This window comes from Adiantum capillus-veneris, chromosome 24, assembly GCF_014529385.1.
Source record: "Adiantum capillus-veneris isolate H3 chromosome 24, ASM1452938v2, whole genome shotgun sequence".
Taxonomy (NCBI): Eukaryota; Viridiplantae; Streptophyta; class Polypodiopsida; order Polypodiales; family Pteridaceae; genus Adiantum; species Adiantum capillus-veneris.
The window spans coordinates 71413238-71485326 of record NC_140954.1 but is presented as its reverse complement, the minus strand read 5'-3'; the positions used below and the strand labels follow the sequence as shown (position 1 = coordinate 71485326).

General features: G+C 41.5%; 1 protein-coding gene across 1 annotated transcript; it reads right to left on the bottom strand.

Moving 5' to 3' along the window:
• Positions 1-13562: 13562 nt before the first annotated feature.
• LOC147426565 (uncharacterized) lies at positions 13563-67200 on the bottom strand. Its single transcript, XM_086498218.1, has 6 exons — positions 66978-67200; positions 66709-66903; positions 14247-14341; positions 13941-13999; positions 13702-13787; positions 13563-13655 (listed from the first exon to the last, which is right to left on the bottom strand). The coding sequence occupies exons 1-6, from the start codon at positions 67188-67190 to the stop codon at positions 13563-13565; spliced, it is 741 nt and encodes a 246-aa protein (XP_086354344.1). The 5' UTR covers positions 67191-67200.
• Between the last annotated feature and the right edge of the window lie 4889 nt (positions 67201-72089).

Below are 72089 nucleotides of genomic sequence, written 5' to 3'. Positions count from 1 at the left end.
TCCAAGATCTATGGTATATGATATATCGGTAGAAAGCTCTTGAAACAAGGAATCTAAATGTACAGCCTCTAATAAATTTTGATATAAGTTATAAAAATTTTACTGAACGCTCAACTTTTTAAAAATAAGCTAACTTGAAAATGCTAACTAGCACAAAAAGCACGACACGTTGATATGCTTTTACCCTACAACGAAATATTTACACACAAGTGGATCATAATATATTTTATTTTTTTGATTTTATTTATTTTTTTGGCCTCAACTAGTCCAGTGACTAGCTAAGTGAGGGTTTTTTAAGAGATATAGGAAAAGTCCCCTAACTCACACACGCCTATGTATAGTGAAAGGGTGAAGATAGCCACATTGTTTGGGTGGTTTTGGTAGGGTGAGGTAGCTCACTATGGAAATTACGGAGAGCCGAAAAACGGTTATCACTAGCAAAGTGAGAACTAAACCAACATATGAAAATGTCAGCCAAGGATGTAGCTCTACCCTCAGGTGCGTGGAATAAAATAGATGGTTGAATCACCTACTCGAACTTCTAAGACAATCACTACGCGAGGATATCAAACCCAAACATCCTATGTGCTTGACTGCAAAACAATCTACAACACTCATGCTACCAAAATCAAGACCAAAAGTCCTTGAAATGCCTCAAAACCTACAGGGGCTACTCTACATACCTAGAGGTCACTACCCTATGGACTCTGATCCTATATACTACCCATAACCACTTGGTGTAGCAAATGTGTATGAAGACAGATACTCTAATATAGGTCACCAATTCTCAACTTGTATGATCTTAATGTGTAGCTCTACTTGCCGTGAACCTACTAGTATGAAGAACTCACAAAACAAACACATGGTTTGAAAGAGAACTCACTCAAAAGCTCGTGGGAGCATGCCTCACGATGGATCCAAAAACCCGCAAGCTTAACATTGGTGTGTAGCGGGTGTGTAGCCCTTGCTGTTTCTAACTCATTGGTGGTGTCAGTTTTGCAATGGCTGTTTGTAACATGTATAGCAAAGGGATGAGATCTCTCTCTCTCTCTCTCTCTCTCTCAATCACACAGACACAATACAATAAACATAATAATTTGATTAATTCAAAAAGTCCCTTAGGGTTACAAAACTTTGTCTTATATGAATCCCTCTTGAGGGGCACATTCCCATCAAAAAATAATCTCTCGAATCTATCGAAATTACTTGCTACAAAAAATGGGTGATCCTTCTCAGTGTTCCATTAGTCAACACTCCCCCCTCCACATTCATGTTGTCCTTGACATGACTGATCCATGTCTTTGTGTGGTTTTTAGTATGTTCCTTTGCTCAATAGAATCCCAGTGGCTTAATCATCTTCAAGTAGGATTCATATCTAATGTTGCCGATGCTCACCTGTTTGGCGGAAGAAGCAACAGGCGGCCGTAGCCATTGTAAAATTCTTTTGTAAAGAAGCATCTCTAAGCCGGGAAATTGTCAAGGATGTATGATTATTCTTTTGGGAGCAATTGTATATTAGAGAGCCAGTTTTAAGATTAGTAGCTTATGGCCGGACAAGCCATTTTTGCAAAGACCTAATCTATAAAGGTCATTTTCTGTAAGTTTTGGATAATCTTTTTGGAGGAAAAACTGAGAAGACAGCGTACGAAAGAGAGCTCCTTCTTGTTCAAACTTGTAATCTTCGCCATTGCGGCTACGGTAATCCAAATTCAGTTTTGTTTCTTGCATTGTGTTTCTCTTACTCTGCTCTTCCATTCAAGTGTAAGCATTCAAGATTCGGTGAAGGTTTCAGACACACCAGTCTAGGCCTTAAATCGCTGTTTTGAGTGTTTATATGCGTATTTTATGTTGTTTTGACCCTATGAGAGGCTTTAGGGACCTAAAAACGACCCTTTAGGATCATTCGTTTACTGTTTTTGCATACTTTAGGATGAACAATCGCGATCGTTGTAACTCTCCAAAATGTTGTGACAGTGATAGGATATGTTCCTAATAGTCCCCTGTAGCTTCCCTTCAAGTTTCGTGCGATTCCGATATGATTTGCATGGTGAACGAGCGTGATGACTGTAGAGCTGTGTAGAAGGACATAGGCAGATTGCTTGGCTTTAGTGCGATTGATTTGCTTGTAGAGTTAGTAGTTGCCTCTCTTCGAGTTCACTGCATTAGGATTGACAACCTAATGAGTTTCCATGCCTCATCCGAGTCGCTTCCCCTGTATCGATAATTTTATGTTGATGCTTGAGAGCTATGCTATGGACGTCCGTTGCGGCGACCCGCAAACATTGGCGTCGCTGCCGGGGAATGAATCTTAGGTGATGAGTGAACGAGTGCGTATTCAGGGTTTTCTTATTGTTCCAAAAGATAATTTCCATTCCATTTACATTTCAGTGAAGCATCTAGACAGGGGTTTAGAGCTTAGTGGAGTCTAGGGTCGGTGGACTGGCTAGATCTACTCTTGAGAGATATAGGGAGTTGTGAGTGAGGTTGCTTCAAGAAATTTTTCTCTTCAAATTTCTTTGTATCGATTGAGTACAGATCCATCATCCATTTTTTATCCTGTTTGTTTTGTTTGATTCATTTTCTTATGTTCTTTCATTTCTGTACTTACGAGTAGGATAAGTAAATCACATTCCAGTCAGATTTGGGGTAAAAGTTAGAGTCGAGAAACCAGAAAACCATAACTTTGGCAAAAAGGCCATAAGACTCTGAAATTTTGAAAATCTGACCAAATAGAGCGGAAATTGATTCAAATCACAAAGTGGTAGCACCAAACACTGGGAAACACTTGTCAGAGGGAGCAGACAAAATTTCATCAGATTTGGCCTCTGTACTACGATCGCGATCGGTGTACCTCAGTGCCAAAATTGGACAAGATTTGACATGTGCCTTCCTGATAAGATTCTAAACAAGTTTGTCTAAAGCAACCACACCCAAAAACATCAAAATCAAGGAAATCAAGCCACTTAGGTAAAACTAGCCTGACAGACCCAGAAATCGTAAAATCTTGACTTTTGGTGATCCAAATGCAAAAAGACTTGGGGGATAGCCTTAAAATATCAGTGTCTACAAGCATGCCAAATTTGGTCTAATTTGGGCTCAGAACTACGATCGCGATCGGTGTACCTAAGTGCCAGATTTTGACCAAATTTCATCTGTGGGATCCTCAAGTGTAGACAAACATAAAAGTCTAAAGGACCTAGGGTCAAAAACCACAAAAAATTGGTCAAAACCACTGAACACAGATCCAAGTCAAAAACTGCTAAACTGGCATAGAAATTGACTTTCAGTAGACCAAAACACGTCAAAACTGAGAAGAAAGCATACAGAGGGATAGCCTGTACACAAGACAATCCCAAATAGCTTTCATTTCCCAAAACAAACACCAAAATCAAGTCAAATTGATAAAATTGGAAAAAACAGGCACTTCCAACCAAGAAATGATAAAAACTTGACTTTTTTGAGTCCAAATACAAAAGTGTCTGGCAGGTAGTCTTAAAATAGCCTAGTGAACAAGCTGGTAAAGTTTCATTTGATTTGGACCCAGAAGTACGATCGCGATCGGTGTACCTCTGGCCCAGGTCTAGCTCATTTTTGACCTGATCATAAACCTAGGTTACAAAAGATACCAGGAGTTTTCAAAACTCAAATTGGACATATTGTCAATAATCTGCAAGCAAAATTGTGTTAAGATCATTTTGAAGTGTTGAATCTGCTAACAGTTGGAATGATACAGTGATCTCATAGCTATCCAGTGTATTCATTTGCAGAGACCGGTCAAGTAACAACCCATGCAATCGCCGGAATTGAAAGATTTTTCCATCTCCAGGTAAGAGGTTTGGATTCGGTCAGTAAATCCCACTTTCTTCATGTTTTTGAGATCGGGAAAACAAATCAACACTAGACACCTAAATTTAGCGGATCAAACGAGTGTCGCGTCAACGGAGGAGAGTGTAAACCAAGGGATAGTACGCCAATTGGAACCAATCCTTGAAGAAGTCATTTCCGATACTTCTTCACAGAGATCTTCAGAGAGCTTCGCAGAACACTTGGGGCAAATAAAACTAAACGAGAGAGAAAACATGGCCGTAGGACCATCAAACCCTTCGTCCATGCTAAAGCTATTTTTCATCAAGTATCAATATGACAACAAGCAAGGTGCCAAGATATACAAAGACGGTATGGACCGCTACTGTGTGAAAATAGAAGATAGACCAAGCGAGTTCAGGGACTTGGTGCCTGTAAGCTATAGCGGAGACAGGTACCTAGATGACGAGGGTATCATGTATTTGGTAGTCCTAAATCCTAACATTGTAGACAAGTGGGGATTGATGGGCACAAAAGCCAAAATAGACGAGGAACATGAGGAAAGGGCTCCAACAATGAACTTACCGAATGTGAAATTAAGGCAAGAAAACGAAACGATGCGAATCAACACGGATAATGTCTACCTGGGGCTATACAAGGATAATAATGGAGAGAAAGATCTCTATTATAGATGTGAGGAACCCTACATTGGGGAGATGACTGAGCGGAAAAAACTTTATGTCTTCACCTACACCGAGGGAGCGGAAATGAAAATTGCCGCATATGACAAGTATGGAAGACGATATGCAGCAATCGACAAAAAAGAATTGGAGGGTTATACGTATTTTGGGGGACCACTTCACCATTACTATGTCACTCCAAGCCCTCTTAGAATAGCACCTACAACTGTTGTGCCAGAACCGTTAACCACAGGTGGAGGGAGGACTCATGTAGCTGATTCTTTCAGTCGACCTCATTATTCAATGCCAAGCCCCATGGGAAAATTACATTCCAGAGAATCGATGGCTACGAATCGAGGTAGTACAGTTCCTATCTCTACACATATGGCTGTAGGTCCGACAGTCGCAACCATCCCATCACATTTGCCTCCTAGTAGTAGATTTGGGGCAGGTGAGCCAACGAGAGCAACCTACGACCTCCTTGATGTACGAGAACGATTAAGTCGGGACATGGGAGCAATGAGAGTGACCGCAGACCATAGACGGATCAGACCGTCCCAAGTAGTGAAGTGCATGCCAAAGAAGTATAGCGGCTCGGGGGATCCATATGCCCATGTATCGCTTTTCAAGCAAGTCTTAAGAGCGGAACAGATCACTGATTTCCATACTCAATACGAGGGATTTGGGCTGACCTTGGAAGGGACGGCCTTAACATAGTTTCAACCTTTAAACCCTGAAATTTTTTCGAATATTGAACATGTATTGCACGAGTTCGCAGAAGAATTCTCAAAACGGGGTATAAAGCATAATACTGTATCGCAGATATATGCTTTTAAACAAAGGGAGAATGAAAAAGTGAAGGAAGCGACCTTGAGATTCAAGCAATACATTGAGAGATGCCCGAGAAGAGAATTACCGCAGGACAAGAGATTGTCTGTGCTCTTCGTTGAAGGACTTAGGGATGAAACCTTGAAAAAGGACCTTCACTTGAAGGCCTGAAGCACATTTCAGCAGGTTACGAGGGAAGCATTATATCTTGTTGACAACTGCAAAGCATATGGGGAAGTGTCTGAGGATACTGATTCAATATCCAGTGGCTCTTCACGAGCGAACCCTCTACCAAGAAAGATGCTCAGGCGTCCTTGATGCTGACAGCTAATCAATTGATAGAGGAGGTAACAAAGAGAATGCAACAACATGTGAGATCAAATCCGGTGATGAGACAGTCTCAAAAGAGGAAGTGTGACGCGTGTGGGGAGGATCATCCGACGCCATGGTGCACACAACAGCCTAAAGCTCCAGTTGCGAGTGGACGAGTACTGAAATGGTGTGCCATAGAGCAGAAATGGACGAATCATAGCACTGAAGAGTGTTTTTATAACAAAAATTTTGTGAGGAAAAGACTGTATGGACCTCCAGAAGGACCATCTCAACCACCTCCTCCAAGGTATCAAGTTGGACCAAATATGAATTTGGTAGCTGGAGCAGACAGACCTCAACCTGTGTTGGGTCAACAACCTCCATTACCACAGGAAAATAGGGCCATGATTAGATACGCTCAACCTTATGAAGCATCACCAGGAACGAATAGTACACTTAAAGTGTCTTATTACGAGGAACCAAACGAGACTTACGCAACTGAACCCGAATCACAAATATACGCAGACGAAGCATATCAACCGTGGGGAAATAGTGAGGGTATGGCACCACCAACGTATATAGCACAACCTTAGAGAGATCAATATTTGGTAGACGAGAGAATGTTAATGTTCATTGCGAACCAAAATTACAAACCAAGAGGATATCCCAATAGAACAGGACAACCTATGGGACCACCTCCTCAAAATCAACCAACAATTGGACAGTGCTATAGCTGTGGAAGTACGGATCATTGGGAGCGTAATTGTCCTTTCAAGGGCGAAAGAGTGAAAATTTTTGGGTTTTGCGACGGATGTGGTGTGAATCACATATTACCAGATTGCCCCAAGAATCCGGACAACAAGGGAAAAACGACTATGAATATTGTGGGGGTGATACCAAGCGCTAGTAGCGGATCAAAAACCCATCCCATGATCCGAAGCAACGCGATAACCAGAGCCCAAACTAAGGACTTAGGAAAAAATGAAACTTTGGAGAAAAAGGTCGAGTTGCCCATACCAACAGAAAATGAGAGTTTATCCGTTAGAACTCAGGGAAAATCCTGGAAGGTAAAATGAGACACGATGAAAACGAGAAGGTTGAAAACGCAAATCTCCATGCAAAACGAGTTGCATGAAACAAGGGAACAACTCAAACAAGAGAGAGAGAGTAAGACAACCGAGGCCATCAACAAACCGAGGAAAGCGTCCTCAGGAGGATCAGTCTTGGTTGACAAAGTGCTAGAGCCGTTAGATGCTCTATTACAAGCATACGAAGCAAGGCTAAAAACAAACCAAACCTTAGAGAAAAGATGGTTGACTTATCCTCAACCAGAAGTGGAAACGAAGCGTTTGGAAATGTGTAAACACCTCATTGAGATAGCCCAAGCGTTGATGGAACCTGAAATAACTAGAACCCCAGAACAAGAAGTATTGATTCACAAAGAGTGAGAAAAACTAAAAATCTATGAACCAAAACATTTAAACGAACCCAAGCCAGAAACAGTATTGCCACTGGATCATCAAGTTGTGCCAAACACGACTGATGACGCTAAATCAATGACGATGATGCCAATTCCGAAGGTGGAAGAACAATGGCCACAACACTTATGGGAAACCATTAGAAACAGAAAGAATGGAAGCGCGACATTACAATCTGCTCCAATTCATGAAATTAATATGGATAACGGATTTTTTCCAGCCGATATACAATCGTTGTATGGGGATGCGGGAAAGCCTTCATTTATAGGTGAACATGAGGCACAATCGGAGATAAGGTTAGTTCTATCCCAGATAAGAACTATCCCATGTATGGTTGACTCAAAGAGTCTTCAAGAGATGCTGTCAACACCTATAACATGCACCATCACGCTGTCTGAACTCTTGAGAGTCAAACCACATTTGTGGGAAGACATGGCAAAACATATGGAGCACAAGGGAATAAAGATTCCTCTTCCGGCAAACCCTCCAAGAGAAGAAAACAAACGGGGAAGTCAACCCAAAGCTCGACCAGTGCCCATAAATAAGGTCGGAGATTACTGTGAAGGAGAGGAGGGTAACACAACATTACCTGTTGAGTATCAGGATATAACAACAATCGCTATACTAGACAGTGGAGCTGGAGTGGCGATTGCTACAAAGAAAATCTGGGAGAAGTGGGGCCGTCCAGCTCTCAGGAAAACTAGGATAAAACTGCAACTCGCAGATGGGTATGTAGAGAGGCCGTTGGGGATCTTGGACCAAATAATTGTAAGTTCGTGTGGAATTAACGATGAACACACCTTTGCTGTGGTGGATTTCGGAAAACGAACAACTTTGACATTATTTTGGGACGACCGTTCATGCGTCAACTCAAAATGATACAGGATTGGGGTTACGATCAAATCTACCTAAGGCACGAGGAACTAATAAAGAAAATCAACATGAAGGATCACAGCTATAGAGACGTTGCAAAAACACCAGCGCAAGAATTTAATTCTACCACTGTAAATGAAAAAGACATACCTGCGTGGATGCAAACAAAAGCGCATGTCTGGATGTGTGGAGCATCCGAATGTGGTGAGCTAATCCGAGAGGAATGCGTTCTGGAAAGATCAGCCGAAGACGAGGCTTATTTCCCAGAACCTTTCCTGGAACATCTATTTGAGCCATTCGGGTGGACTCAAATATTGTCAATCTTGGACGTATGTGTTAACGAATGCACACCTACGAAATTTTGTGACGAAGAAGGATACGACCTAGTAATGTTGCAAATGGCTAGCGTTGTCCTTGAGTCAGGATCAGAGAACGAGGAATAGGAAAAACCTCCACGTGAGACTGGTTGTAAACGAATAACTGATGAGGTATCTATAGTGAGCGATAGGAATAAAACAAAAGAGGAATTCACGGATTCACTATGCTGTGACTTTCCGTCATTGGACGACGAAAACCAACTGATAGAGGCTGATGATGAAAGATCAAGCGCCTCAGAGACAAACGAAAAATACAGAATGAGACAGGACAGGTTTTACGAGTTTCATAACCAAAAACCTAGTCGACAGGAGCGGTATAAATCCAAGAGAGCCAGAAAATCAAGGGCAAATAAGCATAATCCTATGCCTCTTTTCAATGACAGAACGGGATATCTAAAACTTTTCAAAGCTGAGGATTGTGTCAAAGACATGGTCACTGGCCGGTTTACCAAAACTAAACCATGGGAAAACAACAAGAAGAACAGACACGAAAAGTGGATGACTAAGTTGCAAAAGGAGAGGAAAACGGGGTCCGAAATGACCAAAACAGAGAGAAAAGCAAAGAACAACAAGCTCAAGCGAACCCTTAGAGACATATGGACGACCGACTTTGAAACAAACGACGATACGCGTTCTGACAAGATAGATGTACCGTCCCATTATAAGAAATATACCATACAAGATAGGAAAATCATAGTGCAAAAACATATGAGAGAATTAAAAGAACCGGGTACATCGTATGGCGGTCCTGAAAAAGCCAAATGAATAGATCTAGTGGAGCCAGGAGAAGATCCAGAACCTGCATATATTGCCACGGATCTTACTGATGAGGAGGAAAAGCTTTTGGTAGCTACTCTTAAACAATATAGAGATGTGTTTGCGTGGTCGTACAAAGATCTTAAGGGGGTGGATCCTAGTAATATTTCAACACACGATACCCCTTAAGAATGACGCGAAACCCAGCAGACAACGTCCCTATACTTACAATGAAACATTTGCTAAAAAAATCAAGGAGGAGATAGATAAACTTAAGGAGACAGAGTTTATTTACGAAATTGAGCACACCGATTGGGTTTCACCAATTGTGGTGGTTCCGAAGAAAAACGGAAAGTTGAGAGTGTGTGTCAATCTCAAGAAAGTAAACGCTGCTACAGTTCGAGACAACTATCCCCTACCCATTACTGATCATGTAATAGAAAGAGTAGCAGGCAAAGAGGCTTATAGCTTCTTAGATGGCTTTTCGGGTTACAACCAACTCGCAATAAAGCCGGAGGATCAGCACAAAACAGCTTTCGCAACTGAATGGGATATTTTTGCATTCCGGGTAATGGCTTTTGGCCTAACAAATGCACCAGCTACATTTCAAAGGCTAATGGGTCATGCTTTTAAAGAATATCTAAGACAATTCTTAGAAATTTACATGGATGACTTGTGCGTTCACTCCCTTGTAAGACTGGAGCACATAGAGCACTTGGCCAAGGTGTTCAAAAAATGCAAGCTGTATCGGATTTGCCTGAATCCAGAAAAATGCGTCTTCATGGTAAGACAGGGCAAAATACTGGGACATATAGTGTCCAAAAACGGGATTTCGACAGACATGGAGAAGATCAGCGTCATTGTTGATCTACCACGACCGGCAAGGGTGAAAGAGGTACAGGCATTTATGGGTCATTGTGGGTATTATCGCAGATTTATCTACTCATACGCTATAATTGCAAAACCACATTACGCGCTGATAACTAAATTTGAGTGGACAGAAGAGTGCGAAGAAGCTTTTCAAACGTTGAAGCAGAGATGAATTTCCGCTCCAATATTGAAAGCTCCGGATTGGGAAAAGATCTTTCACATTCACGTGGATGCATCAGCGTATGCAATAGGATGCATACTTGCACAACCTAGAGAGAACAACATGGATTTTCCAATAAGTTACTCCAGTAGACAATTGAACAACGCAGAGAGGAATTACACGACAACTGAGAGGGAGGGATTAGGTATGGTCTATGCGGTGAAAAAGTTTAGACACTACTTACTTTCCAATAAATTTGTATTCTTCATTGATCACCAAGCACTGCTGTACTTAGTAAACAAACCTTGCAGTATGGGAAGGATTGTTCGATGGTTCATCATACTGCTTGAGTTTGATTTCACAGTAGTGGTCAAGAAAGGTACTACACACCAAAGAGCGGACCATTTATCTAGAATGATGCATGGAGAAAACCCTGTAGGAGCTGACGATGATATGCCAGATGCGTATCTTTTCAACATAGGAATGGTTCCAAGATGGAGCGAGGACTTAATTCCTTTGCTGACTATCGGGTCTTTGAATATGACAAGACAACCATCTACCATTGTAGCATCTAGATCATTGGTAATGTTAGCGGGCCGGTTATATAAACAGGGAACAGATCAAATCCTTAGGCTTTGTGTTGAACCTGATGAATGGGAATTGTACCTAAACCAGGCTCATGTACAAACAACGGGAATTCACAATGGGCATGCACAGATGTACCAGAGATTGATGAGAACGGGTGTGTATTGGCAAAAAATGCAACATAGTGTTCATCTGCATGTCAAATCTTGTGTCAAATGCATGCTTCAAAAGCCAATAGAACACGCGACTCTATTCAGATTGTCTATAGCACCCCGATGGAGTAACTACATCGTTGAATACCTCACCACCAGGATACTTCCTGAGGGGATGAGTAGATCGCGAATCAAAACAATCATGAAAGAGACAGAAAACTATGTAATGATTGAGGACGCTCTTTACAAGAGGGGAAAGGACCATCAATTGAGAATGTGTGCGACCGAAGAGGAATACATTCCTATCTTAGAGCAATCACACATCGGACAAGCTGGTGGATACTTCTCAGCTGACAAAACGGCCAAAGCAATTCTTATTGCGGGCATATGGTGGCCTACACTATTCATGGATGCTGAAGAGTTTGTCAAACGATGTGATGAGTGCCAGAAAATGAAAATTCTGAGAGTGCGCGATGATATGCCCTTAAGGCCAATGATGGGGGCAAGAATGTTTGCAAAATGGGGAATAGATTTTGTAGGACCGATAGCGCCTTCGGGGCATAAAACGCACGCTCAATACATTATAGTGGCAATAGATTATCTAACAAAATGGGTGGAAGCTAAAGCAACAGCCAGAAATGATGCAAAAACGACAGCACAGTTTTTATACGAGAACATTTTCACCAGATATGGCTTACCAATTGAGCTCGTAAGTGATAGAGGCACTCACTTCATCAATGAAGTAATCGAATTCCTATTGGACGAATTCCTAGTAATTCACAGGAAGTCCGCTCCCTATCACCCACAAGCGAACGGCCAAGCAGAAAGTACGAATAAAATTTTGGTGAAAATTCTCACCAAAATTGTCGACGAATCGAGAGCTGACTTGGATCTGACTGGGATCAAAAGCTGCATTCAGCTTTATGGGTGTATCGAGTAGCTTACAAAACATCCATCGGAACGACTCCATTCAACATGGTTTATGGAATGCAAGCGATTTTGCCACTTGAATTCCTTATTCCCACACTTCGAGTCGCTAAACAATTAGAATGGATGGGCCATGAATTATCCAATCAGGTAGATGTCCTAGAAAAACTAGATGAAACTAGATTGAGAGCCGTTGTGTCAATCTACGCGCAAAAACGAAACATCAAATCATTCTTTGATCAACACGTAATTAGCAAGGAATTTGCTACTGGGGATTACATTTTAATGTATACCCTAAAACAACATTCCCGAAAACTCAAAAAGTGGGGGAATGGACCCTACGTGATTCATGACATATCATTTAGCGGTGCCATCAAACTTGTGACATTAGAGGGAGAGGAAATGCCTAACTGGATTAGTGGTTGCAGACTAAAGAAATATAACTTGCCACTAACCACAGAGATGCTTGCCAAAATACACGCTGTGAAGCAACGCAAGAACAAAGCAAAAGAAACAAAAGCTCAAGCGCAGGAGGAAGCCAAAGTCAGGATTTTAAAAAGAAAACAAGCATTACAACAACAAAGACTTCTTACACCAGCGAACACGGCTCAAATTCCTTTAGCTATCATTCAAACTGATGAGCAATGGCAAACAGGAATTGATGTTCGAATCAATGTCAAACTCCCACATGGCAGGTATCAGCGAGCATTAATTGACACAGGTGCAAGAGTGAATGCGGTCAACTTCTCCACTTACAAGATGATAACAGATGAACCACTCGTGCAATCCACAATTGATCTACGAGCGGCAAACGGTGCAACAATGCCAACGATGGGGATAGTAAACTTGCCAATCAATCTTGATGGAAACAATTGCCCTCATCAATTTTTTGTAATGAAAGACGGAGAAATCAGAGAATCAATATGTTTAGGAGTTCCATGGATGAGAATGTACAATGCAGTCACTGAATGGTCGGAACATGCGTTAAGGTACACACACGACTCTAACGTGTACATGACTCCATTCGCAAAAACAGATCACTCGTGGCCAAGTATCCCCATCGACAATAAGCAATCGGCTATTCAACCAAAAACAACCCTCAAGGTTATTCAGAAGATAACTGAGAAGAAAGCGTACGAAAGAGAGCTCCTTCTTGTTCAAACTTGTAAAAGGAAGCTTTACCACCTACAGAATCAATTGGATACCAAGAAGCATGTCAAGCAGTGGCTGGATTTGATTATAAGCAAACACTGCGAGAGTTAGAACGGCAATTCCAGTGTCAATATGTGGTGCTGACTGAACAAGAAAGGAAGGTACAGGAAGCCCGACAAAAGCAAGAATCAGGGCAAGAAGAGTTAAACAACCTAAGAACGCGACTAGAACGCACAACGGAGGAAAGAGAACTTGAGCGGCAGCATGCTCAGTCTCTGATCAAAGATTTGGTGGACGTCAAGACAGACCTGACTGCCAAAGAGAAAGAATGCCAAGAACTAACGGCCAGAGTCCAGAAAGCGACAGAGCAGCTTGCCTGCAAAAGTGCAAGATTTCAAAGGCTTAGCAACTCCTACAGCACTGTCAAGGGCACTCTGACGGCTTTGATGGCTAATCAGGAACCTGCTGGAGCATTGGTCTCCACATCTGACAATTCCACAGTAGCAAATACTATAGCAGCACTAAAAGAAGAGCTCGAGCAAGAAAGGCTCCAAAGACATCTGATCGTATCAGGAATGGTGGCCTAGACAGCGGCAAACGAGTTACAATTAAAAGAAGTGGAGCAGCAACTCGCTCAAGCAAGCGCTAAACTCCAGATTCAGAGACAGATCGGTGACACATTTCTTAAGGAAAAAGAAGATCTGCTTGTCAAACAGCAGATCAAAGCAGACAAAGCACATACTCAACCGCAACTGCTGCCTGGACACCATGCGACATATTTGCTTGGAACCTCACAACAAGGGCAACATGAGCAGCAATTTGAAGGACCCGATCTGGACATACGAGATGAACTCAGTGAAAGCATTCAGGACATGCCAGAGGGGCCAGCCAAGGAATATATGCTCTATGAAAAGAAGATACTGGAGTCAGCAGCCCTGGCGTATTTACAACCAGAAGAGCAAGTGGAAGGGTTTGGCCACGAATACCTTCCGTTTCCTCTGCTGTGCCATGAAGCAAATTTATGGAAAGAAAAGATGCAGCCAGCCTTGCCACGAAACAAAGAAGGGGGTTACGAGGGCATTGTACTCACAGTGGAAGAAGCTCAGGTGCTTATCGATGACCACCCCAAGTGGAGGCAGAAGTGGTTGGACAACAGACCACAGGATCTAACAAATTACCACAACGCGCCTCAACATATACAGATAGATCCTACATTCTGCCTTGTCCCTCAAAGACACACGTGGAAAGATTTCACAACATGGAAGGGGTCAAGGCAGCACAAGCTAAATTACCCGGTTCTGAAAGCGCAGCATCCCCCTACAGTGGCGTACATGGTCAGCACACTGAACTCAACAGTGACTTTGCTACAGGATGTCCCCGATTTGGCCTGCCAGATGTTAGTAAAGATAGCCCGGATGATCGTCACCTGCATCCAGGTGTTTAAAGACACTGAAGGCGATGATCATTCGTGGAATCTGTTCTTGGAAGGACACAGAGGCATCTGGTGGAATCTACAGGATTCACCGCCACGGCATATCTTGATGGCCATGTACTCCAGGCTAATGTACCTGCCATCACATTACTTGCAAACATTTGAAGAGGCCTTCGTCACAGGATTCTTCGAAATGGATTCAAGGATTTTCCATCCCATGGCGAAAGACCTCAAGGCAAGGTACGTGGCATACCAACACACATTATCAGAAAATCCATTCAAACAACACCAAGAAGCCCTCGAAGCCGTACTCCGAACAAGAAGCTTTTCAGAGACACTCGCTTCATTAGAGACACATCAACGGCCAAAGCACTGAACATGCACGAGGGCATGCAAGGATAAGGAAGGGGGGAGTGTTTGGCGGAAGAAGCAACAGGCGGCCGTGGCCATTGTAAAATTCTTTTGTAAAGAAGCATCTCTAAGCCGGGAAATTGTCAAGGATGTATGATTATTCTTTTGGGAGCAATTGTATATTAGAGAGCCAGTTTTAAGATTAGGAGCTTATGGCCGGACAAGCCATTTTTGCAAAGACCTAATCTATAAAGGTCATTTTCTGTAAGTTTTGGATAATCTTTTTGGAGGAAAAACTGAGAAGACAGCGTACGAAAGAGAGCTCCTTCTTGTTCAAACTTGTAATATTCGCCATTGCGGCTACGGTAATCCAAATTCAGTTTTGTTTCTTGCATTGTGTTTCTCTTACTCTGCTCTTCCATTCAAGTGTAAGCATTCAAGATTCGGTGAAGGTTTCAAACACATCAGGCTAGGCCTTAAATCGCTGTTTTGAGTGTTTATATGCGTATTTTATGTTGTTTTTACCCTAGGAGAGGCTTTAAGGACCTAAAAATGACCCTTTAGGATCATTCATTTACTGTTTTTGCGTACTTTAGGACAAACGATCGCGATTGTTGTACCTCTCCAGAATGCTGTGACAGTGATAGGATATGTTTCTGATAGTCCCTTGTAGCTTCCCTTCAAGTTTCGTGCGATTCCGATATGATTTGCATGGTGAACGGGCGTGATGACTGTAGAGCTGTGTAGAAGGACATAGGCAGATTGCTTGGCTTTAGTGCGATTGATTTTCTTGTAGAGTTAGTAGTTGCCTCTCTTCGAGTTCACTGCATTAGGATTGACAACCTAATGAGTTTCCATGCCTCATCCGAGTCGCTTCCCCTGTATCGATAATTTTATGTTGATGCTTGAGAGCTATGCTATGGACGTCCGTCGCGGCAACCCGCAAACATGAGCGTTGGTCCAAAAATCTTGTTGTCATATGTGAAAAAAAATGTATAAAAAGCCTCTTCAAAGGCTTGCATATGGAAGCTAGGTAAGAACATCAACCTTTGGTAGAAAAGGTGTAGCACTTGTGGTGATGTTGAGTGGAGAGGTCATAAGCCAATTTGAGGAGAGTGTCACCCATTGACAATAGACTTGAGTCCATAGCTTTGTGCGGTGCAAACACCTCAATGCAGTCTAGCAGTGTTTTGGAGATTTTTTTTGAGCATTACACACGTCAAATTAGAAGAGCCAGTGAAGAGCTTTATGGTACCTATTAGGGTTTTCACCATATAAGTCCTACTTATTCTCTCTCCTTCTTTGGGTGTTGAAGCTTAGGATAATTAAGCCACATTGGATGCTTTTCCAAAAGCCTCGCATAGTCTTTCCAAGTGCGCATCCTTGGTACTAGGCAAAAAGAACCGTCATCTCTGATGGATTTTGGAGCATCGACCAGACATACTAGGTATGTCGGGTACTTTGTGAGCCAACCCTTTCTCTACTTTGGCTGTGAGTCTACTATTATCTTGGAGACTGCTTTATCTTTCATGTATCCCTTAAATAGTGGTGTTGTCTCCTCTACTTGAATTCTTTTCTTTGTAGTGAGAAATTCATACTTGAGCAAAGGGTAAGGGAGGGATGGATGCATCCACTCTTCTTTGATTAGATTTGTATCTAGTTGTAGCACTCCCACAAAGTGCATCATCCTCTGTTTACATTCTATTGCCGCTCTAGCACTCTCTTATATGGCTTGCTCTATCAAATTTTGGAGGCGGTCCTTGTCCTCTGTTGCTAGCTCATGCCCTTCCTCTTGAATTTGTGGAGGTATCTCGACCAATGCAGGATCCTTAGAGTTTTCTAGAATCTCCATCGGCTCCTATTGGGCACTGACTCCTGAGTCACTTGGACCTAGATCTGTATCTTGACCTTTGGCTCTCTCCACCTCTTGTCTTAATTCTGTCAATTGCTACTGTATCAGCTTGTCTCTTTTGGTGGCTTCCTTTGCATTACTAACTAGAAGCTTTTGCAATGTTTCTAATTGATGGTTCAACTAGTTATTCTCTTCTTGGAGTTCTTGCTCCTCTTTTTGGAGTCTTTTCTCAGTTGCCCAGGAGCCTTCTATTAAGTGAACTCTTTGTCTTTGCTCTAATCTCAAATTTGTTTAAAGTGCGGTGATGTGAGCTTCCAAGGCTTGTATGGCCCGACTATCCGCTCTTGCACTTGCTTTTGCAGCCCTTGGGGTTCCTTTTAGCCTTTGTATGGTTAACTCTTGAAGATTTGATTTGTCCATAATATCTTTTATCTCATCTTGTTCTAACTTCAACTCATCCTCTATCTTCTCTTTCCCCTCTTGTAGATTGGAAATCTCCTTAGATACCTCAACCATTTGTAGCATGAGGGTATCCCTTTTCACTTCAAATTCCTTTAGGAGCTTGCTTTGTGCTTGTTCATTTCTTTCTGTGCTTTTTTCTCTCTGAATGGATCCTTGCAGTTCTTTGGTGAGGTTGTCATGCTCTCCTATCTTATTTTCCTCTCTTATCCTGAGCGTGCTATTTTGCTTGATCACTGTGAGAAATTTGGTTCTGATTCTGTCCAAGATTTGGTGGGCATCTCTCACATCTTCTTCATTTGTTGCTACCACACTCTTTGTTGTTGTTGGCCTAGGCAGTGGTCCAACCAAGGGAGCTTGGTGGCCCATGTTTAGTAACACTCCTGCTATCTAGAGGAGGACACCATTGTCTTTCCAAAGGCCTCCACCTTGCCGGTGGGACTTTCACTAACCTTGGTACTCTAGGTGGTGATAAATGCATCTCTGGTTCTCTTCTTTGAGTATCATGGTGTTGCGGCTTCTCCTCGGCTTTTCTTCTTTTTTTTTTGTAGCCATGGCAAGATTGAGGTGCCATACACTGCCCTAGAAGCATCCACTGTTGTATATCCCGATTTGAGGAGATCGTCATAGGTGCATCTTCTGGTCTCTTCCTTTTCCTTTCTCATCGGTTTAGTCTCTGATTTCTTATTTGGAAAATCCTTTTGCTGGGATGTTGGGGATTTTGGGCTTGGAGGTTGTTGTGTGTATTTTGGGGGAGATGCTGGTGGTGTTGTACTACCTCCCTCCTCTTTGGATTCTTTATTCTCTTCTCCTTGTGCATTAGGCTACTCTTGCAGCTTCCTCTTGGGTAGAATTCTAATAGCTCTTGGGTCCACCATGTTGTCAAAAATTGGTTTGGTTTCCTTTTGAGAGTACACCTCCATTGCATCTCTTCTTTCTCTAACTTGATACCATCAATATATAATCCCAAGGCATCTACAATAATCTGAGGTGTAATTATCACTTCTTTAATTTCTCCCTGAAGTGTGGTGAGGACTACTTTGCCATCTTTCTTGATTTTAGTGGTCGGCTCATAAACTCTTTGGAAGTCAACTCCTATTGGCACATATGTAAAGAATCCATGTAGATCCACCCTTTCTAGGTGATTGACAATGCCTTCTTTGCTTGCATATTCAATAAGTACTCTTGAAATCATCAGCACATCCACTATATTGCCTTGTGGATCTCGGAATGTCCCTTGGTATAGCTGTATGCCCTCTGTTTGTGGAGTTTCTTCATCCATCCATGCTTTGATCGGCTTCAATGTCTCATTGGGAATTGTCAATGGCTCTAATGCTACAATGATATCTTTCAAGGTGAGCCTTTTCTTCTTTATTGGTGATTTATCGGCTTTCATTGCTCCTGTGCGCACTTCAAGTCCAAAAGTTAGCATCTTTTACTCAATCTAGCAATTGTTCAGCTTCTAGCTATCCAAATGATTTCAAAATTGAATTAAAAGTTAATTAGGGCCTAATGATGCTATGCAAGTTGATAAAAATGCATTTGATGCTCATTTCACGCTGTGAGACATCATACATGTATGATGTCTATGTGCTCTAAATGAGGTGAGATTTCACACATACTGATAGCCATTTTTCGGCTCTTTGTAATTGCCACAGTGAGTTACCTCACCCTATCAAATCACTCAAACACTGTGGCTATCCCTACCATTTCACTGTACATAGGCGTGCGTGAGTCATGGGACTTTTCCCATATCTTCTTAAAAAACCCTCAATTAGCTAGTCATTGGGCTAGTTGAGCCAAAAAAAAATAAAAAAATAAAAAATATAAGTATAATATGGCCCATGCTATGTAAATATTTCTTTGTATATAGGGCCTAAATAAAAGATTTTTTCATAATTATTTTGGTATTTATTTAAATATTTCTACCTAGGTGTGTGCTATTTATGCTCTGTACATTGCCTCACCATTACCACAATTTTTTCTTACCATTTTTCATACTCTTTATTCCATATAGAAATATTTTCATGTAAGCTTCTCTTATATTTGGTGTAACTCCACCTCAACAAAAATCCAAAAAAACTAGTTTTATTTATGTGTATATTTTTTCACTATTGTGATTTTTCCCTTCCTACATCTATTTTGTTTTTTTCTAAGAAATTAGAACACCAAAAATATTTATCTTTTTATGGTAGCCTCATAATGAGAGAGATTTCTTTTGACCCCTTTATATTTTTTTCCACTTATATTATTTATATTTGACATGTACATATTTTTTAGACCCCTCAATATTTGATTTTCTTAGTTGTACTATTCACTTATATCCTAATCTCAACAATATCTTCAATTATAGACCTACCAAATAAGGTCAAGGGTAGGTGGCATGCATACATGCACTATGGAGGGCTCACTCTTGGAGGTATTCAAAAGAATCATCCAAAGAAGGACCCCACAAGGACCTTTGCAGTGGAAAAAAACGGTCGGTTTTGCTGAATTTTTAAAGTTCACTTGCTCTCCGTATTTGAAAAGGTGATACAAACAAAAGTTGTAGCTCGTGGGCTAAACTTTTGCCTCACATATTTTCATATTTTTTTGAGCTACGAGCTGTGAGCTATGATTTTTTTAGTGGACCCCAGTTTTCCCATGCTATGCAGCCACACTCTCTCTTCCACTTTATCATTTTCCTCTTTCACACACACTTCTCCACTCATCATTCCCATCTCTCTCACCACTCCTCTCTGCAAACTACTCACCTTCTCCTCAACCTTGAAGAATAAGAGAAACCATGGTGAACTCATACCTCCCACACACAATTCCATTCCAAAATTGACCACCTAGTCTCATTTTTCCTCCTCCAAATTACCCATATCTATCAAAAAACCACAAAATTCAGCCTCTTCTCTTAAAAGACAGCATCATGGTGGTTGATTACTCAGCTTCAATTACCTTGTCTCTCAAGGAAGGTCAAGAGTGGAGAAAAAATGTACCGTCAAAGCTAGTGGACCGTCAACAAGCGTCAAAATTGGCCCTACTCAAGACACTTGGAGCATCAACCTTGTAAGAAATCCACCTTTTCTTACCTCTTAAGAGTTTTTCTTCCTTATTTGTATCCTACATGGATACTCCCATTGTAAATATCCAATTCCATTTGTAAATTAATACTAACTCTACTAACACTAACCCACTATGAAAAGTCCTATCACCTCCATTTCTCTCCTCTCTCTTTCCCCACCAACTTCTTGATAATTCCAAGCCAAAAGAAATTAGATAAATTGCTGAAAATCTAACCCAACCATGGTTAGATGAGTAACCCTAGCCTTCAAAATTGCTATAAAAGGAGGGTGTAGCTAGCACAAAAGGGGTGAGCCATAAGCAAGAGCACTATGCTATAGCTTGAGAAGCCAAGCTCAACCTCTCTAGAAGGAGCTCTTGAGTGGAAGCTCATTGTCTTATGCATGTGCATGTGTTGTAATAGGGGATTAGCAAGGGAACTCTATGCCATTTGTAAGAGAGAGAGTGTTCATTCAATTGAGAGTAGGAAATCTATCATTTCTCCTACTAGTGTAAGCCCAACATTTGCTGAATCAAGGAGGGTGGATTTGGACTAAGCTTGGATACTTTGTCTCCCTTCCAACGTGATGTAATGGAAAACAATGATGCGTAAGTGTCTTGGTGTTTTTTGTTAAGTTCTTGATAGCTTGTCTCTGGTGTTGTCATCAATCTAGCCATAAATCCCACATACTGTAAGAGGGCGACAGGGTGGAGAGGACTCCCCTGGCCTTAAGACAGTGATTGGGGTGGTTTTTTCTTGTGATGCATTGTGGTGAAATTTACGCAAGCTATGTTGAACAAATACTAATCTCACTTTGATTTGTCATGACAGATTTGTAAGAAGGTATTAATGCAACAAGCGCCCTCTCCCCCTTTTTCTCTCTTTCTTACACACACACACACACACACACACACACACACATATATATATATATATATATATATATATATATATATATATATATATATATATATATATATATATATATGTTTGCTTGATCATTAACGATACACTTCAAAGCAGCCCGAGAACCATCTCTCTCTCTCTCTCTCTCTCTCTCTCTTTCTCGTGTTTTAGTGTGTGAGAGTGTTCCATTGGTGTTAGGGTTAGTGTAAATTCCTTGCTTGTTTGTGGGTTGCTCTAACGATTCTCCTCTTTTGCGTCCTAGTTCGCTCTTAAACTAGGTGGTGCCCCTTGTGTAGTTGGGATTTGGCTGTGGGTTTGTTGTTTTGGTTTGTGTTGTGTTGTGCCCCAGCCCCATTGAGCAGCACGGGAGCCTTGAAGGGTGTCTAGAGGTTGCTCTTCTTGTTGCCCGCCCCGGACCGCCTCAAATTGGTGCCCCCACTGAGGAACGGCTTGTGTATTTTTGTGTAGAATCAACCTTTAGCATAGTCAAGTAGTTTGCATGAATCACGAAAATTTGTATGATCCCTTCATTCCCATTGCAAGGCAAAAGGTACACATAATCGTTAGTACTAAGTTGCAATTTCAACGTGTCATTCGTAGAATTTTAGGTCCTCTTAGGTTGGCCGAGATAAACGCTTCAGTAAATCCTTTTATTTTGCCTCTCATTAGGTACGACCTTAGTTTGGACGTCTATATTTTTGTTTTGTTTTAAGCATTAGGTCATGCATAGACCATGGATAATGGCCCAGGAATAGAGGTTTTCCCCTTCCATTTCACTCCACACATTAGAATAAACATTGCAATTAGTAGGAAAATCCATTTTCAACAACGTATGGTGTTCATGTTTGGTGCCCAAAGAGTAGGAGAAATTCTCGCATCACCAAACCCTGTCATCCTACCTCTTATTGATTATCATAGGTCGTTTGATGTGAATATCCTTATTTTGTTGTAGAATAGATTGCAAGCTAGATACATTATTGTGTAAATCTTTTTAAGAAAGAAAAACAAAAACGGGTGTCACTTTGAAATCAATTCAATGGAAAGCCAACGCCAAATGTCTGGGTATCCTCTTTTCTTTGGAGAGCCTGGAGAGGATGCTGAATTATTTTTAGCGAATTTCAAGATGTCTTGCCGTATCAAGAGGATAATAACTGATCAAGAACGTGTAGAAATGTTTGAGGTGGTCCTTAGGAAAGATGCTAGCACTTGGTTTGACTCTTTGCCTGAGGAAGTTAAGGGGAATTACACAGAAGTTTTGAATCGTTTCAAGAAATACTTCTTTGATCCCCAAAACACTCAAAAATTATGGCAAGACATTGTTTCTCATAAGCAAACAGACTTAGATGACTACTACTTGTACAAGCAAGAGTTTCTACGTCTTTGGGCTCTATGGATACGAAATGTTGCTAACCCTGGTGATGGTGTAGAATTTCTAAAGAAGGAGAGGTTCATAGCCGGACTCTTTCCTGACCTTAAGGTAAAAGTTGAGGCGGGTGCACCAGCTACCTTTGATGCAGCTGAAACTAGGGCTGCTGAGAAATATAGGAAACTCAAGTGCTTAAGGGGAGAGGTTCCAATAGAAGGTCTTAGACCCAAAGGTAAGTCACAAGCATCAACATCGAGGGAGCTTCCTGAGGTAACGGTGGAAGTAATTGAGAAGTTAAACGAATCTTTAAGCAGCCTGTCAATTCACCTTGCACAGGCTGTAGGTCCAAAGGGACAAGCAAAGAAGTCTGAAGAGCGAGATCCACGACCTAGGAGAGTCTTGCAATGTTGGAATTGCGGAGAGTCTGGACATGGGATGTATAATTGTCCTTGGCCCCGTGGGGAGCCAGGGAGACCTAACTTGAATTACCCAGTGATGAATGCAAGAGAAGGAGCTGGTCAACAACCAAGGCTTCTACAAAGGCCAAATGGACCAAGACCGCCTCCACAAGGGGTAGAAGGAGTTCCACCTTTGCCAGATCCAAATGTGCATGTGGTAGAGGTGACAAACTCAAATGAGGTTGACATGGAAGCAAATGGCATTAAGCGTGGCCGAGGAAAAGGTAAAGAGAAAGAGGGTGTCCCATCACAGAGTGACCATGGACAAGGCAAGAAGGCAAAGGAGACCAAGGAAGCTAAGAGGACTCGACGTCGTATCAATCTCCAAGACTTCCCTCTTGGACATGGTATGGCTCCATACAACCTGTTGGAAGACATGCGAGGTAAGGGTTCTGATATCTCATGGTCTCAGTTTCTTGCATTATGCCCACAAGTTAGGAGGGATTTAACAAAGGCAGTTAGCACTAGGAGAAAGGTAAAAGAGAGTTTTCCTGTTGTAAAAATTGCACATGCTGAAATGAACGAGGATATTACACCTGTGCTAGATTGTTACATAAAAGGAAGATTGGTTAGGAAAGGTCTAGTGGATGGGGGTGCACAAATTTGTATCATGACAGAAGGGCTCATGCAAAGACTACGCATGCACATCCATGAGACACCTGAAATCAAAGTCAAGATGGCAAACAATAGCAAGGCTAGGTGTGTAGGCATTTGTAAAAATGTCTTTGTAGAGGCCTTTGGCATTAAGAAAGCGGTGGATTTTTATGTTATGTCGACCAAGGGAAGTGGTTATCCATTTATCCTAGGAAGACCATGGCTAATGAAAATGCGAGCTTTGCAGGATTGGGAGAGAGGAAAGCTAATTTGCAGGAATGACAATCACAAGAAGGTTGTCTTTGACATGAAGGAGCAACGCCAAGAGGAGCTCCATGAAGAATCATCTCGAAGTGAGACGGAAGAAGATTGGACTGAAAACACTTCAGAAGAAGAAAGTAGCGGCAGCATTACTGAAGAGGAGTCTTCCATCGAAGTCATGGGGGTAAGGTTTAAGCCAAGCAACCAAGAGACCTCTTGTCAAGGCTTGGAGGAGGTAGGTCCTCAAGAGAACGAAGGTGTTCAAGATGAAGGGATGCTGGAAGGTATGCTATCAACAACACTTACAAAGGATGAAAGAGACGAGTTCAAATGTGTGCTAAGGAAGTTTCCTAGGCTTTTTGCTAAAGACTACACCGATGTGCGTGGAGTAGATGTTGTTCAACACAAGATTGAGTTGAATCTAGAGGCCACACCTAAGGCTCAAAAGCTACGAAGGCTAGGAGTCATTAAGGAGCAGGCTCTACTCAAGGAGGTAAGAAAGCTTCTAGCAGCAGGTTTCATTTATCCAGTGGAGAATTCAGAGTGGGTCTCTCCCGTTGTTGTCACTCCTAAGAAAAACGGCAAGTGGAGGGTGTGTGTGGATTATCGTCCACTTAATGAGGCAACAAAAAGAGATCACTTTCCCCTCCCATTTCAGGATGAGATACTAAATGAAGTAGCTGGTCATGAGAAGTACACTGTGTGTGATGGCTACTCGGGTTACTTTCAAATAGGTATCGCATTGGAGGATCAATTGAAAACAACCTTTATCACTCCTTGGGGTTGTTATGCTTTTAGAGTCATGCCATTTGGCCTGACAAATGCTCCTGCAACTTTCCAACGCTTCATGAACATGGTGTTTCAAGCATTCTTTGGAAAGTCCATTAGGGTTTTTATTGATGATTTTTGCATTTATAGCTCAAAATCATTGCATCTACAAAGGGTAGAAGAAGGTTTAAAGAAGCTCTATGACATGGGAGGTCAACTCAACCCCGACAAGTGTCACATAGCTGAGGATGAAGTGATCTTGCTTGGTCACAAGGTTTCCTATAAAGGCATTGAGGTGGATCCTTCAAAGGCAAAGGCTCTTATTGAGCTCCCCTCACCCAAGAATCTCAAAGAGGTCATATCTTTCATTCAGAAGGTGAAGTATATGTCACGCTTCATTCACTTAGCCTCGGAGTTGCTTCATCCTTTTCAAAAGTTGACACAACAAGTAGAATTTGCATGGTCTGATGAGCTTGAAGAGTATTTTTGTAACATTAAAGTCATTTTGTCAGAGCTACCAACACTCATGCCTCCTTGTTGGGAGTACACATTCTTTGTTAGCTCTAGTGTTGGAAGGGAAACAATTGGTGCTGTGTTGCTACAACAAGATCCCCACAGTACAAGGATGCGACCCATCTACTTTGCTAGTAGGGTCATGAATGCTTTGGAGAGAGACTACACAGAAGCATAACTCATGATGCTTTCTCTCATGTTTGCGGTGAGAAAGTTTAGATCCTACCTGCTACCAAAACCTTTTGTAATTCTCACTGCAGAAAATTTGTTCCCTTGGGTGTCATCTCAAATGAATCTTAGTACTAGGATCTCAAAGTGGATTATGGAGTTGCAAGAGTTCCAATACTCTTTCAAGGTAGAAGATAGTGTGCGTGCACAATTGGCAGGGATTCTCACTTATAGGGTACATGAGAAGGAAATTAAGGTGCCTCAAGTAAAGACCCTACCATTGCCACCACCAAAAAGTATTCCTAATGCTTTTACCTTGTTCTTTGATGGAGCTTTTCGTCGAGCCACAGGGAAAGCAGGGGGAGGGCTAGTATTACTCAACCCAAGTGGAGAGGTGGTCATGAAAGAGAAGGTCAATCTACCAGGTTCAGCTAGCAACAATGAAGCAGAATACGACACACTAATTCATGGTTTGAAGATGTGCATTGGCCAAGGGATACAACGCCTCATGGTAAAGGGAGATGCACTTCTCATTGTTAAACAGATTTTAGGCATTTGGGCATGCAAGAATGATAGCTTACGGACAAAAGTTCATGCCATTCGTAGATTGTTTAATCAATTTGAAGAAGTGCAACTATATCATATTCCTAGGAAACAGAATGAAGATGACGATTTACTTGCACAGCAAGTAGTTACATGTGTTGAGAAAGAAGTGCAGGTCATCATGGTGGCAGCAATTGTCAAGCAAACGAGATACCAGGGATTGGAGTCATTGACTCCCATTATTAGCTACATTTTGGAGGGCGAGTTTCCACAAGACTTCACGAAGGCTCAGAAGAGGAGACTCATGAAGAAGGCAAGCGCATATCTCTTCCTAGAAGGCTCCCTCTATCAAAGAGGGAGGGATCAAGTATGCAGAAGAGTACCAACTATTGAGGAAATTCCAGCCATTCTAAAAGGTTTGCATGAAGAAGCATGTGGTGGTCATTTTGCCCAAGAATTAACTGTGAAGAAGATTTTGCTTGCGGGGTATGTTTGGCCAAGTCTGCATGTGGATGTCCAACATTGCTGTAAAAGTTGTCACAATTGTCAGGTAAATGGGAATAGAAGATTGGTTTATGGTCCAAGGCAAATCGTGCTTGCAAATGGACCATTTGAAAAGTGGGGCATTGATGCTATGGGTCCTCTGCCTAGGACAAAAAATGGTAAACTCTACATTCTAGTGGCTGTAGACTATATGACTAGGTGGGTGGAAGCACAAAGTGTGGCAAAGGTAAATGAGAAGACAGTGAGCAAATTCGTCTACACTCACATTTGTTGTAGATTTGGCACACCTTTGGAGATTGTTTCTGATAATGGTCCAGGGTTTAGAAAGGGATTGCTCACAGAAGTCTGTGAAGAACTTCACATTCTACATCGTCACAGTACACCCTACTATCCCCAATCAAATGGTTTGGTAGAAAAAGCTAATGGTGTCATTGCAGGCATCATTAGAAAGATGGTGAAAAACAAGACAAAGTTGTGGGATGGTGCCTTGTGGGCGTATCGAACCACATATAGGGAAGCCACGGAGTTTACACCATTTCACTTGGTCTATGGTCAAGAGGCTTTACAGCCAATTGAGCTAAACATTCCAACAATGCGACTTCATGGCAAATCAGCACAAGATGATCAAGAAGCATGGATGGATTGACTTCTTACCTTAGCTGAGCTTGAGTGGAAAAGAGAAGCAGCATACGAGTGCTATAAGAGGAAAGCCACACAGACAAAGGAGAAGCTTGACAAGAAACTGAAGGACAAAGGCATCAATGAAGGAGATCTTGTGCTAAGGTATGACAATCGACTCGATAATCGTTTTGATGCCAAATTTGAAACAAGATGGCAAGGGCCATACATAGTCAAGAAGGCATTCAATTCAAGTTACTATCAGCTTATGGACTTGAATGGTAAAGAGCACTCCAGGAAAGTAAACGGGTATCGCTTGAAGCCCTATTTGAGTCGCCTTCTACCAAAGGATCTACCAAAGATCTGTCAAAAGGCCACTGTCTCATGTAAGTATTGTTACATGAAGCATGAGTGTAACTCTGGCCAAAATTCTGAGGGGCCAAACAATAAAAATCTCGTCAAGGACTCTGAAGCACTCTCTTTGGAAAAGATGCTCTATGATGGTACATGAATATACCATCATCCAGAGGGAGGGCTAATGATAGCCGTTTTTCGGCTCTTTGTAATTGCCACAGTGAGTTACCTCACCCTATCAAATCACTCAAACACTGTGGCTATCCCTACCATTTCACTGTACATAGGCGTGCGTGAGTCATGGGACTTTTCCCATATCTTCTTAAAAAACCCTCAATTAGCTACTCATTGGCCTAGTTGAGCCAAAAAAAATAAAAAAAATAAAAAATATAAGTATATTATGGCCCATGCGTATGTAAATATTTCTTTGTATATAGGGCCTAAATAAAAGATTTTTTCATAATTATTTTGGTATTTATTTAAATATTTCTACCTAGGTGTGTGCTATTTATGCTCTGTACATTGCCTCACCATTACCACAATTTTTTCTTACCATTTTTCATACTCTTTATTCCATATAGAAATATTTTCATGTAAGCTTCTCTTATATTTGGTGTAACTCCACCTCAACAAAAATCCAAAAAAACTAGTTTTATTTATGTGTATATTTTTTCACTATTGTGATTTTTCGCTTCCTACATCTATTTTGTTTTTTTCTAAAAAATTAGAACACCAAAAATATTTATCTTTTTATGGTAGCCTCATAATGAGAGAGATTTCTTTTGACCCCTTTATATTTTTTTCCACTTATATTATTTATATTTGACATGTACATATTTTTTAGACCCCTCAATATTTGATTTTCTTAGTTGTACTATTCACTTATATCCTAATCTCAACAATATCTTCAATTATAGACCTACCAAATAAGGTCAAGGGTAGGTGGCATGCATACATGCACTATGGAGGGCTCACTCTTGGAGGTATTCAAAAGAATCATCCAAAGAAGGACCCCACAAGGACCTTTGCAGTGGAAAAAAACGGTCGGTTTTGCTGAATTTTTAAAGTTCACTTGCTCTCCGAATTTGAAAAGGTAATACAAACAAAAGTTGTAGCTCCTAGGCTGAACTTTTGCCTCAAATTTTTTCATATTTTTTTAAGCTACGAGCTGTGACCTATGATTTTTTTAGTGGACCCCAGTTTTTCCATGCTATGCAGCCACACTCTCTCTTCCACTTTATCATTTTCCTCTTTCACACACACTTCTCCACTCATCATTCCCATCTCTCTCACCACTCCTCTCTGCACACTACTCACCTTCTCCTCAACCTTGAAGAATAAGAGAAACCATGGTGAACTCATACCTCCCACACACAATTCCATTCCAAAATTGACCACCTAGTCTCATTTTTCCTCCTCCAAATTACCCATATCTATCAAAAAACCACAAAATTCAGCCTCTTCTCTTAAAAGACAGCATCATGGTGGTTGATTACTCAGCTTCAATTACCTTGTCTCTCAAGGAAGGTCAAGAGTGGAGAAAAAATGTACCGTCAAAGCTAGTGGACCGTCAACAAGCGTCAAAATTGGCCCTACTCAAGACACTTGGAGCATCAACCTTGTAAGAAATCCACCTTTTCTTACCTCTTAAGAGTTTTTCTTCCTTATTTGTATCCTACATGGATACTCCCATTGTAAATATCCAATTCCATTTGTAAATTAATACTAACTCTACTAACACTAACCCACTATGAAAAGTCCTATCACCTCCATTTCTCTCCTCTCTCTTTCCCCACCAACTTCTTGATAATTCCAAGCCAAAAGAAATTAGATAAATTGCTGAAAATCTAACCCAACCATGGTTAGAGGAGTAACCCTAGCCTTCAAAATTGCTATAAAAGGAGGGTGTAGCTAGCACAAAAGGGGGGAGCCATAAGCAAGAGCACTATGCTATAGCTTGAGAAGCCAAGCTCAACCTCTCTAGAAGGAGCTCTTGAGTGGAAGCTCATTGTCTTATGCATGTGCATGTGTTGTAATAGGGGATTAGCAAGGGAACTCTATGCCATTTGTAAGAGAGAGAGTGTTCATTCAATTGAGAGTAGGAAATCTATCATTTCTCCTACTAGTGTAAGCCCAACATTTGCTGAATCAAGGAGGGTGGATTTGGACTAAGCTTGGATACTTTGTCTCCCTTCCAATGTGATGTAATGGACAACAATGATGCGTAAGTGTCTTGGTGTTTTTTGTTAAGTTCTTGATAGCTTGTCTCTGGTGTTGTCATCAATCTAGCCATAAATCCCACATACTGTAAGAGGGCGACAGGGTGGAGAGGACTCCCCTGGCCTTAAGACAGTGATTGGGGTGGTTTTTTCTTGTGATGCATTGTGGTGAAATTTACGCAAGCTATGTTGAACAAATACTAATCTCACTTTGATTTGTCATGACAGATTTGTAAGAAGGTATTAATGCAACAAGCGCCCTCTCCCCCTTTTTCTCTCTTTCTTACATATATATATATATATATATATATATATATATATATATATATATATATATATATATATATATATATATATATATATATATATATATATATATATATATATATATGTTTGCTTGATCATTAACGATACACTTCAAAGCAGCCCGAGCACCATCTCTCTCTCTCTCTCTCTCTCTCTCTCTCTCTCTCGTGTTTTAGTGTGTGAGAGTGTTCCATTGGTGTTAGGGTTAGTGTAAATTCCTTGCTTGTTTGTGGGTTGCTCTAACGATTCTCCTCTTTTGCGTCCTAGTTCGCTCTTAAACTAGGTGGTGCCCCTTGTGTAGTTGGGATTTGGCTGTGGGTTTGTTGTTTTGGTTTGTGTTGTGTTGTGCCCCAGCCCCATTGAGCAGCACGGGAGCCTTGAAGGGTGTCTAGAGGTTTCTCTTCTTGTTGCCCGCCCCGGACCGCCTCAATACATTGCCTATAGCATGTACATTACACATATATGCCTGGAATTGGATTTGAACAAGTAATGGGCATGATTTTGTAATAGGCTCTTTTCAGACTCTGAAATGGTAAAATGACTATATTTTGGGTATATGAGGTTCAAATGGCTTGAAGCTTGTGGCATGGACTCATGTTTGTGACCAAAACATGTCCAATCAAGCCCAAACTTGGTGTAGATGGTATATGTGACATGTGAATGAATTATGGATGATTAAAATGATGACAGAGTAACTATTTAGCAGGTCTAAACATCACACGCGTATGATGTCTATTCTTGAAAAACTGAAATGTAAGCATAGGGATAGGATGTATATGCTATGTGCATGCCTTGTGTCAAGTTTCCTTGAGTTTGGAGCATTCTTTCTATGGATAAGACCGTATTTTGCTCTAGGACTCCAACTGAGCGGTTTTTGAGCAAATGGTGGCTTTATGTGGTCCAATTTGTATGAAATTTGGTATGTGAGATTTAATGAACATGATGAAGAGGCTGTTGTTGAAAATGTTCCACTTGCATGTGTAAAAAGGCCCACCAAACATCATACACATATGATGTTTGGGATGCAAAATTTAGGTCTCAATGCATTAGGAGGGGTTTGTGCAAGTTCCCTATGTCCTTTTAGCTCTAATTCAACCTTGAAATTCATTAGTTTAGCTTAGAAACTTTTGTTACCATATACATGAGGTAGTGATGTGTGTGAACACACTAGGACCGCCGGGGCATTTTTTCCCTCTTTAGGAGGTTTTTCCCCCCGTGCATTGTATATACGCCCATCACTCTAGGGCTATCTATCTTTCCATTGCACACTAAGTAATACACTCTCTATTGTGTGCCTTGAGCTTCCTTCGTCTTCTCCAAGCTGTGTGTGTTTATCTGCAACCCCAATTCCAACAATATCAGAGCAGGTCACGTCCTCCCGGGCTTAGTCGCCAGCTGCTCCAGCACACGCCTGTTCACTTTCTCCGATTTCAGTGAGCTTTGGCGAGCGTTCGCAGGTCGACAAATATTTTGGGAGAGCTCAAAGAACTCGGTCTGCTCAGAATTTTGATTTGGGCTCATTTCGGCCTCCGTTTCCACTACAGGCAGTACTGCACAGGCTATTTTGACATTTTGTGCAAAATTTCTGTCAGTGCCAATTTCTGCATAACAGGTGCCTTATAGTCTTCTACGGTTTGTGCTATATAGCACAGGTTGTTCCCGCTCCGTTTCTCCTATTTTCGGGCAGTTTTCACATCAGGTGCAGCATTTACCATGGTTGACAACAACAACACATATGTGTTCAAGATGTTTGCTGCTGAGGACAGGTTGGATGGGGACAACTACCCTATGTGGGCTTATATGATGCAACATGTTCTTGTGTCAAAAGGTGTCTGGAACATTGTGCAGGGCATTGATGTACGTCCTGGTTCTGAGGATGTAGGCGATGTTGAGGATGTTGCAGGTCTTGCTGCAAGGATTGCAGCTGTTAGAGTTGTTTTGCCTACAACAGAACAAGCTCGTTGGGATGTTAAGGATGTGCAGGCTCATGCATTGATTGCGTTGTCTGTGAAGCGCACCATTGTTCCTCACATCCGTTCAGCAAAATCTGCAAAACAGGCTTGGGATATTCTAGAAGGTCTTTATGCAAGCCGCAATGAGGCTAAAATTTCTTTGCTACGTAAAGAGTTGGAGTCGAAGATTATGCATGAGGAAGATGATATGGACACTTTCCTTGCTAGTGTCAAGGATATCAATGAGCAGCTTATTTCTGCAGGTGAATTCATTTCTTACAGTTCCCTTGTGCAGACTGTTCTTGATGCCTTACCAGATTCCTACCAGACTTTTGCTAGTACTTGGAGACTGATGACCCAAGGAAATCCTGAAGTTGTCAAGTTTGATGCATTATGCACATTGCTGTTGCAAGAGTCACTTTCCAGAAAAAACAAGACTAGGCAACGTGCAGTTGAACAGGCTTTTATTGCTTCTCAAAGAAAGGGTGGTAATAGTAATGCAGCCACTTCTTATGGTTCTGCTGCGAGTGGCAAAAATTATGTTCCTAATGCTTCTGCTGGCAGTACTTCGTCTGGCAATTCTGGTGATAAGGGCAAAAAGAAGATGTGTTGCCATTATTGTAAAGCCAATGATCACTTGATCAAATCGTGTCCTAAGTTGAAGGCCAAAGAGGCTAAGAAGAAAGAGGGTGGTTCCACTGCAAATGCTGGTTCCACTACAAATGCAGCCATAGTTGAGTCTTCTGTGAAAGGAGACTGTGTTGCTGATGTTGATGCAGAATGGGCTTTTAGCGCAGAGTGCACTTACAATCCTACTGTCCATGATGCATGCTTGTCAGTTGCTGCAGATTCACATGTGTGGTATTTCGACAGTGGTGCTACAAAGCACATTACCTCACATCGTGAATTGTTTACCTCTCTCGAGTCTGTCCCTCATGGGAATTCAGTCACTTGTGCCAACAACGCCTCTTATCCAGTTCAGGGAGTTGGAAAGATTGTGCTCACTGCTGCTAATGGCAGTTCCTTCACACTTGTTGATGCACTTTATGTACCTGGGATCAAGAAGAATCTCTTGTCTGTATCCGCACTTGCTAGACTTGGACTTGTAGTCAAATTTGTGGATGATAGATGTACAGTTCATGATCTTAGTTTTGGTGATGAAATTATTGCATCTGGCCTTTTGTGCCGTGGGCTGTATAAGCTCACTTTGTATGACAAGTGTGGACAAAATTTTGCAAATGCTGTTGCAGATTCAAGGGCTATTTCAGATGCAAAACTTTGGCATGCACGTTTTGGTCATCTGAATTTTGCCAGTTTGTTGCGTTTGCAGAAATCTAATATGGCTGCTTCTTTGCCACCTCTTGAAGCCCCTGTCAAACATGTTTGTGAAGGCTGTATTTTGGGTAAGATGCAGCGTTCTAAATTTCCAAAGGATGGTTCAGTTCGGGCCACATGCAGGTTGCAGCTTGTGCATAGTGATGTTTGTGGGCCCATGCAAACTCCGTCCTTGGGCAATTACCTGTACTTCGTGACTTTCATTGATGACTACTCCAGGCATGCATGGGTATTTCCGCTTAAAGAGAAGTCCGAAGTTTTTATGTGCTTCAAACAATTTCTGGCTATGGCTGAAAATGTCTCAAAATGTACTATGGACACCCTCCGTTCCGATCGAGGGGGGGAGTATATGTCTCATGAATTTAATGCATTTCTGGCTAGCCGTGGGATAAAACACCAATGTACAGTGCTTTATACGCCTCAGCAAAATGGTGTTGCTGAGAGGAAAAACAGGTCACTGACGGAAATGGCACGATGTATGGTCAAAAGTCAAGCTTTACCGCATTCTTTTTGGCTTGAGGCCATCATGTGTGCCACTTATGTACTAAATAGGTGTCCTACGAAAGCTTTGCAGTCTATTACTCCATATGAAGCATGGCATGATAGAAAGCCTTCTATTGAGCACATGCGTGTTTTTGGCTGTTTGGCATATGCTTTGGTGCCACAAGTGCAGCGCAGAAAATTGGATGATAAGGCTGTCAAATGTATTTTTGTTGGTTATAGTGCTGAAAGCAAAGGTTACAGGTTGTATCATCCGCAAACAAAACGTATTCTGGTTTCTCGGGATGTAGTGTTTGTGGAAGATTCTGTTCAGCCCTTGCTGTCATGTACTAGAGACAGTAATGTAAGCTCACAGGACATTTATAACACTTTGTTGCCTCTTTTCAGTGGTGGAAATACGAATGTAAGTTCCAATGAGGCAAATGTACAGCCTATGGGGGTTTCTGAAAATGTTTTAGATCAGCCTATTACTGATGCAGATCTACATGATGTACTTGATGAGGAAAGGGCTGAAAATGAGCAGGGTAGAGGTATGCCAAAATGGCTGGTGCACACTTTGCGTGACAGTAAATTGGATGCACCTTTGTCTAGTCGTACTCGTTCAGGCTCTCGCCATGCATCTTATGCATCAGATTGTTATGCTTTGGCTGTGTCTAGTTTACATGATGTTGAGGAGCCTCTGACTTTTGATGAAGCACAGAATTCAGAAAATTGGATGGCTGCCATGCAATCAGAATATGATGCACTTATAGAAAATGACACATGGACTTTATGTGATTTGCATCCTGGCAAAAAGGCCATTGGTACAAAGTGGGTTTACAAGTTGAAACGCAAACCGGATGGTGAGATCGATCGCCATAAGGCTTGACTTGTTGCAAAGGGTTATGCACAGCAAAAAGGCATAGATTACGAAGAGACTTTTTCTCCCACTTGTCATATGACTACTGTACGTTTTCTATGTGCATTGGCAGCTCATTTTGGTTGGGATGTACATCAATCAGACATTGTTATTGCTTTCTTGAATGGTGACATATTTGAGGAAGTTTATGTAACGCAGCCTCGCGGTTTTGTCATAAAAGGACAAGAGGACAAAGTGTGAAAATGTAACAAGGCTTTGTATGGGTTGAAGCAATCTCCTCGTGCTTGATATGAGAAAGCTGACACTCATTTGGTCAAACAAGGCTTTCGTAACTGTCCAACAGAAAGCACATTGTATGTAAAGCGTGAGGGTGATGTATTTTTCATCGTGGTTCTTTATGTTGATGATTTGCTGATCACTGGACCAAATGAGAGACATATTGCTGAATTTAAGGCTGATTTGAATGCTACTTTCAAGATGAAAGATTTGGGGCTATTGCATCATTATTTGGGTATACAGTTTAAACAGTGTGATGGTGGTATTGCCTTGTGTCAGAAAAGTTACATAAAGACATTGCTATGTAAGTTTGGACTTGAGCATTGCAAACCTATTGCCACTCCCATGGAGACAGGTTTGAAGTTGAGTCTACATGATGCTGGTGATCCTGCTGATGTCACTCTTTACCAAACTATTGTTGGCTGCCTCATTTATGTATGCAACACGAGGCCAGATATTCAGTTTGCAGTCTCACAGGTCAGCAGATTTATGCATAGCCCAGGGTCTAAGCATTGGCAGGCTATCAAGAGGATTTTCCGCTACCTTAGTGGCACTTTACATCTTGGCTTGTTTTATCCCAAGGGGGGATCATTGCCGCCAGACTTACATGCTTTTTTGGACTCAGATTGGGCTGGTTGTTTTGACACGAGAGTGTCCACAAGTGGTTTTTGTTTCATGCTTGGCAGTTCATGTATATCATGGTTGAGCAAGAAGCAACCTACTGTGGCCACTTCGAGTTGTGAGGCTCAGTACAGGACAGTCTTCACAGCTACGGTTGAGTGTGTATGGCTCAGACGCCTTATGGCTGATTTGGGTGTTGGACAGGACATTGCCAACACTATCTACACTGACAGTCAGAGCGCATTGGCAGTTGCGAGAAACCCAATTTTTCATGCTTGCACAAAGCACATTGAGGTGCATTACCACTATGTCAGGGAGAGGCTCTCAGAAGGAGAGATCAGCTTGGCTTATGTGCCAACACAGGACAACCTTGAAGATCTTTTCACAAAGGCATTGTCTCGTGAGAAGCTTGAAGCTTTCCGCAAAGATTTGGGCTTACTCCCCTTTGTGGACTGATCCTGTCCTCAGGGCATGGCACTTCCCTTTACTCATGTGCCAACTCTCGTTCACCGCATCACTCCAGGGGGGATTTGTTACCATATACATGTGGTAGTGATGTGTGTGAACACACTAGGACCGCCGGGGCATTTTTTCCCTCTTTAGGAGGTTTTTTTCCCCGTGCATTGTATATACGCCTATCACTCTAGGGCTATCTATCTTTCCATTGCACACTAAGTAATACACTCTCTATTGTGTGCCTTGAGCTTCCTTCGTCTTCTCCAAGCTGTGTGTGTTTCTCTGCAACCCTAATTCCAACAACTTTCTGTTTGGTACTTTGGACTCTGAAGTCAATTTTCGCTCTTGGAGATGACTTTTCGTGCTGATTTTACTTGAGCTTGATCACCTAAGCTTGTAGATGTTGTGGGGCATCTTTCCATGCCATCAGTGTAGCTTCGGCCTTATGGATGTCCTTTTTGACGATTTCTCGCTCTGAAAGCATCTTTTAGTTGGGTGATGGTCCGGACGGTGAATTTTCTTGATATTGACCGTATTTCTTAATTTTTGAACGTATGTAAATGTTGCTCATGAAGTTTGGTGGCAAACGGATGCTCCATCAGGGCGTGAGAGCCAAATGACGCTTTGCCCAAAGCCAAGATTGACGTTTTGACCCGCTTTTGGTAGTTTGATTTTGGAGAAAGTTACATAGGCTTGTAGAAAACATCGAGAGACACCTACCCCTGAAGTTTCGTGTCATTTTGGTGACTTGTCTCCGATTGTCTTTTGCAAGGCCTGAGAATGTTAGAATTTTTACTTCTAACCTAAACTGGTATAGGAAGAATCCCATACACCGAGTGAACTTTTCCAACCAAAGAAGAAACTGAGCACAACCAAGAAATCTAAAACACTAAGCCCAAGTTTAAGCAAAGTGAGCTAGGTAATTATGACACTAAAAGAAATATCAATAGATTTGATAGAAATATCAATATCACTTATGCACTCTAAATGTTTTAAAATAATTTTTAATTTTCCCACGTTGGGGAGACCTAATAGCACTCTGTAGAAACATAATGAAAAGACTTATTAATCATCAGAAAAGAACATCAGTAGGAAATTCCAAGCTCGTTTCTTATGTCTAAGTCTATGTTTCTTATGTTTCTTATGCTTAAGGGTTGATTGTATATTCTTTTCCAAGTCAATATAACATCTCTCCCCTCACAATTGTATGGAAAAAAAAACAACGTGAAGTATTCATAGGGGCCTTCAAAAGGCAAAAAGGTGACTATTTAGGGCCATAAGAGTTAAAAATCTATTTTAACAAGGTGAGGAATCACGATGACTTGTTGAAGGTAAGGAGGGAGGGAGAAGATTTATCGAAAGTAAGTCTTAATCTGTTGTGCAATTATATGTTTAATATAAAATTGTATTGTCCACATACACTTTATATAATTACAAAATGGCAGTTCCAAATCGACCTATCGATCGGTCTAGCTCTCACCACTGCTTTCGACGACGGATGATGGATATGAGAAATGCACTTTTCTTTCGTCCACAATCCTCCACACACAAATAAACACACATCTACATAGAGGTGAAATGATCAACAAATAGTGAGGTTAAAGTTTGTGTAAAGGTGGAAAGGGAGAGTTTTTTCATCACATTCGAACTCAAAAAAGTGGAATTGCCCTTAAGTTGACACTTATTATTTTCAAGCTCCATGAAGTAGTAGAGATACCTTGTCTGTTATAGTGGGTCCACTTAAACAACAAGGTGAAAATATCACATTGGCTTTCTAAAACAAAATAAAAATTAAAAAAATTAAAATAAAGACAATAAAATAAAGAGACCCCATTACAAACTAAGAAGTAGATTTACTAAGCATAGATAATAATAAAATATTTTTTAAAGAAAAGGTAGGTTTAATCAAAATAAGAAATAAAAAACCATTTTCATGAAATGTCCTTTAGTAGGTCTAAAATAGAAAGATCCTTTTACAAATCAAAATATTGAAATATTCCACATCATAAGATCAAAATTCTATGAAAGTACTTCCAATCTTTTGTTCTTTAAGGTTTTTTAAAGCAGTGCAAATAAACAAAGACAAAAGAAGAAGAAGTCACAGAAGCTTTAAATAAAGGTACCAAATTACAATGATGAAAAGATACATTTACAATATAAAAGAAAGATAGAATGTTTACAATACTTTCCTTTTCAAGCAAAGTGAACACATATCCACCATCAAAAACCTTTGCATCAACGGCTCAAAAATTGCACCATTTCTCCACCACCCCTCTATGGCCTTCTTCATACCAAAAAGAATTGAAAGGGTGCTCCGATGTACACAAGCTAAAGGGAGTGCCAATAAAAATTAGGCAAGCTGGATGATATAGGTAAGTAGAGGCCATTTGAGTCCTTCCAATCCTTTCTTGATAGCCCACTTAAACAACAAGGTGAAAATATCACATTGGCTTTCTAAAATAAAATAAAATTAAAAAAAGTAAAGTAAATATTTTTAAAGAAAAGGTAGGTTTAATCAGAATAAGAAATAAAAAAGCATTTTCATGAAATGTCCTTTGGGAGGTCTTAAATAAAAAGATCCTTTTACAAATCAAAATATTGAAATATTCCACATCATCGGACCAAAGTTCTATGAAAGTACTTCCAATATTTTATTCTTTAAGGTTTTTTTAAGCACTTCAAATAAACAAAGACAAAAAAAGAAGAAGAAATCACACAAACTTTAAATGAAGGTACCAAATTACAATGATGAAAAGACACATTTATAATTTAAAAGGAAGATATAATGTTTAGAATACTTTCCTTTTCAAGCAAAGTGAACACATGTCCACCGTCAAAAACCTTTGCATCGATGGCTCAAAAATTGCACCATTTCTCCACCACCTCCCTATGGCCTTCTTCAGGCCAAAAAGCTCTACATATGGCAAAAATTTCAAAGAGTTGGAGGGCATTTCAAAGTAAATACATCTTTAGTGCAGTCATTTTCTCTCTCTCTCTCTCTCTCTCACTCTCTCTCTCTCTCTCTCACACACACACACACATGTAAGAGGAACACAAGCAATATCAACATCACATGCAATGAGAGAATGTGTGGAGAAAACACAAGCAGGTAGACAGAGGAGAGGGTGCCATGAGAGGAAATAAAACAATGAGAAACTTGTGTAAGAGGAAGGGTAGATGATAAAAAATGCGACAATGTTGGGAAGTGGCTTGTAAGGCCTCAATTGCTTACATTCTCTCAAAATGAAAGTAGAAAATGTAGGCCAATGGGTTAGTTACAAATAGTGGTGATCAGGTACTAAAGTATTTGAGTAATTGTGGGCTTCTCTTTAAAAACGTAACATGTTTAGCTTTGACCCAAGGGAAGCTCCAAGTAGGTGTACTTAATTCTTTTTTATGTGCTTGATTAATAGGAATTTGGTGATCAGATCCTCACATGGGCTTCAAGAAAAAGAAATTGTCCACATGGCACTTGTAGCAGAGAGAGAGAGAGACGAGAAAGAGTAAAGATAGCCATGTATAAGGCTAACTAGCATAGTGATTTTGTGCACCATCTCGACTTCTATGCTTGGGAGAATGAGACATGGGAGGCATTATGGGTAGGTACAAGAAGGTCGCACAGAAGAAGGCACACGGAGATGTAGCCATAAGACCATGTAGGGATGATGAGAGAGGGAGAAGAAGAGAGAATGAGTGAGGGAAGGAGGAGTGAAGACCTAAAGGAGTGTGCACAACGAGCGATGGTCTCTATTGCAATGGGAAAGTGCAAGGGCAGGGAGTGCTTCTATACTGGCAAAAACACCAAAGGAGCTCAAGTGGAGTGTTAAAGCAAAGGAGCTCAAGTCACGAAGGTTGCCACATGACCGTTTATTTTTGCTTTATAATTGACTTTTACTAAGTAGACCCAATAGGTGTACTTTTGCCAAAATTGCAAAAGTTTACGAAACTATCCCACTTGTATTGCCTTGATGACATACAAGCGATGGCGTGGAATACACCTATAAGCGACGGGTAAAATCTTCGGTCAACTCATAAGTAGTACAGTGCGTGAGAACGCACTGTACCACAATATTAATATTCTTTTTTTAGAACGCACTATGAGGATGCGGGGTAGGGCAGGCAAAGATGCTTTGGTTTTTGAAAGAGAGGGCTGAATTTTATGAGGAGAATTGAGGCAACACACCAAAAGATCATAGAAACGGACGTGCCCTCTCTCTCTCTGTTTCTTGCACTGTTGCAAGTCTGCAAGCAGAGCAGAAGCACCCTCCCCCCCTCTCTCTCTCTCTCTCTCTCTCTCTCTCTCTTCCTTCCTTGTAGGGTTGTTTGAAGTTTTGTAATCCAAGGTAAGGAGGTGGAGCCCGGGACATGTTCCAAGGCGGGCAGGCGGAGCGCACATCGACGTGCGCTCATAGGTGTTCCCAAATTTTTAGCTTTGTATCTCTTTAATAATCGAGGGTGAGCCTCCTCACTATCTCACACGGACATGGGCTTAGAGGGGATCAATGGCCCACACCCATTTTGGGGATTGGGTGCGATATGAGCCGTTCGATGTGACTTGTGTAAATTCGAGAAAATAGGTAAATTCGAGCACACAAAACTTGTAAATTCGGGTGCCCCATCTCCCCTCCCCCTCTCATCCCCCGGACTTGAACTCCGGACGCCACCTTTGCAAGCCTATCACCTTAACCACCTCACCTACGCGTGCTCGTTGAAAGCAATGGGAGAAGGGTTTCTTTTATGATGAACCCGTCACTGTGGAAATTTGGGTCAGTTTTAGTAAGTGACACGGGCATGGGAGGGTGGGATCTATGATCGGGGGATTGTGGGTCGTAGATCTGGGTGGCGGCGTCGAAAGTAATCTAGGGTACCCTAGATTATTTTTTGTAAAATAGGGTACCCTAGATTATTTTTTGTAATCTAGAGTACCCTAGATTACTTTCGGTGCTTTGCTGCTTTGCATATGTGTTTTAAGTAAATTAGGGTCCCCACGCTTCAAATCGCGCACATGGCGAAGTGGTTAGGGCATGTGTCTCTCATGGATGAGATCACGGGTTCAAACCCCACGTCCCCAAAATGGGGTACCCTAAATTACTTTCAAAACTTGGGTACCCTAGATTACAAAAGTAATCTAGGGTAATCACATTCCAAATCTACGTCCCACAATTTCCCGGTCATAGATCCCACCCTCCCCTGCCCATGTCACTTAGTCCCCAGGGTGAGGCACAAACATAGAGGTGTCTCAAAGTGCTAGGCTACCTTCTCTTGGAGAAGTGCATCCTCCAGTATTAGTCTTTTTTTTTTTGAGAGTACAGGAACTTTGAAACACACGTGCACACCCTATGTACAACGGCTTCACAGGTAGGGAGAGAGGCATCCTATCACACGCACACATCCAATTGGGAACAGTCCCTAAGGACTTAGAACATGTCTTCAGGTCGCCAAAGGGGGATTGAACCCAAGACCTAGCACCCATTGACTCCAGTATTGGTCATGCACGAATTCTTCAACTTGCAAAAGACAGTGCAAGTTGGCATAGCTCAACACCCGAGCAAAAAACAGGACCAGTCTTACGTCTCTTAGCTTGTGCATTGCACCAATGCACGCCGGCATGCGCTCATAGATGTGTCAGCAGCCCAATTTTTTTTCTTTGTATCTCTTTTGTAATCTAGGGTAGGCAGGCACAAACCTAGAGGTTGGGACGATGTCTTAAAGGGGTAGGGTTAGAGAGTGGGGCCGGGACATGTTGTATGATGGAGTAGTATATAACAAGTAAGAATGCAAGCCGGAGTGAGGCGGCACATACACGAGAGAGAGAGAGAGAGAGAGAGAGAGAGAGAGAGAGAGAGAGAGTTCTTGCTAATGTAACACACCTCACATGATGCAATGCATTATAAGGAAGTTTCAAAAAAGAGGAAGAAAGATAGAGTGGACACCTGTCAACACGAGTGCAAAGACAAAGATAGATTTTTTGTGTGCTATCATGGTTATGAAGAGGGTATTTCACATAGAGAGAGAGAGAGAGAGAGAGAGAGAGAGAGAGAGAGAGAGAGAGAGAGAGAGAGAGAGAGAGAGAGCATCTTAAAGCAGATGGCATGCTTGCGTCCAAATGTGTAGAGAGAGAGACAAAGATGCCATCCGTAGTTGAGGCCTGCTGGCTGAGGTTGAAGGCAGAGAGAGAGAGAGAGAGAGAGAGAGAGAGAGAGAGAGAGAGAGAGAGAGGGGGTGGGGCTCTCCGCTCCATGACAAGCGGGGGGAAAAGAGAGGAGGAGCATGCACATGGCACCATGAGGAAGGGGGGCTCAATAGAGCCGATGACAGGGATAGCTAGCTTTCTTTTGGCTTGGAATTTGGAGATTCAAAGGAATTTGGGCGACTAATTAATGAGGTTTGCATGAAAAAAATTTACCTCTTTGTCATGGAAGCATTCCCTTTAGCTTAAATGTTAAACCTTGAATACAACCAAGCGATGGGATGTAGTCTCGAAGAGAGATGTCTTCTTGGCGGTGCTTTGGTCAATATATATGCTCATGAAAGCTTTGTGCTTGGCAGAAAAGATTTAAAAGAAAGCTTGATTCAAGGCATGGTGGTATAGCATGTATCTTGCCTAAGTCAATGAGTCAGCCTAAATTGAAAACTCTGCAATATAATCTTGGAAAAATTACCAAAATACTCCTCTAATTTGTGGAAATTTTCAAAATATCCCTCAAACTTCAAAAATCCCCAAAATACCCTAGTACCTATTTTAGCTGAAATGTTCAAGATGTTCTATTATTCATTTCTTTTTGACAATTGAGGGTAATTTGTCACACATTACTTCACAAAAAAGGCAATTATGTCTAAACATAATGAAACAATTCATCTCCAAAGCCTGCATTACCAACTCAAATTCTAGTTTCAGCACCTTGTATTGATAGACAATCAAGCACAAATTAGAGTGGTATTTTAGTAATTTTCCCTATAATCTTACACTATCAAAATTGACAAGTATGCACATGTGACCGATTGATTGTCATAGGCATAAGCATATCTCAAAGAATACATTTAAGGCGCATGTTTTTTCATGTGAGCTCCAAAATCACAACACCACATCCTAGCTAAATATGAAAACCATTTGTTAAAATCCAGTCATTAAAGTGAGATGGAGGTATCCCACTTTAGCAAAAAGGGGTAGTGAATGAAATTAAAACCTGCTTGGTTTTTTGTTTTCTTGGAAAGACTCGCTCGGGGTTTGGTACAACTCTTGGTATAAGAGGGCATAGGAACGCTCATTTAGCCTAGGGTCAACCCCCTATCAAGTCTTGGAGCTATCGGGTTAGTGATCATTGAGGTATGGTCCCTTTTTGTTCTCTCTCATATCTGGCACTGATTAGTGTCGGGGGCATCGTACAAAGCCATAGAAGATCCGCACGCTCTAGGTCTCTCAAGCTCTCTCTAAATGTGAAAAGTGAAAATGAGCTAGTCAGTGGAATCAAAATTTCTTATATCGGGGGTCTCGGAACCACTTGCCGCAAAATCTGACATGTGCCTCTATCTCATCGTGAAATGCACTTTAGGCTCAAAAATTTCTCGATTTGGACTCCGTTTGCCCATGTTTCGAAAAATTTGTCATTTTTCCCAAGAACTGGCTGGATTGAACTTTCAACAGTGTCTCATAATTTCACCTTGACTTCACCATCTACTACCCTTAACTTGCTGATCACTTTGGTACTTTTCTTTTATCACTACATCACCATCTCACCTGCTTTTTCTATTTTTCAATGTTTTTTCTTCAAAAAACTACAAAAATAAAAGAAAAATAGCAAATAAAGTTCAAAAAATATCAATAGGTCAAACTAATTCAAAGTTAACATAATAAACTGCTGTGTATATTTATTTGTAGTATTTTTGGCCCGATTGCTCCGTTTTATCATATTTTGGCTTAAAAATTGCTATTTTAACATATACACACACACACACACACACACCTAGAGGCGCGTTTTTGGCATTTGTCCTCATATATCTATGGAATCAAGATAAATAAGGGCATAAATACTCGGGTGCACCAAAAATTTCTGCAATAAAACATAAAAATCTAGAAACATAGAAGATAATGCTCTTCTTAGCACTCTCTTATACTTGTTGTGGGTCCCCATTGCCAATGCCTCCCCCCTTCCTAGTTGGAGTCTGTCTAGACGACGGTGTATTGCCCTAGGATATGTGTTGTGCATGGGTATTAACATTGTGCTAATGCATGCATATAGTGTAGCCCTACATGCATACACATTCAATGCATGGAAAATTTAATGTGCAAGAGGAGGGTATAAGCAATGTGCTTATTGTCATTCAATGTTGAGGTTTCCTATTTTGGCATTACCTATTTTAGAGCAATGAAATAATAAGCATTCTAATTGTGCCGTTGTTTGTTGAGTATGCTTGGTCTTTTGTTTAGGAATCCACATCTGATGCTGAATCTTTTGAGCTTGCCATAAGATCCTGAGTGCCAAATCTTCTTTCGTTTTGTTTTGGTTTTTTAGGCTTTGGTTTTGGTGGGATCTTAGGTGTTTGTACTGAAGGGAATTTCTTGCCCCGTCTCTTTGGAATCCAAAGTTGTTCTCGATTGCCTTGAACTACAACCAACCGCTTTGGCACCCATACTTTTGTGATATATTGTGGGTTCAATTTTTTGGGTGTATCATATGTCAGTGGAGAGGTAGCTTTGAGCATGAAACTTTCCTTCTTCATCCTTCTTGATCTAGACGTGCATATGTCTTGTTGCGGGCTGTGAAAACTGCCATTGCTTTGTGGGTTTCCCTGACATATGTACTGACATTTTTTCTTTGTTGGTCATAACTACCCTAGGTAGGACCTATGAAAAAGTGATCGCCTGCGAATTTTTCTTTGGTATCCATTGTTGAACCACTGGAAGGACGGGTTGTTTGTCTTTATCTTGTGACTCCACTACTAATGTGTCGACAACTTTGTGTGCAGCAACAAATGGAACCACCTGGTTTTTCTTTGCATGTTGAATGTGGACTATATTAGAGCTCCAATAAATCTGTTCCTTGTACTTCTCTGCCATGGTTGACCGATTAATAATGCATGTTGCACTAGCTTGTCTTCTACTACATAAAACTTATGCGGATAGACACATCGGTTAATTTTCACAAGTATGATTGTTCATCCTATAGCCTTGATTGAACGCTTTGAGTATCTTTGAATGTCTTGTTGTGTGGGTTGGAGATTTTCCTCAAGTGCAAGATGCTTGTATAAGTTGTAGGAAATAGGATTTCCTTGAGCTCCTGAATGTAGAAGTGCATTTGCCTCCACTTGATTACTTCCAACCTTGACTTTGATTGTGGGATCCACCGTATCTTTTTCATCAAATTTTGCTACTTTGAGTACATTGATCCATAGTGGTGGTCCTTCTTGTTGCCCTTGTCATATGAGAAGATGGAAATCATTGATTTGAAGCATGACTCTTGGTTGGATTTGCATTCCATACCCAAGAGGTGTTGGTGTAGGCTCTCCACTTATCAAGATTGAAGAAGGAGATAAAGTTCTTGATCATCACACAATGAGATTTTGTGAGTGTGTGTGGGAGACTCTATGCTACAAGCAAAGCCCCATTCTAGCTTTGGTCGACCCCTCTTCCTTGCTTGAAGTTCATTGGCTCTTCCCAAGCCTATCCAATCACAAGCTTAGGTCCTAACTAGCAATAGAGGTAGAATTTATACAAGTGTCCTCCTTTCCTCTTTGAGAGATAGGACTTGAATAATTATTGAGTAATTGATTAAATAAACTTAATTCTTATTGGACCTCTCTCAAGGACATCCAATAGGCTTTAGGCACACTTTGAGGGAAACCTTGCTAGGGGCTCGACATGTGTCCTATATGCCTCTTGTGGAAATGGCTTGCCTTGAGTGTGTGTGTGTGATTTCTCATACCCCTACCTTTAGGGCTCGCCCCCTCCTTTGTAGAGATCATGGTTGACTTGCAAACCATAAGCACCTTGGCATCCAAGCATGACAAGCAACTCAAGCACCTTAGTCATCAAGCACGACAAGCACCTCAAGCACCTTAGTCATCAAGCACGAAAAACACCTCAAGCACCTTAGTCATCTCAAGCACGACAAGAACCTCAAGCACCTTAGTCACCTCAAGCACGCCAAGCACCTGAAGCACCTTAGTAAGCTCAAGAATGACAAGAACCTCAGTACATGCCTAGCTTACCATAAGGTCTAAGGACTTTTAACGCTAACCTTTGGAGGACTTTAATGAAGCTAACCCTAAGTTCTTTTAAGCTTTATTATTTGCACATTGTTATTTAGTAGAACATCTCCTTTTGAGCCCTTGTTGAGATGTAACCATCTCCTTTTTGGCCCCGTGTCAAGTTAGGTCTAACAACACATATCCATGTTCTAGCTCTTGTTTTGCCTTTTGCATTGTCGGGGGATATGTGTTCCCTACATGAGCCAGGCAGGCGCCGGGCCTCTGGCTGTGGGAGGTGTGAAAGAGAGAGAACAAGAGACACTGACAGCTCTGGCAATCACCGCAATCATCAATAAATTGATTATTACCTTGAGTACAACTTAGTCGTTAGCCAAGGTGGACTGTTAACAGCACCGTCACTTGGATCATCTGCTTACTAGGAGTTTAAGCTCCCATTTATAGGATTAACCGGTCCGTTAACGACACTGGACTTAACAAAATGCTAATTCAATCTCTAACGGATGATGGTGATGGAAATTCCCTCATGTCGCTTCATCTGCTTTGATTGCTCCGTGGATTCTGCAGGCTTCAATTTAGTTCACTGCCTCGATCACCAATGCTTTGGACCGGCTTAATTGCCATTCTCTAGTTGTAACTTCCTCCTGCTTCTAACCTTGCCTTGTTTACCGTGCATGCCTTCTCCTGCTTTCTTCTCTTGCTTTGGTTCAAGGCCAAGAGTGCTTCTCCTGCTTCGATCAAGCTCCTTCTCAAGCTTCAACCAAGCTCCTCCTGTGAATCTCCTTCGTCCCCTTTGCCAACCTTGCTCTTCCTTACTTCCAGCTTTCCGTTTGCTTATAAATCTCCTTCTCGCATTGGCTTGCTCAAGCCTTGACCTCGATCTGCCTTTATTGCCTTGGCTTGCTTCGATCTTGGTTGCTTGTTTTATCTCGATCTTGCTTGGAATGTCCTTTTACCTTGGCTTGATCAATCTTCAAGAGCTTCTTGGTCAAGCTCCTTGCCCAAGGACTCTCGCCCAAGCTCTCCGGTGAATTCCCTTACTCTTCTCGGCTTGCTTAAGCTCTATTGCTTCCCACTGACTTCGAGAACGAGAGAGAGAGAGAGAGAGAGAGAGAGAGAGAGAGAGAGAGAGAGAGAGAGAGAGAGAGAGAGAGAGAGAGAGAGAGAGAGAGAGAGAGAGAGAGAGAGAGAGAGAGAGAGAGAGAGAGAGAGAGAGAGAGAGAGAGGCGAGCATGAGAGCGATATAGAGGGAGCTTGCCCCTTTGCTTCAAGCCCTCCCTTCCCTTCTTCTTTGCTTGTAGTCTCTTGCTTAAGCTCTGAATCCCGTGTTGCTTCCAATCCCCTTGGTTCCTCCTTGTTTTTGCTTGCTATATCATCTCATGCAAAAGGCATCCCCTATTATTAGCGTGCCCCCTCCCTTAGCAACCACGGCGCCAGCGTTGCTAGGTAGCACAAAATACTGCCCTTGGTGACGTGGCACCCAGGATTTTGACCTCCTCCAAAATCACTGCGAGTGGCACCGAAAGGGAGCGTGCAGGCATGATGAACAATTTTCATTTCATGACGGAGCTCGTCCGAGCTGCTAAGTGGCCGCTACGAGCGGATTTCCTGCTCACACTGCCTCCCCCTTCGCTGCATGTGCCATCTCACCACTCTTGCTCCTTGTTTTTCTTTTCCTTCCCACACCAAGCCTTTTAATTACCCTTTTTGGGCGGCCATTGGCCATGCCCTTTAATTGGGCGGCCAGCTTTTTGAGGTCACGGGCGGGTGGCCCTTAAAAGGCACCCCATTTGCCATAGGCTTGGTTAGGGCACCACATTTGACATGCAATTTTACCTGAGCAAAGCAATACCAAGCACGACTCCTTTCAGCACTCCTGGACTAACAATATCATCATAAATTTTATTGCCCATAGCCTCTCAAATAATGCCACATGCTTCTAAAATATAGATATAGGTGATTGCACTTGCCAGAAGGCATTCCCTTTTTCACACGGTTGTTAATTTCTCATATCAGCTTTTTAGATAATGCCAAAATTATCCAACTCAGTAGTGCCGACAACTATCACTGGCCTCAAGCTATATTATTTGATAAAGTCAGACTCTCCCTAATGAGCCATAAATCCCAGTAGACCTCTTTAGCTGCATATAACGCATACAAACCCTGCTGAGGTTGTAAAATTCCCAGATGGTACTCCGATTGAGCGAACCGAATTGGTACGGAGCTGGCCCATGGTGAATCTTCAACGGCTAATGTCTTGGCAATGAGAACTCTGATCGCTAATCTGAAAAGACCGACGTGCTCCACAAAGTGAGCTCTTCAGGCTTGTGCATTCATTTCAATTCTGTCACCTCAGCTGCCTACAGTTGCCCAATCCGATACGGATTTGCATTACCTCAAACTTCAAACTGCCATAACTTCTTCACCGTAGCTCCAATCAACGAGCCGTAAAGACAGGCCGGTAGAGCGCTTGAAGCATTACAGTTCTAGACCATCATAACCCATATGTGCTCACTTAAATCATAGCCCTCTTTAGCATCATTAAGGCATCAACTGTCCCCTTTAAGACGCATGTGGCATACATTAATAATTAAACTTGTCCTGTTAACAAGCCCTCATCAATGACCATTAATCAAGTAGGCTTCCAATAAGCTTGACGTGCATCTTCTTGGCATATTTCTTAGCATGGGAGCGGAGCTGCATGACATCCACCCTGTCTGAACCTGCACAGTCTCCGGTCTGTGCCAACTGCACTTCAATCTACACCTGCTATAGGTACCTTTAGCTCTTTTTCATCATCAGATTCACGCAACTGGTAAACATATGAAAAATAAACTAAGGCTTACACCCTATCATGAATGTTTTAGCTTGATCTTTAGGTAGTTGTCCATAAAAAATCTTTGAACCGTATTTGCCATATCTTCGACACATTCAATTATGAAAAACCTGTTTAGTGAACCCCGCCAGACTCAGGTGCTCCAATTAATGATGCACACGGCTTGACCATTAAGCTCACCGTGTCAAGCTCAAGTATGCCTTACTCTGTCTGCACACGAAATGGAAATCAAGTCCTTTACCTCAAGTTCTGGTAGCAGAACCAACTCAAAAGATGTAAAGATACTTCAACAATTGTCCGAATGCATAACCAAAACTCAGCCATGTAATCTTTCCGAATGCATAACCAAAACTCTTCTGACTCAGCATAAATATAGAAAACAAAACTTTGTACCATGCAACCTGCTACAACAGATAACTGGTACTCTTCAAATCTGGAACTTGCACTTCAGTAGCCCCCGAGATCAAACGAGAACCCAATCATTGGTCCCATTGTGAGCATTCCTTTAAAAATTTTGTACCATCCTCTAGGATCATGTAGAAAATACAAGAATTTCCAATCATTACAGCATAAACATAAATTAGCCCACAAATCTTCATGCAAACACCTGGATCATATGGCATATAAATCAATTGCCCAGGACCATGCATATATCTGACACCTCCTGGGTCAAAACCGAGCTCAAAATCCCCTACATCATAGGGTAACATCAGATTCCATATACCATCAGGTAGCACTAGATACTGCCATATCCCCTGTGCAATTGGCTCATCCAATTGTCGATTATCAATCATCACAGGTAAAATCATTGGTAGTGCACCTTCACTCTCACTAGAATTGAAATTCCGATCATGCATATCTAAATACATCAAGTCTCTGGTAAAACCCTCTTCATTAGGCTCAAAAGATGCATCTAAAAACAATTCTCTATCTCGTAGAGGCTCAAAATCAAGTAGTGCCTCATCTAACAACTGCATAAGTTCATCATCTGCTAAATCTGGACAAACTGTCTCATGCATGAATCTGGATTGATTGATATCCTTAACATCTGTGTTTGAGAACCCTTCCAAAGCTTCGTCCAGTAAGCACATAAGGTCTAGGTCCACCACTTCGGAAGGTTTCTCCATCTTGTAGATCTCAGGCTGCTGTGAACTAAGATTTCCACATATGACATGCATACTAAACGTATCTGCAGTAAACTGCTCTTCAAGTCTTTCACCCTCATTCAAATATCTTTGCACTTCTGTAGCACAAAGTTCAGCATGCCCTGTCTGTATCATCGGCACAATGAAACCAATCATATTCAACATCAAGAGATTGCACTTCACTATGCATTCCCCCTGAATTAGCATCATCAAATTTGTGATCATTCTGCCATAGTGTGAGCCCTGTATCAAGAATTCTTGATAGAGAAGAAGTTTGCTCCCCCTCTAAATCACCATCATCAAATTCAGGATCAGTCTGCCAGATTGGTAGCTCTAGGTCACAGAAACTTTTCAAAGGAGGAGTCTGCAGCCGCTCTGATTCATTATCATCACATTCAAGACCAATTTTCCACTTTTGTAGATGTGCTTCACAAAAACTTGTCAATGAAGGAGTCTGCACCCCCTCTGAATCAACATTCTACAGATCTTAAAGCACATACTCTTGCTTAGTCAAGTCCTCAAAATCCGGTACATCCAAATTCGATAAATTTGGTATACCAAAAACCATGGTCTTGCTACTCTCAACAATAGCCCTGCTTTGACCTATAACATCTGTATCATTCATCAACTCTTTGACAAAACCTATACCAGTATCTTCAATCACCTCTATGGTAGAATCTATACCAGAAAAAAATTGCTCTAATTCTTGTTCAGTAGCAAAAGTATTAGCTGTAATTGAATCTTCTTGCATGTCTACCTGAATATGACTGCACTCATTCACCTGCACAATTTCTTTCTGAGCTTCAGCCAATTCGTTGTTTTCATCCCATGATTTCTTTTTCTCATGTATTGCATGTGTAGGTTCTTTGAAAAATTCACCCTGCGTATCCTGAAGCTGTAAAGCCTGACCCTCAAAGACTTCTACTTCATGCAAGGCATCTGCAAACCCCAACTTTGCATACACAACTTTGACTATGTCTTTATCGTTAGCTTGTAAGAAGGTAGCATCCTCCATAATAAACCCATCAATCACAGCTTCTAACTTTGATCGTACTTGTCCTCGGATATCTACGTAGTCCGATAGACTTGAACTGTGTTCTTGATAGCTTTCATACTGCTCATAACTTACCTGTACTATAGATTCTTTAAAATACTCCCAGTTGCCGCTGTTTGCAGGCTCCGGTAACCTCTTGAATCTGCTCCTTCACATCTGAACTCACTAACTGCTCAAAAGATTCGATCATCAACTCTTCTAGTGTCCCTCTTACCTTGGTCTCCAGCTCATAACACTCTAGGTAGCCCTCTAGATTGTATCCATCAAAGAGTCGTCTCTCATCGTATACTGCATCTAAAGTTGCATCCAAAGCTTCATCCATTTGATTTTTCTTCTTTACGGTCTCTATTTCAAGCAGAGATCCTTGAACCAATTGAAGCATCTTTGAAAAATTTGGAACTGTTGACTTGTCATCAAAACTGTTTGCACATAATTCTGCAATCATCTTCATCATCTGCTCTAAATTCTCCATCTTTACCTCCCACCCCGGCTCTTTTTGCATCGGGTTCACCAAAGATGTCGAGGGATATGTGTTCACTACGTGAGCCGGGCAGGCGCCGGGCCTCTGGCTGTGGGCGGTGTGAAAGAGAGAGAACAAAAGACACTGGCAGCTCTGGAAATCACCGCAATCATCAATTAATTGAATATTACCTTGAGTACAACTTAGTCCTTAGCCAAGGCGGGCTGTTAACAGCACCGTCACCTGGATCATCTGCTTACTAGGAGTTTAAGCTCCCATTTACAGGATTAACCGGGCCGTTAACGACACCGGACTTAACAAAATGCTAATTCAATCTCTAATGGATGACGGTGATAAAAACATTATCAATTGAAATAAAAACATTGACATTTTCTTACTCTAGTGTAGCATTGTAAGCATTGACAAGGTTCATACTATCCTTAAGCTATGTTCCTTGCATCCAACTAGCATCTTCAAAAGGATAATTTTGGAACCTAATAAGATAACGTCAGATAATCTTACCATGTCTTAGTACATTGTCTTCATGTCAAAGAATGTATTTGGGCTAGAGCATCTCTTCTTGATCCTCGATCTTGGGCAGGTCCTCAATTATTTATTCTCTTGGTGGCTCTCCTTTGTAAGGCTTAAGTAGGCTAGTACATCTCGTTGATTGGTTTTAGGATTTGAAAAGGACCATAGTATCTTTTTGCTAGCTTAGCATAATACTTTTGGTGGCCCGTAGTATTTTTGCCCGTAGTTTTCCTCAATCAAGCCTTGGAAAACTTGAGTAAGACACAATCATTTTACTTGAGCATTGAGGCCCTTCTCTGCTTTGTTAGCAACAACTTTTTTCCTTTGTTGAGAGATGGATATAGCCTCCCTAATCTTTTGGAAAGATTCTTGTAGGTCTCGGCTATACTCATTGGCAACAACGAAGACCTTCCCATGTACCTTAAGTAGCAAGGGACTTTTAAGTCTTCCCCCTCAATGATCTCAAAATGTTCCTTTCCTGTAGTAGTATGGACAGTGTCATTGTATACATATTCTACAAGGGGTAGATACTTCTCCCATTGTGAGCATTAATCTACTTTAGTAACATAGCTCTTTAGTAGATCAAGGATTGTAAGGTTAGCTATTTCTCTTTGGCCATCCGTTTGTGGGTGATAGGCCAAAGAGAAATTTAGCCTAGTGCCAAGATTCTCAAAGAGACCCTTCCAAAAATTACAGATCATTTAATGATCTCTATCTGACACTATGGATGTTGGCCATCCGTTTGTGGGTGATAGGCCAAAGAGAAATTTAGCATAGTACTAAGATTCTCAAAGAGACCCTTCCAAACATTACTGATCATTTGATGATCTCTATCTGACACTATGGATGTTGGCAAGCCATGGTGTTTGAAAATTTGTGATATGAAGAGGGTGGCCATTTGATGTGCCTTAATAGTCTTTTTGATAGGTATGAAATGTGCTTGTTTACCAAACCTGTCAAGACTATTGGCCATATTCCCATATTTCCATAAACAGACTTGGGGAATCCAAAGATAAAATCCATGGATATACTCTCCCTTGGTGAATTAGGAATTGGCAATGGTTGGAGTAATCCAGGTTGCTTACTTGATCTTTTGGCATATCACACATTTTGAAACATACTCTTGTATGTCTACTTTCATGGTAGGCCAATAGAAATACATCTCTACTCCTCAAAGAGTAGGTTGAATCCATCTATGCCCGCATAGGAGGAGCATGGGATTCATACATTAATTTCTCAATGAAGGAAGTTAGTAACACATAGCCTATTGCCATGGACAAGATAACCATACTGCAAGGTGAGCGGTTCTTCTTTCTTCCCTAAGGCAATGGATGACATTATATCCTTGAAATCAGGACCATTAGCACACTCATCTATCATTAAAGATAGGTCATTGTGAGTTTCTATAGACACTGCATTTACTTTTGGTCGTCGTGATAGTGTATTGGCCACTTGATTGTGCTTGCCAAGCATTATGAGCAATATGAAATTTAAATTGCAAAATAAAGTTTTCCCGCCTCATTTGTTTGTTGGAATGCTTGGTTTGTGTCATGAAGTAATTTAAGCTTTGGTGATCCGCTCGTAGGATGAATGGAGTCCCCAAAAGATAATGCTTCCATGTGTGAAGGGCATGTAGAACAACTAGTTCATATATACCCAACATTTGCTCATCAAAATTGAGTCTGCGACTATGCTATGGCATGCCCTTCTTGAAGAGAAATTGCTCCAAGGAAATCTCCACAAGCATCACATTGGACCTCAAATGGTTTTGAGATATCCAGTAGCGTAAGTACAAGTTGAGAGGGCAGATTCTCTTTGAGCTTCTAAATTTTTTTTTGCTCTTTTGCAATCCATGAATACTTAATGTTATTCTTTATTAAATCATGTAATGGTCTTGCTATTTGTGACAATGTTTTTATGAAGCGTCTATAGTATGCATACATACCAATAAAGCTTCATACCTCATGTAGATTCCTTGGGTTAGGCCATCCTTTTATTACATCTAACTTTGATGGATCCATATTGAATAGTAGTCTCTCAATGCTAGACCACACAAAGGTTAGTTCCAAACAATCATTTTTTCTCATGATATGCAATTATCCACACAAAGTCTTGAAAGGATTCCAACGTAAACTCTTCCAAATTTTCTTTTTATTAATGAAAAGTTTGTTCTCCCTCAAAGCTTGAAAGATTACATGGAGATGTTTCTTATGCTCCTTGAGAGAATTTCAATAGATGATGATATCATCAAAGAATACTCCAGTGAAATTATGATAGGGCCTATAAATTTTCTCCATTAAGTGGTTGAATGTGGATGGAGCATTCATTGAGCCAAAAGGCATGACAAGATATTCATAAAGGCCAAATGTTGCACGGAAAGTGGTATGTACAATATCTTCATTCACTATCATTACTTAATGATAGCCACTTTTAAGGTCAATCCTATTGAAGTAGGTAGAGCCTTGTAGCTTATCAAACAAATCTTCTATCGATGGTATGGGAAATTTGTTCTTGACTTGATTTAGTGCTCTATATCAACACACATACGGTATGTGCCATCTTTATTTTGCACTAATAGGATGGGAGAACAAAAGGGAGAGGAACTAGGCCTCACCAACTCCTTGTCTACCACTTCATGCACTTGCCTCATAATCTTCTCTTGTTGAGCTTGAGAAACTCTATAAGGAGGAATGTTAGGCGGTGAGCTCCCAGGTAGAAGCTCTATTGTATGGTCATCGTCCCCTCGTTTTGGAGGTAATTCCATAGGGATATCATCAATAAAAACATCTTCTAATCTATTTAGATAATTAGAAAACTCTAATTCTTCTTGATTCCTACCACTTTGGTTTGGTAAAAAAATAGGATTATTTAAGGACTCTTTGACAAAAATCATGTACGCAAAAACTAAGGTTTTCATTGACATGTCAAAAGCAGGTGAGGATACAAGAGGTATAGTACGACCCAACTCATTAGCATCTATAGACATGTTCTTTTCCCTGTAGGTGAAATAAATTTTCCTTTCAGTAAACTTCATATTGGGAGCCATGCGATTGAACATGGTGCCCCTAGGGTAACATCCTTATGGTTAAGAGGGGAGATGAAAAAGTCCTCTTTGTCGACGTAGCTTTGGACATGAGGCCTCAATTTCCCAATCAAGGGAGTAATGGAGGCTTGTTGTCCCTTGAAATCTGCATCGACAGTCACAATATCTCCCATCTCAAAAGCTTGTATGCCCAGCTTAGTGGCCAACTCCGCTGATATGAAGTTGTGAGTAGAGATAGGGTCCAAAAGAATAAAGGCATCATGCTCCCTCACCTTTCCCCAAGAATAGGAAAGGGATGATCCTTTGCAATGAGTATCCTCTTTTGGAGCTTTGACCATGGAAGCTCTAGGAGTCTCATTGTGTGCATTTCTTTTGGGGAAAGAATGATAACCATGTCCTTGCTCCCCACATTTGAAACATTTATGATCTTGCAAGAAGCCTCTACATCTTCAGGAGAGAGTTTTTTTTTACCTTTGTAAACTCCTTTCTCCTTGGTCTTGTTGTTGTCGTTGGAGTTACCTAGAGCATTGTTCTTTCCTCTTGATTCATTTCATTCTTTGTTTTCCATGGGCTTAGCATTCCTTTTAGTCCCTTATTGGAAATTGATGTGCAAAGCAACCATAGTGTGGTGGATGACTTTGGTGATGGTCCTAGGCCTTTAAGAGCTGAAATAATTAGACATTTCTTCAAGTAGTCCCACACAAAATTGTTGCTTTGGCTTGGTAAAGTCTATCTTTTGGAAGACTGTAGCTTTGAGACGTAAATCCAAAAACTTATCCACATACTTGTGAATAGACTCGTTGGGGAGTAGCTTCAAGCTTCGCCATTCAGTGAGCACTTTATCTTTGGCATCGATTGCAAGAAATTGCTTCATGATGAAAATTGCAAGAATTGCTTCATGATGGAAACTCATAGAGTTTTCCATGTCTTTGAAACTTCACCATTTCCACGGAGGCTAACCCACCATTGTCGCGGGGAGACTTTTGGAAGTACATAGCTACATGATGTAGCTTGGAGGAATTTGTGAAGCCCTCATCTCCAAAGGCCACATCAAATTGATGGATAAAGGCCAACACTTTATTTGTAGCACCAAAGGTGCCATCATAGGTGAGAAAAGGGATGCTCTTTCCTCCCTCCTTGAACTTTTCCAAGCAGCATAGGATTTACGATGTCCTCCCCTCTTGTATTCTCTAGGAGAAAAACCGTTGCTTTCATCGAAAGAGGAGGAAGATGATGAAGATGCAGAAGAGAGTGACCTCTTTCCCCTTTTTCCTTCTTTTGATTCCTCTCTTCCCTCTAAGAATGTTGAGGAGGAGGGCTATATGACACTCTTTTCATCTTGGGAGGAGTTGGGGATCATTGAGACCGCCATCTTTGTGGAGCCACATCCTCCATAGAATTTGAAGATTCACTTCGTTCTCTTTCATAGGGTTCCTCCTCTTCTCTCACCAAAAAGAGTCTTCTTTTGGAAGTCTCTATAAGAGGCTTCCTAAGCTCTTTCTCAGCTTGGGAATTTTGGAGAATCCCACGAGTGTGAAGTTTTTGACTAACTTTGGCTTGCAAGGCAGGGTTGCCCATAGCTTGTTGCAACCTAGTAACAAGAAAGTTCACAAACATGGGGACATCATTAGTAGCACCTTCATGTGAAAAATCAAAGTCTTCAATATTCATTCTACCCTCTTTATTATTATCAACATGGCTAACTAAACTTATGTATATGCTACTTTGTGCTTTGGAAACTCAAAACTTTAGTTGCTACTCTTCTTTACTTTTGAAAATTAGCTCTCAAGCAGCCACACCCATGGTTTAGAGACCATTGATTACATAGAGTAGTGGAGAGGGTCTAAGATTCTCAGTTGATTATGGTTCTTCTTGAGCTTGCTGGTAGCTCAATAATGGTTAAGCCAAAGGCAAGTCCTGAAAGACTCCATTATTAAGTCTATAGTTCCTAATGGTGTCCATCAAACTAAGTCATAATAAATCCCTATCCCACTTACGCTCTTGCAATGAACATGTCCAGTCTTTCATGGAAAACTTAAGGGCCTCTCTTCTTAAGCAAGAAAAGAGAAACCAATGTAACAAAATTGAACTAATAACATTGAGAATAGAGAAATTAAGATGATTATTGTGAGAATTTCTTTAAGAGAATTCATCATGAGCATAAGAAAAGTACTTGATGGTAGATATCAAAATAACCATAATACCTAGCTAGCTTGGCATGAACAATACTTGTAAGAGAGAGAGAGAGAGAGAGAGAAAGAGAGAGAGAGAGAGAGAGAGAGAGAGAGAGAGAGAGAGAGAGAGAGAGAGAGAGAGAGAGAGAGAGAGAGATTTACAATAATTGAGGACCGGATCTACTTGGACCCGATTGTCCGTCCAAAAGTTTTTTGTATTATTGATTCTCCCATGAAGAGAAATTTGGTAAGCTTCATGCACCAAGATTATGCACGTAACTACCTTGCAAAAAAATTATCTTATCCCTGGTCCTAATCCAAGACTTCAAACACCTTCAAAGGTGGAGAGAGCTAGCAGGGAGTAAGGGAAGGTAAGAGGAAGAAGAACACATACAACAAAGAAGTAGTTTCCTCTCACATCATTACTCATATAGCATAGCATAGCATAGTAATGAAGATGAAGAAGATGGAAAGCATTGATTTGAAGCATGACTTTTCGTTGGATTTGCATTCCATAGACAAGAGCATGCCCCTACATTTAGGGGTTGCCCCCTTCTTTGTAGGGATCATGTTGACTGGCACACCTTAAGCACCTTGGCCTCCAAGCATGAAAAGCACCTCAATCACCTTATTCATCAAGCATGACAAGCACTCAATCAAGCACGACAAGAACCTCAAGCACAAGCCTAGCTTACCCTAAGGTCTAAGGACTCTTAACACTAACCTTTGGAGGACTTTAATGAAGCTAACCCTAAGGGTTTTTAAGCTCCATTATTTGCACATTGTTCTTCAATAGACCATCTCCTTTGAGCCCTTTTTGAGATGTAACCATATCCTTTTGGGCCCCGTGGTGCTGAGTTATGTCTAACAACACATATCCATGTTCTAGCTCTTGTTTCCACTTTTGCCTTCCCATATTAAATGATCAGTTCAATATGAGAAAATCATTTGGGTAAAACTAGATATTAGATTTTATGACAGACATTATGTCCCAAGATTCTACCATGTCTAACCATGAGTGTGCACGTTTCTGGGTTAATGCAGATCCTTTACATCTTGCACTTCTTGAATACCTTTATGAGGTGTTCTATATGTTCATCTCTCAACAGAGAGTGTACACATAGATAATCCATATAAACTTCCAAGAATATACTCAAGTATTATTTATAAGCATGTGCCATCAATCTTTGGACTGTTGTCGGGGCCTTAGTAAACCCAAAGGGAATGACTCTATATGCATATATATCCCATTCTATGCAAAATTCCATCTTATATTGATCTTCATGAGAGATTGAAAGCTGGTTGTAGCCACAAAATCCATCTAAGAAGGAATATTCTCGCTTGCATGCCACTTGTTCTAGAGCATGGTTAGTGATAAGAAAGGGATAATTATCCCTTATTGTGGTGGCATTAACCTTATTTAGATTGACACACACTTGAAGTTTTCCATTCTTCTTGGGAACTACTTACATTTAAGAATGAGCCTTAATGTATCCGCTTTGGTCTGGCGATGGACGGAGTAAACCCATTCGGATTACGGAGTTTTTCATGGAGCATGTGGCCTATTTGTTTGGTTAATTATAATCTTCCACCATGGATAGCTATCAAGAAGGCCCATCTGTTGTTGTCACTGATCGTCCCAGGAAAGTACAAAGAAAATAACATGGATGTCTATCTAGCACCACTTATAAAAGATCTCCAAATATTGTTGACAGAGATGCCCTGAATGTGGACTACTAAGGTCAACGTCAAGGTGACAGGGGATGAGCCATAGGGACAAGGCATCATTAGGAAGATGGACATCACAATGCGAAAAAAGGTTATGATATTTTGCCTTCTCAACTCAAAACATCATGCAAAAGTGGCTAGAGAGGTACAAAGGGGAAAAGCAACAACACTTGATAGATCACCTGCAGTTCAAGCGCAACCGTGCCACTAGAAACCTTCCTTTTCTAGACCATCTTCAAAAATTGCCCGACTTTCCATCTGGGCGGTGGCTAGATGCGACAATCTCAGAGGCAAAGAGGAGTGGAGTGTTGATTACTGAAGAGGAAGAGGAGATGTCAAGGGGTTGCGATTGGCATGTATATTTTCACAACTTCCTTTTTGAGATCCACATGATAACATTACTTTAATAACTTTAAGTCTGTTTCAATTTTATGGCTATAGCATCACAAATATGGAGATTTGTGGTCGCATGGGAAACACTTCAGAGTGCAACGGATCAACGAACAAAGGGTCACTTTTGATAGTGGTGTTATGGCAAGCTTCGTCCAAGAATGTAGGAGTAGTGCTAGGGATGAGAACACAGAGACTAGCCAACTTGAATACTTTGGCTACATCCAAGACATCTTGACGCTTAGCTTTAGAAAGTTTGTTATTTTTATCTTTGATGTCAAGTGGTTCAAATTTATTACCAACGTCCCTAATGCAATTGTGCGCAAAGACAAGAGTGGATTGATTCAAGTGATCTCTAGGCGGGTGACGTCCTATTTCCTTTAGTCATACATTCCATGTACAGGAAACTCCCTCCAATTCTAGGACGTTCATTAAATGCAACTGAAAATGATTTATTCTTCGATTATCACGGCCATTATGACATTGTGGCAAGAATCTACTTGTAAGTGCACTTTTCGAATGGTTATTCCAAGTTTACAATAGCTTTTACCACACCTATTTTCTAGGGAGAGAAAGTCAAAATTCTATTTATCTTAGAAGGCCCTCCAAATGACCTCCAAAATTTCCTAATGCAGGAAGTAGATCTTTATACTATAAATCTTCTATCTTGTATGCGACTTAATGAAGCCTAAAAATCAAAAGGGACTAACAGTATTGACAAGAACAAAAGGGGTACAAATGAAAATTCAATAATGTGTCATGATAGATGTCTACAAGAGAAACTAGGGATCAAGCCAAATTCTGGTCATCATCATTGGTTCTACATGTTTTTGGTAGCTTGAAAGTGCAAGAGATGCCCATTAGTCATTCTCGAGACTGAAATCCAAAAAGTTAGCTTAGAAAGCCAAATACAAGTCCAAATCAAGCCAAACTTTGTCAGTGGGCTATGAATAGAGAATACAAGCTAACTGTGAAAAAAAAACCCTAGCCAAAGATAAAAAGATTCAAATCCAAACCGTGATAGCCCTCTACATACCCTGTACATCATGTATATGAGTTTTGGGGACAAATGGACAATGGTAGCTCATAAATGTCGGATAAAGTCCTTTTGAAGCAAGTTACTAACTTTGGGAATTAACTGAGTTTATCAGGATTTAATTAAGTCATGTAAAAAGTAGAAGCAGTATAATGATTTACATAGCACACAAAGGCTAATAGTGGCAAATGCAACTTTGCTTACCCTGATTAGGGAACAAAGGAGTCACCAATGAAGAAGAGCAAACACGTGTGATAGACACACCAACCTTGGCAGGGTTACATATCTTGTGCTTGATGAGGCGGATCAAATGTTGGACATGGGTTTTGAACCCCAAATCAAAAATATTATCTTCCAGATTTGGCTTGACAGATAGACTTTGTATTGAAGTGCAACTTGGCCTAAGGAAGTTGAAGGTTTAGCCATAAAATTTCTACAAAATCCTTACAAAGTTTCATTGGCTCACAAGATCTGAAAGCCAATCATTCAATTCTACAGATTGTAGAAGTTGTTTCTAAGAATGAGAAATGCTCAAAATTGACAGATTTACTCTAGAGCAACTAATGCATGGACCTTTATCTATCCATGATGTCAAGCTGAACGAGATTGGGTCCTTTTTTAAGATATGGCAATAGCCCTCTAATGACAGCAACAAATGTTGTTTGGATGTGCAGGACATACTGTTTGTCATCAATTTTATGATTTTTGTGGATCATAGTTCTTGTTGTGGTTTGACAAAAGTACAAGCAATGGAGCACAAACAAAAGCAAGAATGACAACAAAGATCATACAGACATTGACAACCAGGTCATGTCAAGGAGGACATGAATTTGGAGGGGGGCAGTGTTGACCCATGGGTCAACAGTACGACATCCTTATCTTCTGAGAGTTATGAAATGCTATGGATTATGGTTATAAACATCATTTGTAATGAGTAATTAGTCTAGTTGCAGAAGTTGGGGTGCAATGGCACTTCTAGATTATACATACAAAGCCATTTGACCCATTAAACTGTATTTTAGGTTTAACCTATGGTAGCCTTAGGATATAAGGTACCTATGTCATTTTGTAAAGAGAACTTTTTATCATAATCTAGTTTGAGCTATCGTCGCGCGACTGTGTGTGAGAGAGAAAGAGAGAGAGCGTGAGCGTCATCTTGACGCTACCCCCTGCTCGCTCATCGCATTGGAGATCCAACTACACCATCGCAATAGGCTTACACACGAAAACACCAAGCATTCCACGCGAGATAGAGCACTCACGCTTACGTGTCTATGAGCTATTTGTGACTATAAGTGTATCAAACGATGTTTGTTTTCTACGTGCAAGTAGTCATTAGAATCGTTGTGACATAAGCTACACATAAGTACTCATAGATTTCAGTTTCGGACACTTCCAAAATCCTACTCTGTCTTCGTATGCATTTTTTGTAGATGGGTCTAGAGTGAGGTTTGTAGATGGTTCGATTCCTTCCGTTTGTGAGTATTGGGTTGGGTGGTGTAGTTGAGAGCAGTGAGATTCCTGATTGTGGTTTAGTTATCCTTCCAGAGTGTTGTATGTATGGGATGGTCTCAGCCTGAATGGTCTCAGCCTGACAAGCTAAAGAGATTGCCTCCATGCGCCTATCGTGTCATCTATGTCCTCGATTGACATTATGTTGATCTAGGTAGTTTGCATGCACTTTATGGGTGCTGTGATTCGCTCATGCAACATAGACCAACAAGATCTTTGAGTACAGACAAATGAGTGCCACCAAGGGCAAAGGAGAGGGTGGAGTCACTTGGAATAAGGTCAACCCAGAGACGATGCATGCTAGGCCTCCTTACACATATCTCAATCACACAACAAAGCTAACAACATGTGTTATGCTGCTCAAAACAATTACGATTGCATGCCCTAAATCCTGATTGGCTTTGAGTTCTATCTGCAAGATCTCTTGATATTGTCTCTTGTCCTCGAATTGCCGTGACTTGAAATCTATTTAGACATTATTGGTATGTTTAGGGATTTGCAACTATACATGCACGTGAGCTATGTGACTTGAGGTTTGAAGCTATTTAAAGTAAAACTTGAAATATAAGTTTTTATATGCACATGCACTCTAAAGTCCATCAAACATCTTGATCCCTCCTATTTTGGTCTCTGTGTTTATCGTCTCACTATCATCATATATCATGTGATCATCATGCTCTCTCTCTCTCTCTCTCTCTCTCTCTCTCTCTCTCTGTCTCTCTCTCTCATGAGTCCTTTGATCAGCCTTTGTGTGGCTACGATCCCTTCTATACTCATCCTTTCTACAAAGAGATACGAAAAGATATTTTTAACTTGCATCCATGCTTGCTTGATGTTGTGTTATTGGAGAGAGCATCTAATTGGAGGAGAGTTGAGCAGAGTTTTTATTGAGGCTCTCTCAACTTCATAAACATTACAGATGTGTGAGATACATTCGTACTTCCGTAGCATTGTGAACAAGTTGTGTTCACACTAGATCCACTACGAACAGAAAATGATTTGTCTAAACGGCGTTGGCTCTATGTTTTTCAAGTTGCTCCATGAAGCAAGCAAGTATGTGAAGGATTGGACGTTGAGGTCAAAGAGGTGATGCATGAACAAAGTGTCTGGCCAATAGATGATATAAGTTTGGATTTTGAGTTGGAGGTCAGTGGTGAGCATATGCTTGAACCTAGAGATGAAGTGTCAAATACTGAAGCTGATGCGGAGAGCAACAAAGAAGTAGGGTTTGATGACGAAGATGCAGAAGTACAGATTGAGATAGACATCTTTGGTGCATCAGATCTCATAGAAGATGAGAGATCAACTCTTTTGTACTCTCACTACAAGAGGTTGTGTGCTCTTGTGACGCTGTTAGCGACGGAAATACACTGGGTTTTTATAACCCCCGGCGTCGCTAAAACCGTCGCTACAAGCGTCGCTATGAGCGTCGCTATAGGCGTCGCTATATGCGTCGCTATAAGCGTCGCTATATAGCGACGCTCATAGCGACGCATATAGCGACGTTTACACAGAAGACTATAGCGACGCTACAGAGCCATAAATAGCGACGCTTATAGCGACGCCCGAGAGAATTTTTTTTTGGTGGCAGGGCATTGAATGCCCTGCCATCCATCAACCATATTGTACTTGATTCACTTTTTAAAAAAAGTGCAAGGGTAGATAATAGACCCAAAATAGTCACCCACAAGACCAATTGTTTGCAAAATTGACAATTGTACACATCATAGGCAAAATGAATTGATTGGCAAATGTAATAATGACAATTGTACAACATCATAGGCATAAAGAATTGATTGGCAAAAGGAACTGCGGTGACAAATGTAATAATATACATGGTTCAAAAAGACGTATAAAATCCGTCTCATGATACATAAGCTATGAGAAACCCTAAACTAATGCTATCTAGCTACGGCTAAACTGACGTCGTCTAGTCAGACGTCTCATCGCGTCCAAGCGGCGTATCTGTCGGATTCTGCAAAAAAAGACAATAAGACAGCTTTCAGTAAGTATAAACATATAACGACATTTATAAAACAATACAAAAAATAAAAAAGAGTAAACCCTAATACTAACCATGCCGCCGCGAGAACTGAGAATTTCCATCAGAGCGTTTAAGCCCTTCCTACCTACGTACTCGTGCTCGTACGGTGTGGGATCACGTCCTGTCATCGACCACTGTCAAAACATACAAAGATTTCATTATGTTAGAACTAAAAAACTCATAAACCCTAAACTATCGAACATAAAGAGCAATGTGAAAACACTTACAAAATCGGCCTCAAATGATGCCCATCCACCGCTCCCCAAGTGGTGCGAGCTCCCTGCCTCTACTCACGCTCTGGCTGCATCCTTTTGTTGCTTCCACTTGTCGGGATTCTCGCGCGCTGCTTTCTTCGCATTCTTCCAATCTTCTTTGGCCAGCCAATCTGGCCTGTTCCACCCATTCTTGATTGCTTTTTGCACTTCGGAACGCTTGTGTTTGCAGTATTCGCGCATTCGAATCTTCATCAGGTCTTTATTGAAGCGCTGATCCCGTGTTGGAACGGGAAACTCATCATGAAGTATGCTGATGACTCTGTTTTTTAAATCACTTGGTACTTCACTCCATTTGTTTAGTATGTAGTGTCTAAACAGCTGAGAGCAAAGACCACCCATGCGCGAGATCACCTTCTTGCCGTCATCATCCATGATGATGCCGCCGCTGATGTCGACGGAGTAAGGCAAGCCCTCTGGCCGGTGACGCGTGAACCTGGGTGTCCCGGCAGGGGTCTCTAGCGGCGTGTCGATGGGGGTACGGACGTCAGGTGTCTCCACCGACGTCTGGGCCCCGAAGCGAGGAGTGTCGAGTGGGGTGGCTCCTGGCGGAGTAGGTAGAGGTGTGTAGCTTCTAGGAACAGTCAGTCGTGCAAAACCTGGCGTAGATGGCGATGCTGTGGCTGGTGTGGGGGCGGGCAAAGAAGGGGAGGGTAAAGAGCCTCGTCGAACACGAGGAGGTGTGGAGGCATCGGTGGCGGAATCCCCACAACAACCGCCACCGCCACCACTAGAGCGCCGATGTCTAGACGAGTGTGAAGCTCGTCTCGTCGACGCCGAAGCTTCGGAGCGCGCCGAATGCTCCGAAAGAGAGGGAGATGCGGATGGAGTAGGAACGCGCGATGATGCGCCAGAGCGATGATGCTCCACGTACCACTGTCTCTGCTGCGGTGACAAAGAAGAAAGAAACTCCTCATCATCCATACCTGCATTAAACACACGAATATTTAAACTTAATATTGAATGAATAGAGTAGACAATGACGCAAAGACCATTAAATACAATGACGTAATGACGCATATAAATACAATGACGCAATGAATTGAGTGATAGAAGAGGCAAGTCGAAAACTCAGAATTTTCAATCAAAAGATGTGAGCGCAAGTAGAAAAGAGCGTTATACACCATGGAAGGTACTTAGAGAGCCAGAGCTTTTACAACACGGAGCAAAATTGTTCAAATACAATATTTGTGGCTTTAAGAGATCTCTCTCTCATCCTCGCATAACTCAGCATAACTTCCTATATCTATATAGAGCTCTCCGTTTAAACACATATCCTCTGTTTCATTTTGTAGCTCCTCTGCATGCACCCCATATAGAGTAGTAGCATCTTGATGCTCGTCTGGCACCACCGCAGCGGCTTCTGATTGAGCATCTTCTCTGATCTCCTCCATTGATGTCGTTGTGATTGGCACATGGTAGCCTTCATACGTCCTTGCACTACGAGGGGCTACCTCTATGACGTACCACCAGTTTGATGTAGACTTTGTAGGATGAAATATTACCTACCAGAGCCACATAACTTACATGAGAGCTTTCAAGCACATAACTTGTAAAAGGGGGATGTTAACTATTTACATACTTACTTGTTCACAATGCTCGGGTAGTACGAAAGTGTCTCTTAGGTCAGTCCATTTCTTAGTAGAATCCACCTCAAGAAAACCAGACTCTCCTCTACGCACAGTAGCGTTGCGACCCTCCATGATTATCTTGAACCATTGCACGTCGAACAAGTCGACAAAAAATCCTCTGTAATCGATCCTCAAAATCCCTTGCAGCGTGCCGAAGTAAGTGAGTTCCGCCACCACAGGATCTGCATCAGAGGAACGTCGTCGACTAGACTGTTCAAATTTTTCCATGATTCCACAATCTTGAGTAAAACGCTTTTTGTCGATTCGTTCCACCCTAAAATGTCGACCTTTACACCATGCTGCTGTGTATGACTTATACTACAACGAACAAAGATTATGAGTGGCCGTTCAAACGTTTATAAATAAAGTCACTTGCTAGTCGTACATTGCAAACTTACCTTGGTCGCGTAACCCCGAGAGTACTCCCACTCTTCTTCAGTCACTTCGTCACCGCGTTGTTGTGCGCTTTTCAATTGGTTGTGCAACCATCTTAAGCTCATGAAGGTTGGTAGGCTCTCCAGAACCGCTGGATAGTGCATCGGTGGTACTCTTCCCCGTCTCCACTCGATTCGTGCCCTTTTTCGCTCTTGCTTTGCATCCTTATATTGTGAAATCCACTTTTGCATCACTGGATTGTGAAGCATGCAAAATCGGTTGATTTTAGCCTCTAGATCTTCCGTCATCTTCTTCTCAAGACAGAGATTGCACATGACAATCCCAGATATGCGCTCATCATCTATGGTTCGCCATAGCGTGTCCCGAGATTTATCAAATCCGTCTAGCCACTCTCCAATGTACACTAGGGACTCTGATACCAACCAACCTTCTGCCATGCTACCCTCCGGACGTGCCTTTTGACGCACATATCCCTTAAGCGTTTTCATGAAACGCTCTAAGAAGAACATCCATCTGGAATGAACTGTGCCAGCTATTTCCACCTCATCAACTATGTGAACAAGAAGATGCACCTGAATGGTTAGCATTGTAGTAGGAAAATGTTTCTCAAACATGCACACAAGCTCCGCAGCATTTAGTTTGGCGAATGGTATGGAGTCTACGTTGATCTCCTTTTGTGAGATCCATTGCACCAGCTTTGCAAGTTTGTAGATTGTGTTACGGATGTCGAGAGACAAACATCCCTCAATGGCAACCGGTAAAATAAACTGTAAAGTATGTGCAGCAATGATATTAAAGTCCACATTTTATGCAATGATATTAAAGTCCACTATGAACGTACCTGACACATTTTATGCCAATCGTGTGACTTCAAACCGGTAAGCTTTCCTTCTTTAGTAAAACACGTTCGGAGCGAGTGCATTATGCCAGTGGGGGTCCGCAAAGATCGAATGGTCTCTTTTACTTTGCGTTCTTGGGCTCCTGTGAAAATCCATGGTGCTTTAGGGAGTTTTATCGATCCATCAGACGCTGTTTGCGGCCAATATTGCTCCATACGATCCACATTTCTAAGGTCACCTCTGGCTCCCAAACTATCTTTCTTGCCGGTCAAATGGTCCCATAGTAGATTACCCACATTCTTGAATATGTGCATTGGATCGAGCAAGTGATTGATCATGAGTCGGGGCCAGTATGGTAACTCGTACCATAGAGATAGTCTCTTCATCCCTGGAGGCAATCCGTCATCGCACATCTCCTTCTGCTCTAACCATGCTTGTGCAGACATCCTTGGTGGCTCTCTTCCCAAAAAGCCGTCGCGTAACACATGATTCTCTGGAAGATACGCTTGATGACCTTTGTAGATTTGCTTCTTCAGTGAGGGTGCCCTACGTGCATTCAGTCTAGGTCCACATGTGACACATGCTCTGTATCCGCTTGTTTGAAGCCCTGCATGTATACACATGATAATAGATCAACTATGGGAAAAAACAAGATTTACAGTGTCTGAGTGAGGAGTGTCAATAGATCACCTGAGCATTCTGTTAGCCCGGGATAGTCATGCATGGTCCACATTAGAATGCCTCTGATCAAAGCATTCCGTCGTCCTGTGTGTCGGCTCATATCCACCACCTCTATGCCAATCCACAATTGTTGTAGCTCTTCCAATAGTGGACGAAGATACACATCCATATTCCCCACTTTATATCGCCCTGGCACAATCAAGATTAGCCATAGGTGCCCCTTCTTCGTAGTCAACCACGGGGGAATGTTGTAGTTGACGATGACAACGGGCCATACACTGTAAGATGTTGATCTTTGACCAAATGGATTTACGCCATCCATAGCCAGGCCTAAGCGCAAATTTCGAGCTTCCCTGGCAAAATCCGACCATGTTCCATCTATATGTTTCCACGCTACGCAATCTGCAGGAATTCGTAGCACACCATCTGAAGATTTATTCTCCTCATGCCATGATGCTAGGGCGGCCATGGACTTACATTCAAAGAAATGCTTGATGCGAGGAAGCAGAGGGAAATGTCGCAAAACCTTTTGTGGAATTTTTGTCCCGTGGAGATCTACTCGATATCTTTCGGAATCACATTTCGGACACTTCTCCATGTCTATGTATTCCCCTTTGAAAAGAATGCAGTCATTAGGACAAGCGTGGATAGAATTGTAATCCATCCCCAAGTTTCGCAAAATCTTTCTTGCTTCATCTCGGGAATCTGGCATCACATTGTCAGCTGGTAGTATGTGCTCTTTCAGCAATCTACACAACATAAAAATATGATACAGTCGTGTAAAAATCTATCAGATCATTATACATTTAGAGTTCTATTAAAGTAAACTAATTGTAATAGATCAACTGAAAAGCGCTGTGACGCTAGTGTCACTCCATCCAAACTTTGCCTGCATGTTGAGAAGAACCAGGAGTGCTTTCAATCTAGACATACGTGCTCCATTATACAATGGCGTATCGGCTTCACTTTTCATATCATCATAGATAAGCCTTTCTGAATCCATGATCGTCTCGATCATTTCATCAATCTCGGGCTCAAACATTGCCTCGTTGGGAATGTGCTCTGCATGATCATCCCCCGAGCTGTCAGAGGCTACATCTTGTGGCCTCACATATGCTGCTTGACCAAAGCGCCTGCGAACACGTCTATTGGGTTGCAAGATTGCTGCTTGATGGCCAGCGTCAGAGTCCGACGAGTTATAATTGGCAACAGCTCGATCTATAATAGATGGATCGAACTCGCCAAATTTGCGAACGTGCTGCAAAGAAACACGTCTTGTCCGTCGCACAGCATGCTTGCATTGATTACAAGGACATAAGACCCTCGTTGAGAGATAGGTGTTTCGGTTGGACGGTCCCACATCCTCGTCGCTAGTCATAATGAGGATAAAAAACTTATAACCTGGACAACAAATTTAATATTCTATTGGCATTCTTCGTCTTATCTCTCTCTCTCTCTCTCTCTCTCTCTCTCTCTCTCTACCTCACATTCTCTAGTCATGTCCAATCCCCGCACACCTCGGTCTAGAGGTGCACGGAGATCAGAACCACCGGGTTATAATCTCGTCTTTATTGGTCAATACCTATATTTGTGGGTACAAGAAATCTACACACCCACGTCTACATGATACTGCATGTAGTGGACAAAACCCCTTTGCCTCTTCTCTAGCTGTAGCACTTCACAGCATCTTAACATCTTTTCACAGTAGATCTTTTCACTGTTCGTCTAACTCTAAACCCTAAACTGTAAGTAATTCTTGCGTGGACTCGATCTAACGTAAATAAGCGTAAATCTAAATAAACGTAAATCTAACTAAAAATAAAGCTAAATCTAATTTAACGTAAGTCTAATGACTAGAGGTTGTCTAGATGGTCATTGTGTCGGGGATGTAGTGACTCTTGCCGCCCTGAAGATCCACCTTCTTCCCTATCTTCTGAAGACATTTCACCAGTACTTTTGGATCGACGGAGCCCACCATGAGTGAAGGCAGCAATACCCTATATTCCATTGAGGGCTTTCTTCACCCGCTTCATGCAGGCATCGCAGTCTATGGAGACCTAAATCTAATCTAATATAACGTAAATCTAAATCTAACTTAAATAAACGTAAATCTAGTTAAAAATAAACCTAAATCTAATTTAATGTAAGTCTACATATAACCTAATCTTTAACGTCTTTTAAGATAGTTTCCTACTACGTTATAACTCTCTTCTTCTTGTGTGTGTGCGCGTGTGTGGATGTGTGTGCCAATAAAAAGAGATAAATGGTATAACCTTTCTATCACCCATGCCAAGTATGATAGATTGATTATGCCATTTCCCTCTTGAATAATAGGTCTTGAGTTCAACTCCTCGTCGGCTAGATCTTTAGGTCTTTTAATTTTAATTAGTTTCCTACGACATTAAATTAGTTTCTCTCTCTTTCTCTCTCAATGTGTGTGCGTTTTTTTGGATCGTATGCATGTTTTCTCTCTCTTTTCCTCTCTCAATGTGTGCGTTTTTTGTTTATGCATGTTCTCTCTCTCTTTTCCTCTCTCAATGCATGCGTTTTTTGTTTATGCATGCTCTCTCTCTCTTTTTCTCTCTCAATGTGTGTGTGCATTCTTTGTTTATGTATGTGTGTGTGCGTTTTTGTTTTTGTTTGTACTCTCTCTCTCTCTCTCTCTCTCTCTCAAAAACACTATGTGTGTGTGTGAGAGAGAGAGAGAGGGAGAGAGAAAGAGGGGAAGGGAACATGAGAATGAGGAGAGGGAAGGAGCATACCTGGCTCTCCTTCCTCTCCTCGTGTGTGTGTGTGTGTGTGTGTGTGTGGAGAAGAAAAAGAGAGAGAGAGAGAGAGAGAGTGAGGGAGAGCATTACCTGCTCCTTGCTTGAGGGCGCCGAAAAACTCAGATCTGAGATCTGAGTTTTTGGGCGCGCTCGGTTATTTTTTTACCCCAGCCGGCGTCGCTATGAGCGTCGCTATAAGCGTCGCTATGAGCGTCGCTATGAGCGTCGCTATGAGCGTCGCAAATTTCTTTGTAAATTTGCGATGCTCATAGCGACGCTCGTAGCGATGCCGGGAAATTTTTTTTTGAGCGTCGCTGTGTGAGCGTCGCTAATATGAATAGCCTCTTGTAGTGTCTTTTTATTAGTCTATAATACATTGTAGATTCATTCATTTGTGTTGGCGATTCATTTATTTGTTATTTGTATTAATTAAGTGTTTCTTCTCTGTAAACTAACGTATTTTGGGTGTTATTTGTGAATCTGTATAGACATGGCCAATGACAATGAGCCATAATCTCCTAATTTTAGGTTTCCTATCACTTCGACCGGCATGTCACCCGAGCAGATGGGTCCCTTTTTGACACAGTTCACACCAGAGCAAATCGCGATGGCATAGAACCTTTGGGCAGCATGTTCCTCTAGACCTACTACGATCGACCCTATGCCTATGACTAGTGTGGTCCCTACACCTACCGGCTCCACACCTCAGTCGAGTGTGTCTCCTACGCCTAGGACTAGTGTGTCCCCTACACCGATGGGTGGTTCATCCTCAAGATGAGGTAGGCGTCGTTCTAGAGGTGGTGGTTGTTGTGGTAGTGGTTCTACCAATGCGTCCACACCATCGAGAGAACGTCCCCCACTCTCTTCAGTAGATATTTCACCGATTGGCACACCACGTACACCTTGGGGATCAAACAAGCATGATCCTAGCAAGGTGTACAAGAGCAAGGATGTGGCTGTTGTGGTGGATAGGGTCAAAAAGGCCATGCGACAGAGGATTTGACAGCTCTATACAATTTAGATTGGTCACTCTGTGATGGAGATTTGGGATAATCTCGACGATGAAAGAAAGAGTTACATCATCAAGGCCATTCACAGAGAGTACAGGTCAGCAGAGGGGTACGGTCCACTCTCGAATGGCTAGATTTTGGACATGGCGAACGCCACAATGTCACACCATTTGTTAGAGGCAAGAGGTAGGTACAATGACGATAATCCAACACTGGCATGGTTGGATGCAGAGGAGTGGGTGGGGATTTCATGAGAGACACAAGACAATCCTGACAGATTTCAGCAGCAGAGAGATGGAGCTAGAGCTAGAGATGGAGCCAACGTCACATCTTGAGAGTGGAGGCTACGACACACTTCGACATGATTTTGTAAGTATTATACGTATGCTTTGAATTGTTGAAAATCTATATATTATTTGAAGATTTATCTCATAACTAACCATAATTTTGCAGGAAGTTGCCGTCAAGTGCCTTCCAACACGCCGAGAGGAGAAGTATGGGTACAAGCATGGACTTGTGGCCCTTTTGACCCAACTGCAGGAGGAGAAGAGGACATCAATTGGGAGGCATTACCATGAGGGTCTTCTTGATACAGTCTTACTCAGTCATCTTAATATAGTCTTCTTGGTACAATATTTTTTGTAGCTGTGGTCTC

Bases quoted from the DNA above. Each gene is read 5' to 3' on its own strand.
- LOC147426565 (XM_086498218.1), bottom strand. From the start codon at position 67,190: ATGGAGCAATATTGGCCGCAAACAGCGTCTGATGGATCGATAAAACTC. The intron at 14,000-14,246 runs GTAATTTAGCTT...TTTCGTGGCAAG, and splicing joins TGCTGCGCTTTCAGAACCGG to GCTGGCTGCATCTTTTCTTT. The intron at 13,788-13,940 runs GTATTCGTGGCC...TCGTATGTCCAG, and splicing joins CACAGCAGAGGAAACGGAAG to ATCGGGTCCTTCAAATTGCT.